This window comes from Neophocaena asiaeorientalis, unplaced genomic scaffold (assembly GCF_003031525.2).
Source record: "Neophocaena asiaeorientalis asiaeorientalis breed wild unplaced genomic scaffold, Neophocaena_asiaeorientalis_V1.1 scaffold258, whole genome shotgun sequence".
Lineage (NCBI taxonomy): Eukaryota > Metazoa > Chordata > Mammalia > Artiodactyla > Phocoenidae > Neophocaena > Neophocaena asiaeorientalis.
In genome coordinates this window covers 4,492,966-4,565,054 of record NW_020172591.1, presented here as the reverse complement: position 1 = coordinate 4,565,054, position 72,089 = coordinate 4,492,966, and the positions used below count along the sequence as shown (strand labels likewise).

The 72,089-nt window shown below is 40.2% G+C and overlaps 2 protein-coding genes and 1 pseudogene across 9 annotated transcripts in view; 2 read left to right on the top strand and 1 right to left on the bottom strand.

Moving 5' to 3' along the window:
* Nucleotides 1–20,745: 20,745 nt before the first annotated feature.
* On the top strand, nucleotides 20,746–21,571 carry LOC112395276 (ATP synthase F(0) complex subunit B1, mitochondrial pseudogene; annotated as a pseudogene).
* A 22,204-nt stretch (nucleotides 21,572–43,775) lies between these two features.
* METTL21A (methyltransferase 21A, HSPA lysine) lies at nucleotides 43,776–55,746 on the top strand. 3 transcript variants are annotated; one of them, XM_024738406.1, is made up of 5 exons: nucleotides 43,883–44,018; nucleotides 44,686–44,865; nucleotides 46,435–46,546; nucleotides 54,883–54,959; nucleotides 55,056–55,196. In XM_024738406.1, exons 2-5 carry the CDS (start codon nucleotides 44,719–44,721, stop codon nucleotides 55,065–55,067), a joined length of 348 nt encoding a protein of 115 aa, XP_024594174.1. In that variant the 5' UTR covers nucleotides 43,883–44,018; nucleotides 44,686–44,718; the 3' UTR covers nucleotides 55,068–55,196. The 3 variants fall into 3 exon arrangements, with proteins under 3 accessions (XP_024594173.1, XP_024594174.1, XP_024594172.1); XM_024738405.1 differs by lacking the exon at nucleotides 54,883–54,959 and having other exon boundaries at nucleotides 43,776–43,889; nucleotides 55,056–55,746; XM_024738404.1 differs by lacking the exon at nucleotides 54,883–54,959 and having other exon boundaries at nucleotides 55,056–55,746.
* Nucleotides 55,747–62,090: 6,344 nt separating this feature from the next.
* CREB1 (cAMP responsive element binding protein 1) overlaps nucleotides 62,091–72,089 on the bottom strand; it is a 55,922-nt gene continuing 45,923 nt past the window's right edge. For 5 of the 6 annotated variants that reach the window (XM_024738294.1, XM_024738292.1, XM_024738295.1 and 2 more), the window contains one exon: nucleotides 62,091–68,316. In XM_024738294.1, the coding sequence (XP_024594062.1) occupies nucleotides 68,172–68,316 (145 nt within the window). In that variant the 3' untranslated portion in view covers nucleotides 62,091–68,171. The remainder of the gene's footprint in view (nucleotides 68,317–72,089) is intronic. The other variant, XR_003002325.1, reaches the window with a different exon arrangement.

Here is a 72,089-nt window from a genome sequence, read left to right as displayed (position 1 = left end):
TTTCCTCCCATATTTCTTAACTCCCAGGTATTCCCAACCTGGCCTAAACCTCACTTCCTTGCTTGAGTTCTCTCAGGTCTCCTACTCATGCCTCCACACTTCCAGCTATAACTTTCTCCTTCTCTTCCAGTTCAAACCCTACCCATTCCACAAGTCCCAGTCAAATCATGAGTCCTTTGGTAAAGCCTTCCCAGGCCATCGGCTTATAAAGATAGCTTCCTAAATCCCATTGCATATAGTAGCTGCACCTCTCATTTGGCAAACACTCTGCCTTCTGGTCATATATTCATGGCACACAGGTGCTGCATATACATTGAATGAATAAATGAATCTCCACAAGACCATAAGAAATTGACAGCCATGTCATTTTTTTTAGCTTTATTGAGATATAATTAACATATAACATTGTGTTAGTTTGTGTACAATATGATGATATGATATACATATATATATACATTGCAAAATGATTACCATAATAAGGTTAATTAACACATCCATCGCCTAACATGATTACCATTTATTTGGTGTGCAAACATTTAAGATCTACTCTCTTAGCAATTTTCAAGTACACAATACAATATTGCTAACTGCGACATTAGCTCCCCAGAACTTATTCACCTATAACTGGAAGTTTGTATCCTTTGACCAACATCTCCCCATTTCCCCCACCCCCCAGCCCCTGGCAATCACCAATCTACTTTAAGAACTGTGTCTTAAGCTACTTTCTAATCCAGCACTGAACAATGGTTGAGGCGAGATATGTGGCAATGATGAAAAGATAAAGCATGTCCAGGAGCTCCAGGGAGGAAATGTTCCAGAGTCCCATCTGTTTCTTTAGTTTAGAGCAATACCAACTTACTTCCTACAAACACATCTAGGGCAAGGGGTCTTTACGTATTCTATTTGGGCTGGTGTCAATGATAACTTTAGCAACATTTTTCCTGGACTCTTTCTGCCCAGCTTCTCATGCTCTCTTGATTTGGTACCTGTGTGTATGGACAATAGAAGCTCTTCCAGAAACACAAACGGCACCTCTGAGGAGTGCTCCAGAGGCCACAGTGGTCTACAGAGGGTAGGGTAGAAGTGAGAAGTGGGAAAACCCTCTCATTCTACCTCAGGATATTCTTCAGAATCTGTGGTCTGCCTTAGTTTGCACACCACTAGTGCATTATTTACTACCTGACATTTTTCATTCTTTTAAGAGTTTTGGAGAGGGGGCTTCTGTTATTCTATCTTATGCCCAAAGATGGATATCACTATTTCATGTGTAATTCTGTCTTTTTAGTTTATGATGACCACTTTCTGTAAGTAAGTGTTTTTACTTTCTATTACTATTTTGACAAAAATATCTTTATCAGAACTTTCTTCATTGGCTAATAGCATTCACTGGGCAGTGCTTCCCAGTCAAGGAAAAGGGATAAGAAAACTTCTTGGTTACTTTTGTACTTATGATTCTAACTACCAGCCTAAAGTTCACATCAAAATACACATCCACACAATGCTATTTGTTGTCTCACATTTTTGACAGATGAGTTGAAATCTTTTTATATAATTCAGCAAACTATTAATATATGAACACTTTGCTGGTTTTTGTGAAATAAATAGGTGAACAATAAACAGTTCTGGCCATCCAAGGGAGATCAGACATGAACGTAAAAAGCTGCACATGGACTATTTCAGGCATTCCTTCTGACTCACCACTAGTGATAGAGAGGGCCTTAGACCAAGAAAAATTAAACCCCAGATTAAAAACAAAAAAAGTCCTTTCAATTTACTGGGCAAACAGCCAAAACTGCAGACCTCTCAGGTTTCAGATAACAGTACAAAGAATCTTTACTGATTAGAAATTTGCTCTCCCAGCAATATACTACTTTTTCTGACTTCATAGTTATTGTGCCATTTCTGTGATTGTGCTTTACACTTGGGCACAGAGGTGGAGTTTTGCTTGTGTTCAATCGTTGAGGATGAATTTGTAACTTTCCCCCTTCCCTTTGGGGAAAAAAATCAGGAAGGAACTTAAATACAAGGCTTTTCCTCCCATTTTACATTCAAACATGTCTTGCAGGAAATGAACAAATAGTGATTCTCAAATATAACATTGTACTTCTATGTGCTGTAGTACAAAAAGAGCTTTACAGGAATTTTGTGTTCCGGAAGTTGAGATTTTTTAAGGACAAAGGTGGGACTTGGATTTTTTTCACTTCCTGCAGAATATAAATGCCAAATTCCTTAGCCTAACATTCAAGATCTCCAAAATCTCATTCCAGCTCACCTCCAGTCTTATCTATGTCCATCCTTACTCCATGAACCCAGCAATGTCCTGTGAGCCATGCTGAAGATTTTTATCTCCAAACCATTTTTGCCCTCTAGACTGCCCTTCTAGCTTTCCTTTTCCCCCAGTCCCACTGTCAAATTATCTATTTTTCAAGGTACATCTTCAAAGAAAAGGCATCTATAAAGCAACCTGTACATAATCTCCAAGTTGAAATTTCCCCCTCTCTTGGGTTTTCATAATTTCCTGTAATTAAGGGTTACAGCTTTTGTAATGAGGAATAAAAACTTAAAAACGACTTAACTAAAAACTATTAACAGCTTATCAAATAAAACTTGAACATAGTTTTTTGAAAAGGGCAAGGAACTCTTTCAGAATCAGTTATATTCATGCCTGTAAATGCGTTCACTAGTAAGAAAAAAGAGATAGAAATGCCAGCCAACATAGGAAGCAGCAACAAGATAGAGTTGTCCTATGGACCACAAATTACTATTTTTAAAAATAATGGAAAAGGGAAAGAAAGCAATTAAAACACTAGAATTACCTTAAAAAATGAATATGACATGAAAAGAAAAAAACATTTTAATGGGAGATTTTAAAAATGATAAATTAATGCATGCATACTTCTGCAAAATTTCTTCAAATTAATATGTGGGTTTAATGCAAATACTAATAAAAATTCCAATGTGATTTTTCTTTTTTTTTGCGGTACGCAGGCCTCTCGCTGTTGTGGCCTCTCCCGTTGCGGAGCACAGGCTCCGGACGCGCAGGCTCAGCGGCCATGGCTCACGGGCCCAGCCGCTCCGCGGCATATGGGATCCTCCCGGACCGGGGCACAAACCCGTGTGCCCTGCATCGGCAGGCGGACTCTCAACCACTGCGCCACCAGGGAAGCCCCTCCAATGTGATTTTTTAATTAAAAAAGGAAGTAGGGCTTCCCTGGTGCCGCAGAGCAGCTGGGCCCATGGGCCGTGGCTGCTGGGCCTGCGCGTCCGGAGCCTGTGCTCCACGACTCGGGGGCCGCAGCGGTGAGAGGCTCACGTACTGCAAAAAAAAAAAAAAAAAAAAAAGGGAGTAAAGTTTATTGAGACATGAATTAAAACATATTTTGTAAAAAGAAAGAATAATGCAGTGGGATTAGGTCTGTCTGATATACTAAAACATATAAAAGCTGCAATAATTAAATCAGAATGCTATTGGAAGATGATTAGAGAGGTAAATTAATGGAACAGAAAAGATAGTTTAGAAATAAATCTTACATATAATACTTTAGGAAATGATCATGAGAAAAGAAGCGACTTTCCAATAAATGGTTTTGAGAAGATTTTAGCTCTTTAAGAAGTTTCTCATTCCATACTTTATAATAAAATGTGTTCTAAGTAGAATTTTAAAACAAATGATTAAAATAAAATAGTAAAATCTTCAAAGTAGAATATTTATTCAATGTCTGGAGGAGAGAGTTCTTTGACATTTGAAGTATGAAGAGGAATCAAAAGAGGAATGAAGTAATATTTGATCACATAAGTCCCAAAGAAGTAAACGACTGATGTCTGGTCAAGTGGTGAAGCAGCTTCAGGCTCTGATAAAACCCTCCCATCTTTAGCGCCCACACCTGTCCCAAACACAGTAATAATAAATAGGATATGAAAAGGGAAAATCAAAATGATATAATTGAGTTCAAAAAAGGAAACAAAAGCAAAAAATAAACAAATGGGACCTAATTAAACTCAAAATCTTTTTTGCACAGCAAAGAAAACTTTTGAAAAAATTAAAAAAGGCAATCTACTGAATGGGAGAAAATATTTGCAAATGATATGACTGATAAGGAGTTAACAGCCAAAATATATAAACAGCTCATACAACTCAATATAAAAAAAACCAAACAACCCAATTTTAAAAAGGGCAGAAGACCTGACTAGACATTTTTCCAAAGAAGACATACAGATGGTCAACAGGCACGTGAAAAGATGCTCAACATTGCTAATCATCAGAGAAATGTGAGTCAAAACCACAATGAGCTATCACCTCACACCTGTCAGAAAGTCTATCATCAAAAAGACCACAAATAAACTTTGGCGAGGATCTGAAGAAAAGGGAACTCCTGTACACTGTTGGTGGGAATGTAAATTAGTACAGCCACTGTGGAAAAGAGTATGGAGGTTCCTCCAAAAACTAAAAATAGAACTACCATTTGACCCAGCAATTCCACTCCTGGGTATACATCTGAAAAAAACAAAAACACTAATTTGAAAAGATACATGCACCCCAGTGTTCATAGCAGCATTATTTATAATAGCTAAGACATGGAAGCAACCTAAGGTCCACCAACAGATGAATGAATAATGAAGATGTGGTATATATAAACAATGGAATGCTACTCAGCCATAAAGAAGAATGAAATTTTGCCTTTTGCAATAACATGGATGGGCCTGGAGGGTATTATGCTTAGTGAAATAAGTCACACAAAGAAAGACAAATATTTTATGCTATCTCTGATATGTGGAATCTAAAAATAAAACAAACATATAGAGCAAAACAGAAAAAGACTCCTAGTTATAAAGAACAAACTAGTGGTTACTAGTGGGGAGAGGGGAAGGGTTTGTAGCAAGACAGACGTAGGGGATTAAGGAGTATAATTATTATGTATAAAATAAATAAGGTACAAAGATATAGTGTACAGCACAAGGAATATAGCCAGTATTATATAAAAACTTTAAATGGAGTATAATCTATAAAAGTTTTGAATCACTATGTTGTACACCTGAAACTAATATAATGTAACTATACCTCAATAAACAAATTAAAAAAACATAAATATAAATACCACCATGAAACTGAAACAAACAAAAAATGCCACAGTGAAGAGAGCAGAATTGTAGCTGTATACCTACCGGTCTTCCATTCCTATGTCCAAGGCTTCAGCTCCCTTAGGTACAGCTTCATACAGGGAACACTGAGGACAAGGATTAGGGCTGGCAGGGCTCTCTCTAGTCATATGAAACTGATAGAAAAAGTTGGCTCACCCATTGCTGAGAGGTATGGGTTCACAGAAAAGTGCAGATGTTGGGAAGCAGGAATTCAAAGACACAACCTGAGGCAGTGAAGAAATCTGTGATGTCTACAACGCCTCCCATCCAAGTGCTAACCAGACCCGACCCTGCTTAGCGTCCCAGATCAGACGAGATCAGGCGTGTTCAGGGTGGTATGGCCATAGACTGATACCCACAATATCAAAGTAAGTCAGGAATACCAAAATACTACTACGTACCCAGTTCTAAACTGGGGACTCCAGTGGGTGCTATGTGCCAAAAAAATACGTTGTTGGGAAGGGGTGAACATGGAGGGAAAGGCAAAGAGAAGAAATAATTAAAAGACTAAAAAACTTTCTACTAAAAATGAGCCTTCTGCAAAATAGAATTCCAAAACCACATTAAAATATCTAACAACAACAACAAAAAAGAGTTTGAACCCCACCTCTCCAGTTGGAACATGAATTCACTTCAGATAAAATCAATTTTCTGGAACTGTTTGATAAGGAACTGGAAAGTAAATGTTCTGATGATGCTCAAAGAAATCAATGAAGATAACCCTTCCATTAAAAAAGAACAAAAAAAATGAAGCCAAAAAAATCAACAGTGAAACAAAAAACAGGTGGATCTGAAAAAGAAACAAATATAAATTAAAAAATAGACATTAAAATGTAAAAATCAATAGCATGAACTTTAGGCTGGAAGTATTTGAAGAGAGGCGTACTGAACTGGAGGGAGAAATTCACCCAGTTCATGGTCAAAGGAAAGAAAAATATGGGTAAATAACTAAAGGCTACTGAGGTTAGATGGTGAGGATCCCAAAAGAAGAAAATGAAGAGAAAGAGTTGAATCCTTATATCAAACGTGTTCTACAAACCAAAAGGATACAAAGTTAAATCATTACAGGGTGAGCGCAAAACATCAAGAATCAAAAGAAAATCTTAAGAGCTATCATAGATAAAAGACAGATTATGTGCAGCTAAGCAACAGTCTTCCCATCAGAAATATTAGATGCTACAAAGAAGCCAGTGAAGTAATGTCTTCAAAATGCTGAGGGAAAAATAGATATCTACACTGCTAAACTTTTGCAATGTAGACGCAAAATGAATCCATTTTCAAATAGCAAGGCATAAGACCAAGAGTTTAGCCACGTACAGACTGTGGCTGATACTTACCCACTATGACACTGGTGTAAGCAAAGTGGAGATCCATTACACAACAATGTGAACATACTTAACACTACTTCACTGTGTACTTTAAAACGATTAGAATGGTAAATTTTATGTTATATGTTTCTTACCACAACGGAAAAAAAATATGCTCAGGCTCCAAGCAATGCCACATTAATTTCTCTGTAGGGGCAGGCAAAATGCATGGAGCATAGGCAGAAGGTATTTTCTTAAACTTCCCAGTTGATTTTTATTTTTATTTTCTTTTAATTTTTTTCCCAGATAATTTCTAATGTGCAGCCAAGGTGAAAACCACTGACTTATGCCTAAAAGAAAACCATATGAAATTTGAAAGAAAAAAAAAGAAAAGAGGATGGGAAAGAGTGTTTGGAAAGAGAGGTATGAGGCAAATACAGAAACAGAGGTAATACCCTCCCCAAAAGCCAGTGTAGTTGTTATTGTATTAGACAAAATATAATGTAAAGCAAAAAACTTAGATAACACGAGATGCTACATAATAATCAAGGGAAGAATCATATACAATCATGAATTCGTATGTACCCAACAACACAGTTACAAAGTATATGAGGCAAAAACTGACAGAATGACAAGGAGATACTTACAAATTCAAAATCATGGTGAGAAATTTTTAACACCTTTATTAGAAACTATTAGATCAAGAAGACAGAAAAACTTTAAGAAAGATATAGAATATTTAGAAAGTAAGATTAAGTAGTTTGGGGGCTTCCCTGGTGGTCCAGTGGTTAAGAATCTGCCTTCCAATGCAGGAGACGCGGGTTTGATCCCTGGTCGGGGAACTAAGATCCCACAAGCCGCGGACCAACTAAGTCTGAGCGCTCCAGAGCCTGCTCACCACAACTACAGAGCTTGTGTGCCGCAAGTAGAGAGAAGCCTGTGCACCACAAGGAAAGATCCCGCATGCTGCAACTAACACCGGATACAGCCAAATAAATATATAAATAAATATTAAAAAACAAACAAACAAAACCCCAAAAACTAACTAGTTTGATCTAATAGAGATACAGAGAATCCTGCAAGTTGTAACAATGTTTTTTCTTTTCACAAACACATAAAACAATGATAAAAACTGATACCATACGAGGTCACAAAGTAAGTCTCACCAAATTTCAAGCAATCAGTATCATTCAGATTATATATATTTCTTGTAATTTGTAACATTTTCTTCTTGAAAAAATTTTGAAATTATGGCAAAACATTATTTGATAAAGCTGGATGTAGGTTCATGAGTGTTTGCTATATTATTCTCTAAATGTTTCTTTATGTTTGCAATATACTAATAATATTTTTTAGAATTTGAACCACCTGAAAAAATATATTTCCAACAAAGATAACAGCCAATTAATGTCACTTTATATAAAAAGCCCAGAATGAAAGATAAGAAAAACACTAAAATGTTAATATGTAAGTACACAAAAGACATTGAATGACATCCAACATAAAGAAAAAACAAGTACTTTACAAATGGAAGAACATTCATTCTGAGTAGAGTCAAAATTGTGAAATACCGTGCTTACCAATTTAAGATTTAAAAACCTGATTGTACCCATGGTTGGTAAGGAGATAACAACACATTCCTTCCCCTACATTTGGGGTGGCAGTCTAAATTGTTTAAAACATTTTGGAAATCAATTTAATAATATCCATCAAAAATCATAAAATTTTCCATGTTTTTTGACTCAGTAATTCCATTTCTAAGGATCTAGCATATGGATATGATCCTAAGTATATGAAAAACTTTATGTACAATGATGTTCATAGCATGTTATTTATAAAAAATGATTGAAAACAAATTAAATGTACAGTTATTAAGAAAATAGTTCCCCAAATTATGATATATTCTCTTGAAAAATCTTGTAGTCATTACAAAGGATAGGTAACAGGGGAAAATGCTTGCCAGAGCATGTCAAGTGAAAAGACCAAAATTCAAAATTATTCACTATGATTGCTAGAATTTGTAAGAAAAAAGCTTTGCAGGAACTACATCAAAATGTTAAACCTGATTATTTTTTCGATGGTGAGACCATAGGTGATTTTTCTTTCTATTATTCTTATTCTCTAATTTTTCTTTGTGTTTCTATTACTTTAATAATAACCTTTACACAAACTGCTTTAATGTTCCTGCATCTTCCCTAGGTGATGACGGATTGGCAGATTGTTAAATATGTTTGTTATAAACTGGTCTCTTTCCCTTTTGGACCAGGGAGGCACCCAGTAGAACCCCAAAGAAAACACAGGTTCCTTCTTTTGTCCCACGGTGTTCTCATGTCAGTAGACTAGGTTGAGGTCTTGGCTTGGAGGGAAAGTCAGCTCCAAGGTGACAGCCAGGCTCACTTCTGAACTGGGAAGGGAGAGGGGAGAGGGGAGACAGAACACACTCACATGGAAGACAGAGCATCTTTGAACTCATATTGTGCCATTGTAGATGAGGGTAACTACAGCCCCCCTTGGGATGAAATGTGAAAGTTGAATAGCTCCAATAATTTAGGACAAAGCAGCAAGTCAAAGGACCCTAAAAGGATTTTAGTTATGGGAAGAGTACAGAATCCCTTCAAACAGACTCCCTGTCTAAAAAGACAGCAATCCTAGTTCTGCAGGGGTAAAAAACCCAACAACAAAAAAAAAACTGATGGAGACCACACAGAAAAGTAAGATTGCAAAGGAGAGCTAAGTAATTTAAATCAGAACTTGCTGTAGAAAGAATTTTTTTAAAAGACAATATTTAAAAACATTTTGGCCTATCCTCATTTTACAAACACATTCATAGGGTCAGGATGGCTGGAAATGCTGGGTGTTAGTTGGGTATGTGTTTCTCCACAGGACCTTTCCACGTGGCTAGCTTTGGCTTCCTTACAGCATGGTGGCCTCAGGGTAGTTGACTTAAATTGTGTCTCAGGGCTCCAAGAGACAAGAAGTGGAAGAGGCCAGTCTATGAAGAGCTGTGCACTGAAACTGGCACAGTCACCCTCCTTCACTCTGTTGATCAAGGCAGTTGCAGAACCTACCCAGACTGAAAGGAAGGGTCATAGACTCCACTTCTTTTTTAAATTAATTAATTTAAAATTGAAGTATAGTTGATTTACAACATTGTGTTCGTTTCAGATGTACAGCAAAGTGATTCGGTACATTCTTTTTCAAGTTCACACATATATTCTTTTTCAGGTTCTTTCCCCATTTAGGTTATTACAAAATATTGAGTATAGTTCCCTGTGCTGTACAGTAGGTTCTTGTTGTTTATCTATTTTGTCTATAGTAGTGTGTATGTGTTATTCCCAAATTCCTAATTGGAAGGGAGGCGTGACCAAGAATGGGTAGCCATCTTTAATCTGCCAAAGGATGGCCAACCAAATGGATAATCTCCATTACCCCAGTCGGGCTACCACTGGGATGAATCCACTGGGATGAATCACTGGCAATTTTGTCCTTGTTCTGCCTGAGTTCTGTCTCCATGAGAGTGTGACTGTCTAGGCCAAGGGGACATGCAAGAGGGGAGTTGTAGTTCCCCAAAAGAAAATCATGTAGTCCTTACTACAAAAAAAGATGACTGGGCGCTACACAGGTGAAAACTATGTCCGCTTCAGACATTTATTGTTTGTTTTAAACCTATTTTTGTCCAGCGTGAGAATCTTCACACAAACCCATGCCCCTCCCTCCCTTTCACACCCAAACTTATTGTCTGTGTCTCTCCTTTTATTCAGATAACAAATGTTTGCCTGCAGCAATGCTAGGCAGGCCTAGGCTAGGCTCTGTGCTGGGGATCAAAGAAGAATCAGCCCCGGAGCTTGCCCACCAGTTGTTCTCTCTGGAGTAGGGGGATAATTGAGGAACAACAGTAACATCAGAGATAAAAGAGGAGGTGCCATAAGAGGCACAGATAAAGTGCTCTGCAAGTTTAGAGGAGAGGGAGATAACTTCCAGCTGTGCCCTTAATCACATACTGCCTCACATCTCTTGTACTGTCGTCTTGTCTGGTTATTAACTCCTACATTGTTGAACAACAGCAAACCAGTCACACTGAATAATTCACGGGGCTGCTCCTTCCTCTGCATCCAGATCATGAGCTCCTCCGAGGCAGGGCTGGAGAACTCTGACAGGCATGTTGCGGGGGCTAATATGGTGACTCCAACAGAAGAGAACATCAATGAGATGCTATCTGAATAAAGTCTACAGACATGCTCAGAAACTTAGGCCTTTATTAGCTTACTAATATTTCTTCAATGCACTGAACAGGAGATTAAAAGATTGCTTTTCTCTATGGCCACCTGTTTTTTTTCCCCCTGGTGGGAGGAAATATCTTTCTACTGGGACCTCCTGCTTCCAATGACTGACATCTCAGTTGGGTGTGTTCTTCCACCTCAGCTATGGAAAGATGTCAAATAAAGGTGATTGAATGTTATAGTGATGGCTCTGCAAAGACCTTTTACACATAGTAATCTCAGATTTCTTCGTGGAAAGTTCTTTTGTGTGTATCCCACTAGTGTATCGCCTTTTGGCATCAATTCCAAGTCTTTCTGAAAAACATACTATGTCTTCTTTTTTGTTTCTTATTTTTAAATGGCAGATGGTTAGGAAATATCTTCTCACCCTTATAATTATTTTCCTCAGTTTTTCTCCATTCAACAGCAATTACCCTCATGTATAATCTTTCTAAGTAGTTATTTTCTAGCTCCTGAAGAGAATAATCCCAGTGAAGTCATTCATCTTATGTACTTCATGGTTTTTCTCAGCAGGAAACTTCTCTTGAATATAATTTGTACCACAGTAACTAACATAGACACTTAAACATGCATGGTAGTTAATTTGTTTTTAAGTGGACCAAGTTTTCAGATGAAACATTCAGCTGTTACACAAAGGGTGTTTTTCCTGGATTCTCTCCAAAAGTACCTTCAAAGAAAATTAGATATGTGACTACTGCACTTCAAATATTTTCCAGGGGAGAGGTGGAGTGAAAAAAATTGTTTCCTCTGGCTTAGATTACCTCACATTTACACTGTGCTAAGCACTTTACAAAACATGCAAATTGTCTGCTTTATGGAAAAGTAAAACCCCTTCTGGATTTATTTCTTGATGCTAGCAATATTGAAAAATAATTTAATTTACCTTATACAGAAAAGTTTTTAGATAGATTTAACAATTAAACATATAAATCAAGTCATACCAAAGTAGCAGAAAACAGAAACGAACAGTTATGATATCTTTAGAGGAATTATAACTTATCCAAGCTTGGAAATGGTAAATGAAATATCAAAGGACAAACACTAGGGATTTGATGATTTGTAACTTGTAATATTAAAGATGATTTTAACAAGCAGCATTATTTTACCAAAGGTCATTCATGATTAATTTAGAAGAAATTATTCTTGGCCTTTGGCATTCAGTGATGTCCATAAGTAATCCCAAAAGCCAGTGATATGGAGAACTATGTTATTTTGAGTCAAAATTTGAATTATGCCAAGAGCGTGGTATGCCTGACACAGTCCCTTACTTGAAAGTACCCTATCTGACCCCCAGCACCTGAATTGCAAGGTGACCTTGTCCTTCTCACCCGCTTGTTGTGTGTGACACACTTCTCTCCAGAAGTCACATGTATTTGCACAAAGGAACCATTGCATTCACTGAAACGGTTTTCCTCAAATGTGGAGATTCAAACAGGTTTCACCTAGGATACATTTCTGGAGAATGATATCATTGCTGGGAAATTCCATAGAATGGAGATAACAGAAAGATCAATGGAAAGTTGCTGAATTTCTAGAGATTACTGCCTGAATCAGGACTCTCTCTAATTGGCTTTAGGAAAATTGCAACTTTGAATATGAATGACAGTATTCAAGTGAATCAATTAATGTTACTGTTAAAAAAAAAGAAAGGAAAAAGAAGAAAAAAAAAAGACACACACACTAAGGACCCTTGTCCCAGTCATACAGAACGACAATCACAAGGAGTTAATGTGATTTCTGACGGGGAGCCCTCTTGAATCAGATGATCTCTCCAGGCAATATTAACAACACACCCAGCTGGACAATACCCAGAATTGCCCAGGTGAACAGTGTTGAAGGTTACACACCTCAGGAACGACAACAGCGGTTCCCAGCCACACCTGCATTCCTGTGTGCTGTCACATCTCCTTCCTGTTTCTCTCTGAGCTGGTCACACTATCATTAACCCATATCTGGAACATGGCAGGCCCTCAGCTGGTCTCTCCAGGCTCCAGCCCGTTCCATGACCAATCCATCAAACACATTCCCAAGAGGTTGCTATGACAAATGCAAGTGTGGCTTGTCCCTCCCAGCTTTAAAATGCTTCAGGGAATGGCCCATTGCCTTCAAGAGACTTCCCAATTCTTTCTTTCTTTCCTTTTTTTTTTTTTTTTTTATTGTGGCTTAAAAGTGGCAAATCATAGTTATTGTTTGCCTTGGATGTGTCAATAAGTTATTTGAAATTAGTCAGGAAGAGTTTTATGAATTTTCAAATGCAGCTTTTAATCACATGTCTGAACTCACAATTACCAGTCTTTTGGGAAAATTTCCAGGTTTTCTTTTTTTATTACACCCCACTTCGTGTGATATTCCTTTATAATAAAGTTTTATTAATTAAATAAAAATAACATAAAATTTACCACTGGAGTGTTAATTAACTATAAGCACATTGTTGTGCAATGGATCTCTTGAAGTTTTTCATCTTGCAGAACTGAAACCCTATACCCATTGAACAGCTCCCCATTTCCCCTGCCCCCAGTCCTTGATAATCACTATTCTACTTTGTGTCTATGAGTTAGCAACTTTAGATACCTCATGCAAGTGGAATCATGCAGCATCTGTCCTCTTGTGACGGGCTTATTTCACTTAGCATAATGTCCTCACGGTTCATCCATGCTGTAGCAGGTGACAGGACTTCCTTTTTAAGACTGAATAATATTCCACTGCATGTATATATCACCACATTTTGTTCATCCATTCATCCATTGATGGGCATTTGGGTTGCTGCCATCTCTTGGCTATTGTGAATAATGCTGCTTTGAGCAAAAGTGTACAAATACCTCTTCGAGATCCTGCTTTCTATTCTTTTGGATAAACACCAAGAAGTGGGATTACTGGATCACAGGATGATTCTATTCTTGAGAAACTTCCATACTGTCTTCCATAGTGGCTATACTATTTCACATTCCCAACAGTGCACAAGGGTTCTAATTTTTCCACATCTTCGCTGATACTTATTGCATTAGTCCCCCCACCCCTTATCTGTGGTTTCACTTTCTGTGGTTTCAGTTAGCTGTGGTCCAAAAATATTACATGGAAAAATTCTAGAAATAAATAAGTTTTAGATTGTGGGCCATTCTGAGTAGCGTGATGAAATCTCGAGCCATCACACTCCAACCCACACAGGATGTGTATCCTCCCTTTGTCCAGCGAATCCACCCCTTCGTCACTTAGCAGCCGTCTTGGTTATCAGCTCATCTGTCATGATATCTCAGTGTCTGTGCTCAAGTAACCTTTATTTTACTTAATAATGGCCCCAAAGTGCAAGAGTAGTGATGCTGGCAGAGACTATTGTATTATTATTATTATTTTACAGTGGCCATCCCCTGGTGATTAGTGAAATTGAGCATCTTTTCATGTTTGTTGGCCATTTGTACATCTTTTTTGGAGAAATGTCAAGTCCTTTGTTTTTAACCTGTTTTTTTTGTTTGTTTTGTTTTTCTGTTGTCAAGTTGCTGTTCCTAATTCTTAAGCATGGTCTACACCCTTCCTGATCTGGTCATAAGCCTCATTTCCGTCCTCTCCTTACCTCACACACTTCTCATTGGCAAGCTTGGTTCCCAGAAGTTCTTTACTGGAGGAGCCGGGCTATTGATATCTCCACGTGTAGTTCCTGATGGGGTGCCCCCCTCTCTACCCCAAACACATTTTGACCGCTGGAGCAAAATCTACTTCTGTCAGAAAGAAAAATTACCTAGGGGGAATTACCTTTGAGAAGTCTTCTCTCACCATGTCCTGTAGCCCACCCACTATCCCTTCCAAATTTTTATTGGTGGATCTAATAAAACATTTCCACTACTAAACAGATACTAAAAGCAGTGAATACTCTTCATAGCAAAGGCTTTTTGTTGATGTCTGTTGTATTTTCTCTTTGCACTTCCCATGGAGTGACTAAACCTATCATACTTGATAAGGTCAGCAGTAATTATACACAAGAATTTTATCTGAGGCATTCTGGAATATATCCAGAAATGGAAACCAATCTAGTTAACAGGTGAGTATACTTTTTTTTTTTTTTTTGCGGTACGCGGGCCTCTGACTGCTGTGGCCTCTCCCATTGCGGAGCACAGGCTCCGGACGCGCAGGCTCAGCGGCCATGGCTCACGGGCCCAGCCGCTCCGCGGCATGTGGGATCTTCCCAGACCGGGACACGAACCCGCGTCCCCTGCATCGGCAGGTGGACTCTCAACCACTGTGCCACCAGGGAAGCCCATGAGCATACTTTTTAAAATGTCATTGATACGGACCATTGTGACAGAATAATAGTCCACATAGCATTTCCAAAGAATGTCTCTGCAATGTAAATTCTGTCAAAGAATTTTTGAAATTCTTTCCTGCCACAAAGATAGATTTTGTTATCGTGGTCTATCATGGAATGTATAAGACCAATTAGAAGGCTGCTTGGATTTTGGTGCCATGTTGAAACCCTAGGTGCTGCTCAGGCTGAAGTGGAGCTCAGAGGCCTCAGGCAAAGCCTGCTAGAAACCAGCCCGCTTCTGTTGTCACCATCAGTCTACCCTGTGTTCAGGGCTGATCATGTGGGCTGGCGATTTTTTTATTATTTTCTGCTCCCAGATGAGATGATAAGCTCCTTAAGGTCAGCACCAATCTTACTTAATATTCAAGCTCTGGTGCCAAGCATGGAGACTGCCACGGAATCTATAATGTTACATTTTTTCTGAAGGAAGGGAGGGGAGGAGGAAGAAAGACTGGTGGGCAGGTGAGCAAGCAGGAGCAAAGGGAAACACAGGGCCAGGCTTTGCCTCTGTGCCCTGTGCTGCCCAGTTTTCCTCGCCCAGGACTAGAGAACCCCAAAGACCTGGTCACCCGGGCTGTGCACTCAGGTCCCACCTGTACCCCCGTCTCAACTTCCCCAAGCTGAAATGGCTTAGTCCTCACAAAGGTCACCCTCCACTTCCAGCTGCAGGGCTCAAAATGGGAGTTTAGATCCAGGGAGTCCCGTGCCATCTGGCAAATATACTGATCAGGTCTCGGATTATTGAGAAAACTATCATTTAGGAAGCACCTACTCCATGCTAGCCAACATGCGAAGGCCTTCAGATTTGTTACCACATTTCACACATTTCAACCCCTTTTCAATCCTTTGGGGACTTTGTTATTATCCCCACTTTTCAAGTGAGGAAAATGAGACCCAACCAGGATTGTAATCAAGTTTCTTTAATGCTAAGGCTGTGCTCTGATTATTATATCATGACACCCAAGGTCGGAGTCCTTTCAGATTTACAATAGACGCGGTCCATTGCTTTCATGTTAGGTATTGGGGCAGTATACTTCATAGACTGAGTCTTTTAGGCCCTGCAGATATCTTAGAAAACACCGAGTCTAATCTCCTTAATTTACAAATGAGGAAGCTGACAACTTGACGTGATTCATAAACCATACAGTGAATAGAGTGATATAATCATTCTCTGTAAAGGTTTTTTTCTGTTTGATTTTTGAGTATTTTTTTCTGAATATGAAAGCAATACAAGCTCAGAAAACTAATAAAATTAATTAAAAATAATCCATGATTCATATTCCAACAATCCTAACAGATTAATAAACATGGTTTTAGACTTAGTTCACTTGTATCTCATTTTAGGCCTTAGAAAACAGATGTATTTATTTGGCGAATGGTTATATATTTGTATATATATGCACACGTACATATAGGATTAGTTGATATTATATTCTTTATAAAATATGGTATTCTCACTGAATATTATGAATAGCTTCTGATTTTATTAAAATTCTTTATAAATATTCTTAAATGATGGAAAGGATTTTTACCATAATCATAAAAATAATATTTTTGGGGTTTCCCTGGTGGCGCAGTGGTTGAGAGTCTGCCTGCCGATGCAGGGGACACGGGTTCGGGCCCCTGTCCGGGAGGATCCCACATGCTGCGGAGCGGCTGGGCCCATGGGCCATGGCCGGCCGCTGGGCCTGCGCGTCCGGAGCCTGTGCTCTGCAACGGGAGAGGCCACGACAGTGAGAGGCCCGCGTACCGCAAAAAAAAATAAAAATAAAAAAAGCATAAAAAAAAAATATTTTTTTTCACTGGGGAGACATTTAAAATATATATATAATTCCAAAGTAAAACTACCTATTATCCTATCACCAAGAGATAACCACCATTAACACTTTGGGTTTTCTGGGTTTTGTTTTATTTGAGGGGAGAGTGTCTTTTTGCTGTTTATGAATGTGTATATAATAGAGACAAATGGAACAGACATTTTCAGCCCTTGATACATTTGTGCCAAATTACTTTCCAGAAAGTTTGTTCTTATTTAAATTAACAGCATCAGTGAATGACAATGTTCGTCTCACAGTATCCTCACCAACTTCTAATATTATCTTTTAAATTTTGTGGCTAATTTTATAGTGGGGGAAAATGGTTATGAATGTGAATTTTAAAAATATTGATGGCTGTGAAAACAATTGCTTATAACTGTCTCATTTTATGAAGCAAAAAAGATTAAGTACATAATATTAAGAGCTCTATACAACTAAACTCTAGTTCATATCTTACTTATTTAGACTATTTTAAACCAAGATAACGGTGGCTTAAAACCTGTTTGCAAAACTGCATTATATTAAATGGAATTGAAAGAACTAGAAAGTACCTGGGAAGGCAGGTCAAACAGCCTCAAATAAGACTTCCGTGGGAGAGACGAAGGCAGCATCTCTCTGTAACCTATTTGTTAATCCGTCTCTTTCCTTCCTACCCTATTTCAAAGAGGGAAGACAACAAATACACTGATATATGCAGCACAATGCAGACAGTCAGATCCTACCTGCAATCAGAATTTTTTAAATGTTCAACTTGGGTATATTTTGAAGCCACTGTTGATTTGGAGGGCTGTACATCAGAGTCACAATTCACGGAACGCTAGAGTCAGAAACCTAAACACTTTCAGAAAACGTTTAATTTCTAGTCCAGTTACTACTTTCCTAAGGCTCCCCTATGCTGTTGTATGTGCCCCTCCCGTCTCTTTGCACCTGAATTTTTAAAAACAGACATTTATGCCCATTAAATGTTCAGTATAAATTACACACCACTGTTGACCTTAATATTGTAACTGAGCCATTGGTGGGAGGGGAGGGGCAGTCACATCTTTGGAACGTGCAGTGTTTGGTGTTCGGAGTTCACAGCCCTGGGAAGGTCCTCTGCCATACCTGAGGGGAGGCACGGCCAGTGTGTGCTATCAGTGTGTAAGGCTACCCCTGGCAACTCTAGATAACTATGTAAGATAAGCCTGGGAGAAGGAGTAAGAGTGAAGTGGAAATGTTTGGATTGTATTTCGTAAACACCAAGACACGTGGAAACAAATGCAAAATGTTGGAATCTATTACAGCCTGTGAATGCAATACAATGCTGTCATTAGCGTTACCATCTGAAAAAACGAAATCCCTTCATACTGAATGTATTGTCTGGACTGTGACTGTTATTCATCAGGGATTAATGCTACCATTGTTCTGGGGCCCTTGTGTTAAAAATGCATGATAATCATGATAATGGAAGCACAGAATTCAAACTCTTTCTCCCAACATTCAAGGCCTGACATAACGTTGACCTAACCAACATTTTAAGCTTATCTCTCTCCTTTGCTAAGCTTTGTTCCAGGAAAACTAGTTACTCAACATTCTCTCCCCACCTCCATGCTTTGTTAGTGTCAGTCGCTCCATCTAGAATGCCCCTCCTGCCAACGCTATCTGGCAGTTCTGTCTGTCAATCAAGAATCATCTTCTCAAACGTCACCTCCACGATATTTCCCTTGTCGACCTTTTTCTCTACTCCGAGGAAGGTTCTTTGAAGGTAGAAGAAGCTACATCTTACACAATCTGAATGACGGAGACCTTTAACTTGTTCCCTTCCTTCTTGAGTGTAAACTTGTTGCAGGAAAGTGGCTACCCAACCAGGGACTACAGTGGTCAGTATTGTACAGCCAGGGGTGCCTGAATGACTTGTTCTTACTGGTTGAATGTAAGTGGAAGTGACAGGTGTCACTTCTGGGCTGGGAGTTTTAAGTGTGCCTGCGTGAAAAGATGCTTAACGTCACTAACTATCAGAGAAATGCAAATCAAAGCTACAGTGAGGTACCACCTCACACTGGTCAGAATGGCCATCATCAAAAAAGTCTACAGATGACAAATGCTGGAGAGGGCGTGGGGAAAAGTGAATCTCCCTACACTGTTGGTGGGAATGTAAGTTGGTGCAGCCACTATGGAAAACAGTATGGAGGTTCCTCAGAAAACTAAAAATAGAGGTATAATTCAAAAAGATGCATGCACCCTTATGTTCACAGCAGCACTATTCACAATAGTCAAGACAAAGAAACAACCTAAACATCCATGGACAGATGAATGGATAAAGAAGATGTGGTACATATATATATATATACACACAATGGAATAGCCATAAAAAAGAACAAAATAATGCCATTTGCAGCAACATGCATGCAACAAGAGATTATCATACTAAGTGAAGTAAGTCAGAAAGAGAAAGACAAATACTATATGATATCACTTATATGTGGAATCTAAAATATGACACAAATGAACCTATCTATGAAACAGAAACAGAATCACGGACACAGAGAACAGACTGCTGGTTGCCAAGGGGGAGGGGTTGGAGGAGGGATGGAGTGGGAGGTTGGGGTTAAGAGGTGTAAGCTTTTACATATATACAATGGATAACAACAAGGTCCTACTGTATAGCACAGAGAACTGTATTCAGTATCCTACGATAAACCATAATGGAAAAGAACTTTTAGAAAAGAATTAAAAAAAAAAGAAGTGTGCCTGCCTTCTTCACTCTTCCTCCTCTTAGGCAGCTTGAAGCCAAAGATTTTGGTACCCTAGAGCATAGCAGGAACTCAAGATAGGTGAAACCCAAATCCCTGGATCATCAGGTGGAAGAAAGTTGCCTGCTGACCTAAAGCAGCATCAATGAGTTATTAAGCGAGGGTAAAATTAACTTCCATGGGATTAAGCCACTGAAATCCAATGTTTTCTTTCTTACAGAGCTAGAGCCATTTCGCTGACTAATACAACTTGGTATATTCATTTAGTGCTTGGCTCATTCCATTTCATATAGCAGGTGCTCAAAAAGTGTTTGTTAAACCGAACTGAAAATTCAGAGACAAACACAGAGAAATATAAATTAGGTTATACTGCTAGAACATAGTTAGAGATATCTGTTGACACCAAAATGCTCTTCCAACCCTATTTTCTATTTTTTTTTTTTTTTGCAGTACGCGGACCTCTCACTGTTGTGGCCTCTCCCGTTGCGGAGCACAGGCTCCAGACGCGCAGGCTCAGCGGCCATGGCTCAAGGGCCCAGCCGCTCCACGGCATGTGGGATCTTCCCGGACCGGGGCACGAACCCATGTCCCCTGCATCGGCAGGCGGACTCTCAACCACTGCGCCACAAGGGAAGCCCCAACAACCCTATTTTCTTAAAAAAAAATCCCCTCACCCCAAGTCCCTTGTTTTACATAAGTACTTATACATTGAGATCAGTTGTCACTTATTCTCAGGCAGAGAAAATAAGATGTTTTGAGAACTGACAGTCATTCTCATTGGATATAGGTGCCAAGTTTTCTTCTGGTTATATGAGCCAGATGGCATAACTGTGAAAAATAATGGCAAGATGAAAGATATCCTCTTTGATTGTCAGATACTTGGGTCAGATTTTCAAATAAGACATAATTAGTGCATAGGGGCCCTTGGCCAGTGGCACTTTTATTCACATTCCAATTTGACTTTCATTGTAAAATGATGATGCTATTATTGCTGGTATAATTTTTCAAGGCTGAGCTAAGTTATACAAAAGAGAGATCTCTACTAGCTTCAAGTTCAAAATATCATCAAAACGAGATTGGGACCACCTTGTTTCTGCCCCTGACAGAATCTCCTGTCGCGGTCACTGGGGCGTGAAGACCCAGTGTGGACTGTTGTGTGGACGCTACCTGACAATGCTGTCCCGGGTGGTGCTTTCTGCTGCCACCGCAGCTGCCCCCTCTCTGAAGAATGCAGCCCTCCTTGGACCAGGGGTATTTGCAGGCAACAAGGATCTTTCACAAAGGGCAGCCAAGTCTTGCCCCTGTTCCACCTCTTCCTGAATATGGAGGAAAAGTTTGTTTGGGGCTGATCCCTGAGGAATTTTTCCAGTTCCTTTATCCTTAAACTGGTGTAACAGGACCCTACGTGCTCGGAACTGGGCTTATCTTATATTTACTTTCCAAAGAAATATATGTGATAACTGCAGAGACCTTCTCTGCCATATCAACAATAGGGGTTCTTGTCTATGTAATTAAAATATATGCTGCCTCTATTGGGGAATTTGCTGATAAACTCAATGAGCAAAAAACTGCCCAACTCGAAGAAGTGAAACAGGCTTCCATCAAACAAATCCAGGATGCAATTGATCTGGAGAAGTCACAGCAGGCACTGGTTCAAAAGTGCCATTACCTTTTTGATGTCCAGAGGAATAACATTGCCATGGCCTTGGAGGTTACTTACTGGGAACGGCTGCATAGTGCATACAAGGAGGTAAAGAATCGACTGGACTACCACATCTCTGTGCAGGATATGATGCGTCTAAAGGAACAAGGGCATACGATAAACTGGGTGGAGAAGAATGTGGTACAGAGCATCTCTGTGTAGCAGGAGAAGGAGACAATTGCCAAGTGCATTGCAGACCTAAAGCTGCTTGCAAAGAAGGCTCAAGCACAGCCAGTTCTGTAAATGCATCTGTCCCAATTGAGACAGCTAGAAACAGTTGACTGACTAAATGGAAATTAGTCTATGTGACAAAGTCTTTCTGTATTGCTCTCTACTGAAGTTAGTTTCCCTTTCCTAAAAATGAAAAGTTTGAGTTTCATATAATGAGAGAATTAAAACAATCTATGGGCCACTAAGATGTTTCTCTCATCCTTCTTGCTCTGCATTTTGAGTTGTTCCATGATCACTTTTGAATAAGCAGTTTGCTTTGAATAAAATTTGGTACCTGACTAAAAATTATCAAGTTATAGTTTAAATTTGAATTAATTCAACCATCTTGCAAATAAAGTGACAGTTGAAACAAAAACAAAACAAAAATAAAACAAAAAAACCAAGATTGGGTTGTCAGCCCTCCAAATCAAACTTCAGGCTAATCCAGTGTGACTGAATTATTGCATTAGAAAATCAGCGTGTAAAGCTTGACTGAGTAAGAGGAAGGTGATAAGGTAATCAGAAATTTGGCATACAGCTATATAGCTTTTCTTGGAGTTACTCTAATCTCTTCTCAGTGTGCTTCTTTTTCGTTTTTGGCTGTGGCTTGCAGGATCTTAGTTCCCCGACCAGGCATGGAAACTGCGACCCCTGCAGTGGAAGCGTGGAGCCTTAACCACTGAACTGCCAGGTAAGTCCCCACAGTGTGCTTCTTCTTCTTCTTCTTTTTTTTTTTTTTAAACTTCTTCACCCATTTTATTTCTCATCTATCTCAATAAACAAGCATCCACATGGAGCCCTATTCCTGCCTCTGTTCAGATACATTTTCTTATGATCTATCTGTATTCCTAGACCATTTAATTTGCCTGGCCAGCCTACTGTACCATCAGATTGTTTTCCATAAAAATATTAATGAACATATAGACACTCATTTTTGATAATTTTTTTTTGCCTAAAACAAAAAGCTGAATCCACACTTTCTGATAGCAAGTGGACTAATTATGATTCAGACCCACTTTTGGGGGCCCATTAGTGGTTCATAAAAATCGATTTACTGAGTCACAACCAGCATTTCCAAAAATGAAATAAAATAGAATAGGAAAAACTATTAGAGGGTTTTATACATGGTAGTGGGTAAATACTGATTCATGAAAATTCTATTTAAGTTACTTATATACTGGCATGTACCAGGAGGCGAGATAAAATATTTCTCAATGTGAGCTATAGTAAAAAATGTCTGAAACCTATTGCTTTAGCAGACATTTTTCTGGTTATTGTTGTCTTAATAATTTAGCTACCTATTATTGTGGTTTCTTAGGGAGGAGGGAAAACTGGAAAGATCAAGATTTTAATAATTAGTATTGTTCCTTAAGGTAAAATGAAGAAGTAGAGATAATTCCTCAATGAAGAAATAGAATAAAAACTTCAGTAATTCTTTTTACAATGAAAAACTTTGAAGCCTAGTTCCTACAACATCCATAAAATTCATAACGATCACATTGTCCTAAAATTACACTAATACATTAATTTGCTTAATTATTAACTTTAAAGGTGAACTCACTTTTTAAAAACAGCTTTCTTGAGATATAATTCACATACTATAAAATTTACCCATTAAAGTGTACAACTCAGTAGTTTTTAGTATGTTCAAAGAATTGTGCAGTCATTACTACAACCTAACTTTAGAATATTTTCATCATCACCCAAAGAAAGCCCAAACCCATTAGCAATAACTCCCAATTCCCCACCCTCCCCAGCTCTAAGAAGCCACTATTCTATTTTCTGTCTCTATACATTTGCCTGTTTTGGTCATTTCATATACAGTTGACTCTTGAACAACGTAGGGGTTGGGGACACCCACGTTCCTTGCAGTAGAAAATCCGTCTATAACTTTCCAGCCAACCCCCCCTATATCCAAGTTGCCACAACCTTGGATTCAATCAATTGCAAATTGTGTATTACTGTAGTATGAAGTTATTGAAAAAAATCCACGTATAAGTGGACCCACACAGTTTAAACCCCTGTTGTTCAAGGGTCAAGTGTAAATAGTATCATACAATACATGCAGTCACAGTAAGACACAGTAAGACATTCTTACTGTCTTTGGGGGCTGGCTTCTTTCACCAAGCATGTTTTCAAGGCTCATCCATGTTGTAACATGTATCAGTATTTCATTCTTTTTTATGGTTGAATAATATTCCATTGTACAGACATTTTCTTTATCTATTCATCAGTTGATGGACATCTGAGTTGTTTCCACCTTTTGGCTGTTGTCGATAATGCTATTATAAATATTTGTGTACAAGTTTTGTGTAGATATATGTTTTCATTTCTCTTGGGTATATACCTAGGAGTGGAATGAGTCATATAGAAACTCTGTATTTAATATTTTGAGGAACGACCAAACTGTCTTCCAAAGTGGCTGCACCATTTTACATTCCTCAGCAACTTACGAGGATCCCAGTTTCTCCACATCCTCTCCAACTCTTGTCATTGTCTGTATTTTTATTATAGCTATCCTAGTGGATATGAAATGGCATCATATTATGGTTTTGATTTGCAATTCCCTAATGATCAATTATACTGAGCATAGTTTCTTGTGCTTATTGGCCATTTGTATATCTTTGGACAAATATCTATTTAAATCCTTGGCACATTTTTTAATTGGGTTATCTTTTTCATTGTTATATTGTAAGTGCTCGTGATATATTTTGAATACAATTTTCTTATCACAAATGATTTGCAAATATTTTCTCCTATGGGTTGTCTTTTTACTTCTTGGTGGTGTCATTTGAAGCACAAACCTTTTTAATTTTGAAAAATTCCAATTTTCTATTTTTTCTTTTGTTACTTGTGCTTTTGATGCTGTATCTAAAAAGGCATTGCCTAACCCAAGTTTACAAAGATTTATTCCTATGTTTTCTTCTAAAATTTTTATAGTTTTAGCTCTTACATTTTGGTCTATGATCTATTTTGAGCTAATCTTTGCCTATGCTGTAAGATAAAGATCCAACTTCATTCTTTTGCCTGTGGATATCCAGTTGTTCTGGCACCATTTGTTGAAAAGACTATTAATTTGCCCATCCAATTAACTTGGCACCCTTGCCAACAGTCTGTTTACCATAAATATAAGTGTTCATTTCTGGAATTTCAATTCTATTCCATTGGTATATATCTCTCTCTTTGTGTCACTACCACCAAGTCTTGATTACTCTAGCTTTGTAGTAAGTTTTGATATCGAGGATTGTGAGTCCTCCAACTTTGTTCTTTTTCAAGATTGTTTCAGCTATTACAGGTGTCTTCCATTTCCTTTTGAATTTTAGAATCAACTTGGCAATTTCTCCAAAAAGCCCTGCTTGGATTTTTGATAGGTATTGCATTGAATCTGTAGATCAGTTTGAGAAGTATTGCCATTTTAATAATACTGTCTTGTGAGCCACAAACATTGGATGTCTTTCCATTTATTTAAGTTTTAAATTTCTCTTTTTTGGGCTGCTCTTTGAGGCTCATGGAATTTTAGTTCCCCAGGCCCTCGGCAGTGAGAGCACCGAGTGGAGTCCTAACCACTGAACCACCAGAGAATTCCCTAAGTTTTAAATTTCTTTCTAATACTATTTTGTAGCTTTGTACAAAATACTATTTTGTAGTTTTGTACAAAATACTATTTTGTAGTTTTCAGTGTACAAATTTTACACTTCTTTTGTTAAATTTATCCAGAAGTATTTTATTCTTTTTGATGCTATTGTAAATACAATAGTTTTCTTAATTTCATTTTGGATTGTTCATTGATAGTGTATAGAAATACATTTGTCTTTTGTATAATGTCTTTGTATCCTGCGATCTTGCTGAATTTATTAGTTCTAATAGTGCGTGATTCTTTAGAATTTTCTATATACAAGATCATGTCATCTGCAAATAGAGATAGTTTTGTTTTCCTTTTCAATCTGAATGCCTTTTCTATTTCTTGACTGGACCTCCAGTACAATATAGAACAGAAGTGGTGAGAGCAGACATCCTTGTTTTGCTCTAAGGGAGAAAGCATTGTCTCTGACCATTAAGTATGGTGTTACCTGTGGGTTTTTCTTAAATGCCCTGTATTAGGTGAAGAGTTGCCCTTCTATTCTAGTTTGTTGGTTCTTTTTTTTTTTTTTTGATATCACAGAAATGTGTTGAATTTTGTCAAATGCTTTTTTTGTATTGAGAGGATCATATTTTTTCCCTTTATTCTATTAATATGGTGTATTAAGTTGATTTACTTTTGGATGTTAAACCAACTTTGCATTCTTGGTATAAATCCCACTTGGTCATAGTGTGTAATTCTTCTTATGCATTTCTGGAATTGTTTATCTTTTATTTCACTGAGAATTTTTGCATCTATATTTATGAGGGGTATTAATCTGTGGTTTTCTCTTCTTAAGATGTCTGGTTTTGGTATCAAGGTAATTCTGGCCTCAAAGAATGAAGAGGAAGTATTCCCTCCTATTCTACATTTTTAAAGAGTTTGTGAATGGTTGGTATTAATTCTCCTTTAAATTACCAGTGAAGTAATCTGGGCCTGGGATTTTCTTTGTGGGAAGTTTTTAAATTACTAATTCAAAGCCTTTACTTGTTATAGGTTTATTCAGGTTTTCTATTTCTTAAGTCAGTTTAGGTAGTTTGTGTCTTCTCAGGAATTCATCTAAGTTATCTAGTTTGTTGGCTGTTCATAGTATTCCCTTATAATCCTTTTTATTTCTATAAGGTTGGTGGTGATATCCCCTTCTTTATTTGCATCTTCTCTTTTTTTTTTCTTGGTCAGTCTAACTAAAAGTTTGTCAATTGATCTTTTGATCAATTTGATCTTTCTGAAGAGCAATTTTTGGCTTCATTGATTTTCTGTTTTTCTATTCTCTGTTTCATTTATTCTATGTTTACTATTTGTTTTTCATATAGTTCATATCTTTCTCTATTCTTCAATTATTGCCTGCTTTTGTGTTATTTTCTAGTGTACCAGTTTTATTCCCCTGTCATTTCTTTTACTATATATTTTTCAGTTATTTTCTCAGTGATTGTCCTTGGGATTATAATTAACATCTTAACTGGAAACAATCTAGTTTGGATTAATACTAGCTTAATTTCAATAGTATACAGAAACTTTGTTCCAATATAGCTTTGTTCACTCCATCTTCTTTTGTATTATTATGGTCATATAAATGACATCTTTGTATTTTATAAGCTCATGAACATAGTTTTATAATTGTTGCTTTATGCAGCTGTCATTTAAATAATATAGGAAAAGTTACACACACACACACAACTCCCATTTATACTGTTATTTATATTCACCTATGCTGTATTTACTTGTGTTCTTCATCCCTTTTTTTTTTTTTTTTTTTTTTTTTGTGAGTAGATGCATTCCTGAGAAAATAGGGGAAGCCCAGAAATGAGAACCAATAAGAAAACCCAAATGTTCCTCCCTATACCGTGCTATTGATCTAGAAGGCAGAAGTAGAAAGTCCTTGGTAGAGCTTCCCTAAATATGTGGTATGTCTGGCCTTTTCCTCCATATTCTTGGTACTCAGTATGGTCAAGGGTGAGATCTTTATCTTTTTATGTGGATTCAGTTACTGTCTAGTGTCTTTTCATGTAGTCTGAAGGACTCGCTTTACTATTTCTTGTGGGGCAGATCTACTAGTGACAGATTCTCTCAGGTTTTGCTTATATTTATTTGAATGTCTTCTCCATTTTGAAAGGATATTTTGCTGGATGTGCAATTCTGTTTTTTTGTTTCAGCACTTGAAATATGTCATCCCACTGACTGCTGGACTCCATAATTTCAGATGAGAAGTCAGCCATTAATTCCACCAAGGATCTCTTGCACATGATGTGTCATTGTTCTCTTGCTACTTTCAAGATTCTCTCTTCATCTTTGGCTTTAGACAGCTTGACTATGTGTATTTCAGCGTGGATCTCTTTGAGTTGATTCCACTGGAATTTGCTGAGTTTCTAGGATGTGCAGATTGATCTTTTCCATCAAGTTTGGGAAATTTTTGGCCATTATTTCTCCAAATATTCTTTCTGCCTCTTTTCTCTCTTTTCTCTTTATGGGACTCCCATTATGCATGTTCTGGTTAATTTTCATTTCCTTATTCAGATTTTTAAATGCAGGCATAAGTACTCCTATAGGTATACTCCTGTAGGTGAAACTGCTATGTTATGGTAGTGACATTAAGAACTTTGATAGCTATCACTATTTGCCTTCTCAAAAGTTTATAACAAGGCACTGTACATCAGCAACGTATGAGCAAGCCCATTTCTCTTAGGGACATTTTATTGATTGGAGGTTTTTTAAAATTATTGGATGAGGTGCTTATTTTCAGTTGGGCTGTAGTTCCTTAGCTGTATCTTACTGCCTCTCAGAATCTTTTTATCAATGGTGCTATTATTTCTAGTTCCTTCTAGAATCATCCTCAGAAAACATTCATGAAGAAGAAATGATGGGCATATTTCCCAATGCTTTTTTGTTCTGTCTAGTTTTATTTCTCACTAAAGAGAAGTCTATTTGTTCTAAATTACATCTGTCTCAAATGCTAGGCAGAGCTGTGGCCTTTCTCTGAGCCCTCAAGGCCACGAGGAGGCTTATATTATAAACACAGTTTTGTTAACTGCTTTTTTTCCACTCAACCACCTCACATGAATATTTTCCAGTGAATTCTACAATTTATAATGGCTACAGTCATTCATAACTGCAAAAAGAAACACTAATATTGCTCGTTTTGTTAGTTTCTGATTCTTCCCTGTAATAAATAACACTGCAATGATTATCAGTAACCTCCAGGCGAGCTGGAGTCCTGTCTATTTTATTCTTTGCTGTATTGCAGCATCTAGCACAGAGTCTGCCTTATAAAAGACACCAATAAGTGTGTAGAATGAGTAAGTGGTTGAATAACAAGCTTTTATGTATGTATTATATGTAACAATACAAATGTGATTATTTCCTTCAAAAAAATAACCCAGAGGAGAAATTGATGGGTGGGTAGATCTATAGTTTTTAAGCCCTTGGCCAATGTTTTCAAATTGCCTACAGAAAGATTTTGCCAATTTACACACCCATTGGTATATAAGAGAACACCTGTTTCTCTACTCTGGCCAACTACTCGTTTGTTTAAATCTATGCAACTAATGGTTGAAGAATAAGCTATTCTTAACAGTTTTAATGTGCATTTCTTTTAGAACAAGTGATGTTGAACTTTTTAATGTCTTTCGCCATTTGCTCCTTTAACCAGCAGAGCTCATCACTCTGGGAGGAAGGCTGGTCTCTTTGAGTCATGGGGGCCACAACCTGGGGCTGCTCAGGGAATGAGAAGGCTGTTCTGTGACCGTCCCAACCCACTTGCTTCTCAGGCAATCTCACAGGGTGTCATCCTCATTGATAGGAAGAAAAGCAGGGAGAGGTGTAATTGTACCTTGCTTCTGGCACCACGACCTGGGCAATTCTGGTTTACCTTCTGGATCTTAGGAACTTAGGGGGAGAGCTCTCACTGCCACCACCTCCACTGACGTTCACCTTCCTCTAGGCAGACAGTCTCCAAGCTTTTTGGGTTTGGCACCTATGTTGGCAAACAATTTTTAAGCATGGCTTTCCAATATATGTCTGTCAACTAATAAAGTCTATATATGTCCAGTAATGTTAATGTATTAAATACATATAAAGCTATCACTTGAAACTTAGCATTTTAAAGGGTGAGATTAAAAAGATCTATAGAACCAGCAGTTCCAATGTTCCTTCTTGCTCAGTGATATTTCCCTTTGGGCTCCCCCACTTTGGAGTCCAGTGCTCTAGGGTATTTGTGGGAAAGTGGGTCGTCTCCTGTCTGAGTAGGTGAGTTGTTTACACAATTCTTAGGGAGCTTGACTTCCTTCACCACTGTCCAGTTGGCTATACAGACCAGCACTTTTTATGGGGTGCTGTAGAAGGGCACTTTAATTACTGTTCCGTCAACTGCCCAGTGCCCTCTGATGAAAACATTTTATGAGGGCCAAGTGACAGTACTGGCTGTCTTTCCCACTCTCCTCATTATCTGGCTGCCTTGCAATCAGCAGCTAATCTGCTTATTCAAAGAGGGCCATGACATTTGAGTAAAGGAAGGCAGCAGCGGGAGCCTAGTCAGGACCTACGCTTTGCTGTTAGATTTTGCATTACAATGATGGAACTGAGCAAAATATTTATATCACATCATACGGTGTAAACATGTAAGGTCTCTGTACAGAGAAATACACATGTAAAATAATGTAAAAATTCAACTGAACTAATAAAGGAAACTATGCAAATAAATATTATGAGACAATTTCTTTGTAGTAAAATTTACCACCAAATGTTTCATGGAAATAGCTTTCCCCAAAGAAAGAAGAAAAATCCTCTAATAGACTTTAGTTGAAAACTTTGGTGTGGGGCGTGGAGCAGTGCAGCGAGAAGGCTGATGTATTTGAAAGACCAAGGAGCTCTGGAGACAGACAACTGGATTTGAACTAGGTCTAGACCCCAAGCTTGCCATGGGTTACAGTGTGACCTTTGACATTGAGATTTTTCTTTTAATAAGAGAAGATAATAATCCCCTTAGCTCGCAATATTATGAAAATTAAATGAGAGAATGTCCACCAACCATTTTGCTTATGGTATTGCTCGATAAATTTTGGTGGTTTTTTTTTTTGCCAGACCATGCAGAATGTGGGATAGTTCCCTGACCAGGGGTCAAACCCACACCCCCCGCAGTGGAAGCACAGAAAGCACAGAGTCTTAACCGCTGGACCACCAGGCAAGTCCCTGCTTGTTTATTCTTTCCTCACCTGTTTTACTGTTTTTTGTTTTTTTGTTTTTTGCGGTACGCAGGCCTCTCACTGTTGTGGCCTCTCCCATTGCGGAGCACAGGCTCCGGACATGCAGGCTCAGCGGCCACGGCTCACGGGACCAGCCGCTCCGCGGACCAGGGCACGAACCCGTGTCCCCTGCATCGGCAGGCAGACTCTCAACCACTGCGCCACCAGGGAAGCCCCTCCTCACCGTTTTTAGACCATGGGAATTTCTTTCATGCCTGTTTATGCCCTAACTTCAAAGTTTGCCTCTTTTTTATTTCAGCATTAATGATGTAGAACATTTTTCCTAGAGCTGCTTTAACTACTTTAAAAATGTCTTAAATTTGAAACTTCTATTTTAAACGTCTCTGTTCTATTTGACCATTTCTAAGTCTGTAAAATGCAAACACATGGGTTTATTCTGATGAAAGTTAGCGCATCTGCACTCAGCTACTTCCATAACGCAATTGGCGTCAGAATTACTTGTAGCCTCATCAGCTGATTTTTTTTTTTTTAATTATAGGTAACTCTAGTGTTCTAGAAAGTCACATATCCAGCAAAACGCACACCCACACCCACTGAAAAACCCCTGTTTTAGGAGAGAGCTTCTCCACCCAGCTCTTTCTGTTCAGCTTTTCTGTGTTCCTTCTTCAGTTCTGCAAATACAGGTTTATATTTAGCCCCCTTTTGATACTCCATATGTTCCTTCTAAAAACATTTCCTATTAAGGACTTTCCAATGGCTGATCTCTTGGAGAACTACTGAATGAACATGACCCGGGGTAGGTGTGAGTGAGGTTTGTCCGCAGGTGGCATCCCGACCAAATCATGAGTCAAGGAAGCCCCTCAGGGAAAGTTCTGGCCCACAGCTCTCCCGTTTTTCCGGAAAACTTACTGCTGATGACCAGAGAGGGTCAAACACGGTGTGTGTGGGGTCAGTGTCACTTCCCTTTGCCCATGTTCTCCACTCTGAGGGGAGGGTGAGTGGACAGCCAGAGGATGGGAAAGGTGGAGTCCCAGCACCACAGACAAGAGGTAGCCAACCTATTGGCAGGGAGAGGCCAGCATGCCTACCTGCCCAGGTTCAGGGTGGGCAGGGGCTTCCCAGTCTGGGCCCTGACTCCAGACTGAGGTCCTCTAAGGGAGATGACCCTGGCTGCCTGTTCTCAGGGCAACTATTTACGCTTGGTCTAAAGGACAGGAGGAGCGAGGGGAAGGGTTTTGAAGCCGGTGAGACTAGCCTTGGAGTCCTTCCACTGGGCCTTTGGAATCACTCTGGGCCTTGGTTTCCTCATCTCTAAAGAGCACACAGTGCATGACTCATATGTGCTTTACTGCGGTGGTCTGGCACTGAACCCGTAATATCTCCAAGGTACGCGTGTACTGCGATAAAGCAACTCGCGTGAATTTTTCGGTTTCCCAGTGCATGTAAAAGTTATGTTTACATGACACTGGAGTCTATTGATGTGCAATAGCATTATGTCTGAAAAAACAACGTACATACCTTAATTTAAAAAAACTTTATTGCTGGACTTCCCCGGTGCTTCAGTGGTTAGGGCTTCGTGCTTCCACTGCAGGGGGTACGGTTGATCTCCCTGGTCCAGGAACTAAAATCCCGCATGCTGTGCACAGTGAGGCCAAAAAAACCCCACAAACCTTTATTGCTAAAAAAAGGATACCCATCATCTGAGCCTTCAGCAAGTTGTAATCTTTTTGCCTGTGGAGGGTCTTGCCTCGTGCTGATGGCTGCTGACTGATCAGGGTGATGGTTGCTGAAGGCTGGGCTGGCTGTGGACGTTTCTTAGAATAAGACAACAGGGATGTTTGACACATCGATTGACTCTTCCTCTCATGAACGATTTCTCTGTAGCACGTGGTGCTGTTTGATGGCATTTTACCCACAGTAGAACTTCAACATTTGAGTCAATCCTCACAAACCCTACCACTGCTTTATCGACTGAGTTCATGGAATATTCTAAATCTTTTGTTGTCATTTCAATGATCTTCACAGCATCTTCACCAGGAGTTGACTCCACTTCAAGAAACCACTTTCTCTGCTCATCCATCAGAAGCAACTCCTCAGCCGTTAAAGTTTTATCAGGAGATTGCAGCAATGCAGTATCCTCCTCAGGCTGCACTTCCGATTCTAGTTCTCTCGCTATTTCCACCACATCTGCGGCTACTCCCTCCACTGAAGTCTTGAACCCCTCAAAGTCATCCAGGAGGGCTGGAATCAACTTCTTCCAAACTCCTGCTAATGTTGATATCTTGGCCCCTTCCTATGAATCACTAATGTCCTTCATGGCCTCTAGAATGGTGAAGACTTTCCAAAAGGTTTTCAATTGACTTTGCCAAGATCCATCAGAGGAGTCACTATCTCTGGCAGCTATAGCCTTATGAAATTTCTTAAATAAGACCTGAAAGTTGAAATTGCTCCTTGATCCATGGGCTGCAGAATGGCTGCTATGTTAACAGGCATGAAAACATCATTAATCTCATTGTACATCCCCATCAGAGCTCTTGGGTGACCAGGTACTTTGTCAATGAGCAATAATAATTTGAAAGGAATCTTTTTTTTCTGAGCAGTAGGCCTCGACAGTGGGCTTAAAATATTTAGTAACCCACGTTGTAAACAGATGTGCTGTCATCCAGGCTTTTCTGTTCCATTTACAGAGACAGGCAGAGTAGATTTAGCATCATTCTTACGGACCCTAGGATTTTCGAAATGGTAAATGAGCATTGGCTTCAACTTCAAGTCATCAGCTGCAGTAGCCCCTAACAAGAGTGTCAGTCTGTCTTTTGAAGCTAGATATTGACTTCTCTCTAGATATGAAACTTCTAGACGGCATCTTCTTCCAATATAAGGCTGCTCCATACACACAGAAAATCTGTGGTTTAGTGTAGCCACCTTCGTTAATTATCTTAGCTAGATCTCCTGGATAACTTGCTGCTTCACCTTGCACTTTTACGTTATGGAGACAGCTTCTTTCCTTAAACCTCACGAACAACCTCTGCAGCTCCCTCACCTCTCTCAGCCTTCATAGAATTGAAGAGAGTTAGGGCCATGCTCTGGATTAGGCTTTGGTTTAAGGAATGTTGTGGCTGCTTTGATCCTCTATCCAGACCATTCAAACTTTCTCTACACCAGCAATAAGGCTGTTTCGTTTTCTTACCACCCAGGTGCTCACTGGAGTAGCACTTTTCACTTCCTTCAAGAACTTTTCCTTTGCCTGCATAACCGGGCTAACTGGTGCAAGAGGCCTAGCTTCTTGGCCTCTCTCAGCTTTTGACATGCCTTCCTCACTAAGTTTGTTTCTAGCTTTTGATTTAAAGTGAGAGACGGCGACTCTTCCTTTAACTTGAAAACTTAGAGGCCACTGTGGGGTTATTAATTGGCCTAATTTCGATATAGTTATTTCTCAGGGAATAGGGAGGCCCCAGGAGAGGGAGAGAGATGGGGGAATGGCTGGTCAGTGGAGCAGTCAGAACACACACAATACTTATGGATTAAGTTTGCTGTCTTATATGGTTGAGGTTCGTGGTGCCCCAAAACTATTATAATAATAACATCAAATATCACAGATCACTATAACAAGTATAATAATAATGAAAAAGTATGAAATATTGCAAGAATTAACAAAGCGTGAAACAGAGACACAGTGAGCAAATGCTGTTGGAAAAACGGTGCCTATAAACTTGCTCGACACCTATCTCATCAGCACATCTTGGATTCCCTTTCAGTCCTTTGTCTTTATTCTTTTGCCTTCATTTTGTTCTTTTCATTCCAGTTGCTTTTTAAAATTTATGATTAATTAATTTTTAAAATATTTATTTACTTATTTGGTTGCACCAGGTCTTGGTTGCGGCAGGCAGGGTCCTTAGTTGTCGCATTCGAACTCTTAGTTGCAGCATGCATTTGGGATCTAGTTCCCTGACCAGGGAGCGAACCCGGGCCCCCCGCATTGGGAGCATAGAGTCTTAACCACTGCGCCACCAGGGAAGTCCCTGTGATTAATTTATTAATTTATTTTATTTATTTGGCTACGTCTGGTCTTAGTTGTGGCACATGGGATCTTTCGTTGCAGCACGCAGGCTTCTCTCTAGTTGTGGCACGCGGGTTTCGTAGCACGTGATCTCAGTAGTTGCTGCGTGCAGGCTTAGTTGCTCCGCGGCATGTGGGATCTTAGTTCCCCGACCAAGGACCAGGGATCGGATTGAACCTGCATCGCCTGCACTGGAAGGTGGATTCTTTACCACTGGACCACCAGGGAAGTCCCTCATGCCAGTTGCTTTGATTCCAGTCTGACCCAGTTGATTCATTCCAATTGACACCAGTAGACAGTGGGTTCTGCTTCTTCCTTTCTAGATACTTTGTTTCCATCTTTGCTGAACGTTACCATATTTATTTACCTAGAGCTAAAAGCCCCTTGAAGAAATCACCACAACCACTGGAGGAGACAGGTGTTCCTGGCCTGGCATGTTCTGGAAACCTCCTTCCTCCAGCCTTCCTCAGCCTCAGTGCCCCCGAGGGCCAGGCCAGTGAGCAGTGTTCCTTCCCCTCTCTGGGAGGGGACAACAGTGAGGAAATAGGTAATAGCAAAGTTAGTAAATGCTTCCTGTGTGCAAAGTACTGGTCTAAGCCCTGAGTATGGGGTAACCACCTTCCTCCTCATATCAAGTGGGTAGGGTCATGGTAAGATGCCCATTTTGCAGATGAGGAAAATAAGGCACAAAAATGCTAGTTCAAGGTCATGCAGCTAGAAAGGACACAGTCAGGAGTTAAATCCAGACCTTTGACTCCAAGCCTGTTTTCTTAATTCTTCGCTCTAAGGATACTCAGTAATATCCATTTCAGTGTTCAGTGAGCTCTTCCATACATCTCCTCCTTTGGTGCCCACGGCAACCCTGTGCGGTGGGTATTGTCATCAACCCCATTTACAGATGAGGAAACCGAAGCTCAAGGCATGGCAGTGACTTGCCCAAGGCCCCGTGACTGGGGACTAGTGCAACTGGGACTCGAGTCCACATCCTGCAACCCCAACACCCCACTCTTCCCCTGCCCCGCCGTGCTGCAGAGCAGAACACTGGGCTTGTGCAGAAGTGGTACTTTCAAATAAACTGAACCCAAAGTTGCAGTAAAGCTAAGTAGGCAAGAGCATAGGAAGAAAGAAAGGCCAGCTTTCTGAGAAGCTGCAACAGCCTGGGGGAGCCTGGTGGCTGAGTGGAGGTGGTGGGAAAGGGGTGAGACCAGAGACTGGTGCCCTGGTGGCCCAGACAGAAAGGCCTATTTAAGCCCAATGCCCAGAGAAGTCTGGTGTCCAGGAGAAAGGCAAGAATCTGGTGCTGGCCAGAGTCGCTCAGAGAGAACAGAACATGTCGATTGGGCACAGAGAGCAGCCAAGGGCAAGGGCAAGCCTGCATCACTCTTATAATCTTGAATTTTTAGATAACAGGGGACTCTTGGACTTGTTTGAAGGCAAAAAGGATAGGCCGTTGGTGGAACAAGTTGGGGAGCAAGCCTCCCTAGAACTGGAGAGGTGACAGAATTCTTAGGGCCGGGTGGGGAGCAGACACCTTTTCATCGTAGGATGGACAAGAAAGGTGCAGCCAGAGATCACGCTTCTCTTTCACGAACATTTATCAAGGTGTGTGTGGACTCAAGTCACCTGCTGACTGTGAGTGTAGAGAGGACATTTTTGTCTTTCAAACACAAGTTCATTTAAAGATTAGGATCACAGTTGTTGTTTGGCAAATACAACAGCAAGTTATTATATATGAGGACCTTATAGAACGTTTATATTCTGTTTACATTACTTCCTAAAAACACAAAACAGAAAATATACCAGCTAAAGTGAAAAAGGGAAATTTATTTTCAGGTTACACCGGCATCTATAGGCCCTGGGAGCCCAAGTGCAGCCAGGAACCAGACACGATGGTTCTCCTGTCCTGGGCATGACATGACAGGAGAACCTTCTCCACACACAGCACACTGGGAAGGACCCTGCACGGGCACGACTTTACTCTCTTTTGTTCAAGGAACCAGCCCAGACTGAAAGTATCAGTACTGTTTTTCTTCTTCAGGGAACAAAAAAGAAAAAAGCAGTTCAAACTGGCTTCAGGTAATTAGGGAATTTAGCGGCTCAAATAACAAACAATTCCCAGCCCACTGCATCCAGGTGGTCACACGGCACCACAGGAGGCACCTCTCCCTCCACTGGTACCTGTGCTGGCTCCGGTCTCTGCTGGCTCAGCCCTTTTGGGACCAGATGACTAACAGGAACTCTGGTTCTCCGAGAGTCCCAGCAAGTCTCAGGATGGGCTGCGGGTAAGCCCAGCGTTGGTCACATGCCCACTGCTGACCCACTCATGTCCAGATGGAAGGAAATGTTCATTGGCCAGACCTGGGGCATGTGCCTGGTCCTAGAGCCACAGCTGAGGTCAGTCCCACCCCAGACACAGAACAGTAAGAGCAAACGCTACAGGAAATTCACTGTTTTGCTGGGCACGGTTTTAAGTGCTTTAGATAACTCATTTTAACCTCAGCTTACCGTCTTTGTTTACTAATTTAATCAGCACATTATCCCCTTTTTATAGCTGGGGAAACTGAGGTGCAGGTGAACGTCTTAGCCAAGGTCTCACAGCTAGTTGCAGCTAAGACGCAGAGCTGGGATTTGACCCAGACTCTTGGGCCCCAGAAGCTGGGCTCTTGACCATTAGCAAAAGGGGACTGCTACCAACAAAAATAGGGAATGGATATTGAGCTAACAGAGATAATAACAAGAGATGTCCAATAGCCACCCTGAACTCTCGCTCTGCAGAGGGAATTATTTGTCCAGCCCGAGTTGGGTATCCACCTTGGCCCAGGGCAGGATCACACTGTACCAAGGTGGCTGCATTTACTGTGACCTTGTACATGGACTAGTTCCAGAAAACAGGAGGGATAAAAGAATAAGCTCCCTTCTACCGCTACCATTCTCTAGTAAGGTGTCATATGATTGGGGAAAGGCAATTGTAGTCACAGGGATAAAAATAAAAAGCTATCAACTAAAAGACCCTGGGCATAGTTATTCTACCCCTAAATTCTGCTCCCCGCAATGGGTGAGTGGGTAAGAAGGGTCCAAGAGCCTGCAGGTACCTGGGGGAACTGTGGAGCTGCAGGGGATGCCCAAGCACGGTCCGTTTCAGTTGTCTGGGTGCAGGAGAGGACCAGGGAATGAAGCCCAGTCCCGACTGCTATAAAGAAAAAGCACATAGGGTTCCCTGGTGGTGCAGTGGTTGAGAGTCCACCTCCGATGCAGGGAACATGGGTTCGTGCCCCAGTCCGGGAAGATCCCACATGCCGCGGAGCGGCTGGGCCCGTGAGCCATGGCCGCTGAGCCTCTGTGTCCAGAGCCTGTGCTCTGCAACAGGAGAGGCCACAACAGTGAGAGGCCCGTGTACCGCCAAAAAAAAAAAAAAAGAAAAAGCACATAGATTTACAGATTGTTATATTATGATTGAGCCACGTTGTGGATTTACAGATAATCCAAAGTGAGTCTACCTTTTGCACATCTCCCACAAGACTGTCCTAAGTAGGAAAACATTCTTCAAGCCTTAGAATCACAGTTGGATAAAGGCGGTCAGTAGTTTCAGGTGATGCTGACAAGGGGGAGGGGGACAGGTGTGGGGCAATTAAGGTGTCATTATGAGCTAGGGGGAGCTGCAAAAAAGGATGACTTTACTGAAACTAAGCCACCCGCATTAAATGCTCCTACCTGTTTTGAAATTTCCGTCCCTTTCACACCTGTGTTCTGACAGCTTCTGCTGAGTTATACTACGTAACAAACCCCAGTCTCAATGGTTAGCTCAACAAAGGTTTATTTCTCATTCGTGGCTCACATATTTTATGGGTCCTTTGTGGGTCTTTTCCACCTGGGGATGGGGTTAGGGAGTGCCCCCATCTGGGGCCTGCAGGTCTTTAGCAAAGGGAAAAGGTACAATCCTGCTGTAGCTCATAGGTGGCAAATGTCATTTCCACCCACTTTCTATTGGCCAAAGCAAGTCATGTGGCCAAGCCTGACTTCAACAGGGTGGGGAGACATCCCTCCTTTGGGAAGGGTCAACCAGGAGAGGTCTGTAGAAGGCAGACTGGGTATTAAAAATAATGCAGTCTACCACATGCCCAATTTGTTTTCAAGGATTAAAAATTTATTTGCAAGTATTCACGGGGAACCACTGGCTGTTTTGGTTTATTCTGATAAAAACAGACCTGCATTAAAAAAAAAATAGAGGGCTTCCCTGGTGGCGCAGTGGTTAAGAACCCGCCTGCCAATGCAGGGGACACGGGTTCGAGCCCTGGTCCAGGAAGATACCACATGCCGCGGAGCAACGGGGCCCATGCACCACAACTACTGAGCCTGTGAGCCACAACTACTGAGCCCGTGAGCCACAACTACTGAACCACATGCCTAGAGCCCGTGCTCTGCAACAAGAGAAGCCACCACAATGAGAAGCCCGCACACCGCAACGAAGAGTAGCCCCCGCTCGCCACAACTAGAGAAAGCCCGCACCCAGCAACAAAGACCCAATGCAGCCAAAAATAAATAAATAAAACAAATAAATTAAAAAAAAAATAGAGCTGCACTTAATGTTTACGGAACAAGTAGGCACTAAGTGTCTACATGAGTTGCATATGTTCCCAAACATTCTTTCTGGTGCTCCCTGAGCCAAATGCTACCAATCAGAACACTGGCTGGGCTAAAGGACACTCTTGTCTAATACTAACAAGGAAAAGCAAATGACAACTTTCTACATAAACTGTAAGTAAATATAATGAGGCAGATGTCCTATGTCAGTTTAGTGGAGTGCTGGAGAGGTTAGGAGGTTTGGTTTTGTTTCGTAAAGTCCTATGTATGATTTCAGCAGAAACCATGGAGAGCGGGGAGAAGGAATGGGGGAGGGGCACAATCTGTGACAGGCTTTATGGATGAGGAACCTGGGATCTTGGGATGTTTACAGTACAGGTAACCCTTAAGCAACAAGAGGGTTAGGGGTGCTGACCCTCTGTGCAATCAAAAATCTGCATATAACTTATAGTCAGCCCTTCCTATCCACAGTTCCCCTGTATTCTCAGGTTCAACAAACTGCAGGTCCCGTAGTACTGAAGTATTTACTATTGAAAAAAATCTGACTGTAAGTGGACCGGCATGGTACAAACCCGTGCTGTTCAAGGGTCAATTGTAATTACTCAAGGTCATACCAATTAAACTGTCAGAGGCAGAATTTAAATTTTCATAGTTCTCTGGCTCCAAAGCACATCCTTTTTCTTGTGCCCAGTGATGGCTCCCCAAAGGAAAGGAACAAAGAGGAAAAGAGAAAATAAGGAGACGGGAGGTTTAAAAAAAGGAAAGTTGAGAGGGAGAAGCAACACAGAGAGGTAGAGGAGGTAAGAAAGAAAGGAGATACTAGGAGAGAAGAAAGGAGAGGGAGAGAAGACCAAAAAAGGAAAAAATCAATAATAATATTGAAGGAGAAGAATAAAGTTGGAGGACTTATACCATCTGACTTCAGACTTACTGTAAAAATGTAGTCATGAAGACAGTGTGGTATTGGGGTGAAAGAACAGCCAAATAGATGGAGGAGAATAGAGAACCCAGGAACTGACTCATATAAATACAGTCAAGAGATTTTTGACAAAGCGGCAAAGCCAATACAAGGGAGAAAAAGATAGTCTTTTCAACAAACGGTGCTGGAACAACTGGACATTCACATGCAAAAAATAAACCTAGACACAGACCTATACCCCTCACAAAAGTTAACTGGATATGGATCACAGACTTAAATTAAAATGTAAAACTATCAAACTCCTAGAAGATAACATAGGAGAAAACCTAGATGACCTTGAGTAAAGTGATGCTGTTTTAGGTATAATACCAAAGGCGTGATCCATGAAAGAAATAATTGATAAGCTGAACTTCCATTAAAATTAAACATTTCTGGGGACTTCCCTGGCAGTCCAGTGGTTAAGACTCTGTGCTTCCACTGCAGGGGGCGGGGTTTTGATCCCTGGTGGGGGAACTAAGATCCCACATGCCATGTGGTGTGGCCAAAAAAATAAATAAAATAAATCAGGGCTGGAAGCCTAATGAGACACAAAAATGAGAAGAAGTGAAACAAAATTAAACACCTCTGCCCTGTGAAAGAAACTGTCAAGAGAATAAGAAGACAAGCCACAGACTGGGAGAAAATATTTGCAAAAGACACATCTAATAAAGGACTATTATCTAAAATATACAAAGAACTCTTACAACTTAACAATAAGAAAACAATCATATTTTAAAATGTCCAAATAACAGGTACATGAAAATGTGCTCAGTATCACTAATCATCACAGGAATGCAAATCAATGCCACAATGAGATATCACCTCATACCTGCTGAATGGCTATTATCAAAAAGGTAAGAGACAGTAAGTGTTGGTGAGAACGTGGAGAAAAGGAAACCCTTGTGCACTGTTGGCAGGAATGTAAATTGGTACAACCACTATGAAAAACAGTATGGAGATTCCTCTAAAATTTAAAAAGTAGAACAGAATTACCATATAATCCAGCAATCTCACTTCTGGGTACACGTATCTCTGAAGGAAATGAAATCACTGTCTTCAAGAGATATCAGCATTCTCGTTTTCAATGCAGCATGATTCACAATAGCCAAGACGTGGGAGCAACCTAAGTTTCATCATCAGATGAATGAATGAAGAGAATGTGGTGTGTGTGTATACACTTACCTCCCCACAGGGAACATTATTCGGCCATAAAAAAGAAGGAAATCCTGCCATTTTCAACAACATGGATGACCTTGGGGGTATTATAGTAAGTGAAATAAGTCAGACAGACAAATACTATATGATACAAATACTCACTTAAATGTGGAATCTAAAAAAAAAAAAAAAAGGACTCATAGAGATAGAGAACAGATTGGTGGTGGCCAGAAGCAGAGGATGGGAGGTGGGGGAAATGGGTGTAGGTGATCAAAAGGCACAAACTTCCAGTTATAAGTTCTGGGGAGGTAATGTACAGAATGGTAACTGTAGTTAACAATACTGTTTTGTACATTTGAAATTTGCTAAGAGAGTAGATCTTAAAAGTTCTCATCACAAGGAAATAAATTGTAACTATGTGAGATGAGGGATATTAACTAAGCTTATTGTGGTAATCATTTTGCAATATTTACATATATCAAGTCATTATGTTGTATACCATAAACTAATACAATGTGATATATCAATTACATCTCAACAAAATTGGAAAAAAAAGATGCTCTACATCATATGTCATTAGGGAATTGCAGATTAAAACAACAGCAAGGTACCACTACAAGCCCACTAGAATAGCCAAAATCCAAAACACTGACGACACCAAATGCTGGTAAGGGTGTGAAGCAACAGGAACTCTCATTTCTGGTGGGACTGCAAAATCGTACAGTCACTTTGGAAGACAGTTTGGCAGTTTCTTATAAAACTAAACACACTCTTACCATATGACTCAGCAATGATGCTCCTTGGTATCTACCCAAAGGAGCTGAAAACTTATGTCCACAAAGAAGCCCGTACAGGAATGTTTATAGCAGCTTTATTGATAATTGCCAAAACCTGGAAGCAACCAAGATGTCCTTTACTGGGTAAATGGATAAACTGGACTACATCTATACAATGGAATGTTTGTCATTCAGCACTAAAAAGAAATGACTACCAAACAATGAAAAGACGTGGAAGAACCTTAAATGCACACTAAGCAAAGGAAGCCAATCTGAAAAGGCTACATACTGTATCACTCTAACTACGTCACATTCTGTAAAAGGCAAAACTATGGAGAGTTAAAAAAAAAAGTCAGTGGTTGCCAAAGGTTAAGGAGGAAGGACGGATGTGCAGAGGACCGAGGATTTTTAGGAAGTGCAACTACTCTGTATGATACTATAATGGTGGATACATATCTTCTGCATTTGTCCAAGCTCATAAGGTGTACAACACCAACAGTGAACCCCCATGTGTAAACTGTGGCCTTTGGGTTCTAATAATGTGTCAGTGTAGGTTCATCAATTGTAATAAATGTACCATTCTGGTGGGAGATGTTGAGAAGGGGGGAGGCTGTGTATGTGGCAGGGAGTGTTTGGGAAATCTCTGTACAAATCTCTGCCAATTTTGCTGTGAACTTAAAACTGCTCTCAAAAATACATTAAAAAAAAAGTTAAAAACGAATAATTGAGTAAAGCAAAGAAAGAAAAAAAAAGTAAAAGACCTTCACTGGTGACCTTCAAAGTTCACTTCAAACCATCTTTGCAGCCCCAGGTCCCAGCCTTCTAAGACCTGGACAGAGAGCGGAGCACGCCCCCAGCGGGATGCGAGAGGCGAGGAGAGGGGGTGGTCTAGGCCTGGCCTGAGCCTCTTACCGGTGGCTGGCGGCGGGAATCACCCGCGAAGCTCTGAAAAACAGGAATGCTCGGGCCCCACAGCGCACCAGCTGAGCCTTTCCGGTGGCAGCGTCCAGCTCTGCGGAGTTGAAAAGCGCTCCAGTTCATCCTAACGTGCAGGCGGAGCTGAGAATCGCCATGAGAGAGCGGCGGCCGGTGGGGTCGCGGGTCAAGGTCCGAGAGGGAAAAGAAACCTTCCTGGGAGAAGGATGCGCCCCCCGCCCCGTCCCCCAGCGCGGTCACATTCTTGGATGTTCACTCCAGCCGCGCGCTTTCCAGGGGCCTGCGGCCAGATGACACACTCTCAGCAGCTCTCACCTCAAGAACAGGTGTCCCCAGGGCAGGTGCGCTCACCTTCTGCCCCGGTAGGAGGGAGACCCAGTCCGTGACTGGGGCCGACAGCGCGCCCCGCCCCGTGTAACAATCCAGTCCCGGGAGCCACGTGCGGGCTCCGCGAAGGGCTTGGTCACGTTTCCCACTCTATTGGCGCGGAGCGCGCGATTACACCAATTCGTACTTCACTTTGGTGACACGAATACGGATGGGTGTGACCACGTATTCTTCGGCGGGAGTTTTCTCCTATACCTCCTAACTGACCACCGTTAAAACTAAAAACAAGTAAGCACACACAGTAAAAAACACACACAAAAAAGGCGCGCGCGCGATAACGAGCACACATACAAGTGGACCCAGCGCCTGTCCAACGCCAGGCAGGTGGCTTCCGGGTTCCCGGTCGCCATGGCACCCACGGCCTCCGCGCACCACCCACCCCCCGCGCCTCCGCACCTAGCTCTCCCGGCCAGCTCTGCCCTCGGCAGCCAGAGAAACTGACTTGGGGGCCCAAATACCTTGGGGACACACGCGGAGGGAGCACCGCCTCCGCCCCGCCGCGGCATCCCCGCTCCGGGCCCCTGCCCCACACCCACCACTCCGTGCCGCCGGCGCTCGGGGAGCGCTTGGCCTGGGAAGGCGGGGGACCGGAAACGCGTGACCCCGACGCGGGCCGCACGCACGCCCACACGCACGCCGGTCTACCGGCTCTCTGGCCCTTTAAGGCGGATTTTTCCGCCGTCGACCTGGGGGCGGGGAAAGCGTCGCGCGCACCAGGCGGGGGCCGCCTCCCGAGCCGTAAGTGGAGGCGACGCGTTGCCGCGGACCCTAGCTTGTGGCGGGCCAGCGCCGCTGGAGGGGGGCTCCTCTCCAAGCTCCCGCCCCTACCTCGCCTGTTCCCGCAGTTGCGGGGCCCGTGGGAAGGACGTGCGTACCTGTCGGCCCTTCAGTGGGGCAGGCGGGGGGTCAGGTTGGGCGACTCTGGGGAGGCCTCCGAGCCGCGGATGCCCGAGTCCACGCGGACCCGGGGTCTCGCTACCCGCGAGCGACTCGGAATCCACGAGTGTCTTTCACTTTCAGTCTACAGGAAATGGAACTGCGTCGACCGTGTATCTCCAGCCGGTGTCGTAAAGCAGGATAATCATACCGTTAACCCCCAGTTTAAGTTTAGGTTCGAGTCCGTGGTGGTCGCAATTGAACGCACCGATTTAGAGGGAGTGAGGGAAGAACAAAACACGAAAAAATGCCCTGCAGACCGCAGCGGGTTGCAGCCGCAGTCCACGCGGGCCCGGGCAGTTTAGGAAGCGATACTTTCTCTGCGGCCCCGGGCTGTCACCTCAGCCTCGCTCACTCTTACCACGCTGCAAATTCCCTGAGTGGTTACAGCTGAGAGCATAGCCATCCCGCACCTTTGGCATGAATTCCCAGCGAAATCTCACTTCCCAGGAGAGCCAGGCAAAAGGAATTAGACAAAGGCTTCCCGCAACCCCGTTTGTTTTGAACTTGTAAAACGGCCTTAAGAAGCATTTGGAGCTACTAGAGAGATAATGCATTTTCTGGCTAGAACCTCACTCAGGATTCTTTTGCCTCACAGTTTTGAGCGAGCAGAGAGCTGGGCGCGGGCGAGATGGCCCTGGTGCCCTATGAAGAGACCGCGGAAAAGGGGCTGCAGAGATTTCACAAGCCTCTTGCCACCTTCTCCTTGGCAAACCACACGATACAGATCCGGCAGGACTGGAAGCAACTGGGAGTCGCAGCGGTGGTTTGGGACGCGGTAAGTAAGCCCCGGGGGCCTCTTAGCATCAGCCATTGATTATAAGACTGGTCTCTATTTTTAAAAAGTAACAGCTTTATTGGGTTGTAATTCATATACCGTACATTTCACCTATTTAAAGTGTGTGTGTGTGTGTGTGTGTGTTTTAAGTAAGTTCAGAGTGGTGCAACTATCTATCACTACTCAATTTTAAAACATTGCATCACTCCACCCCTTCCAAAAAAAAAGTCCTACCCATTAGAATCACTTCCCTGCTCCCTCCCCACCAAATAGATTGCATTTTAAGGGTGCATGAAGAAAACTGAAAGAAATTAAATGACTTACCAGTAATTTACCTAGCACGGAAGAGGGAGGACTGGGGCCCCTAGCTGCTTTGGACAATTATTCGGTTAGTTTTTAACATTGCACAAAGAATGTTGTAAACTGACAAAGCCAAGAATGAAGATCATGTGTTTTCTTTAAGTTTTCCATAGTTGTAATGATCAAAAATTATACTATAATTGCTGCTTTACTTTTTTCTCTCCCAGCACTGTTTTTTCAGCTGCTTGTGCCAGAGACTTGCCCTAAGCATCTAGCCACACCTGGGATTCGGTGGGAGCTCAGTGAATGTTGGCTAAATGATTGGTGTAGATACAATTTTACAATCTTAATATTGTATCAGGGGTGTTAGAGAAACACTTAGGAATAGAAGTCTTGATATATCGTAACCCAGTAATACCACTTCTAGGAATCTAGTCCAGGGTAACTACAAGAAAAGTTTTCTCAGAAAGAGTAATAAAGATACAGAACAGTGAGGAATGGGCGAATCTCCTACATTCTCACCAAGAAGAGGTATGCTAAGTATGCTAATAGTATGTGGTCATGAAGAACAAATTATATTTTAAAATTACGTTATATGCTAATAGTATGTGGCCATGAAGAACAAATTATATTTTAAAATCATGTTAACAGTATACAGTGATTTATAGAGTTATATGCAAATGCTAACTCACACATCAAGTCCAAACCTTTGGCTAAAACTTCCCTTTTGATGCCCAGCTCCTCTGGGGTGACGAGCGTTAGGGACGCAGGAGAGTAGGAGAGAGGGAGGAAACTCCAGGAGCCTTGGTGCTGCTCTGCTTTTTCCCTTTGGTTGTGGCCTTGCTGACTTGAACTTGGTTTAGGAACTAGACATTCCTTTAAGCAGAATCACAGAGACTGTTCATGTCAGCTCTACCAAAGTGATTTTATAAACCTTGAGTGTAAAAATGCTGTGACACAGTAAGAAATTAGCCTTCCCAGATTCAGCAGGATCCTATCCTGGGTGGTCAGTGTCACTGACCACTGCTGTCCCCCGTAAGGGCCTCTGGTGGGGCCTGGGGCAGCTGTGCTGGGGAGCTCAGTGTCTGTGCTTGCTCCAGGTGACCTCCCAGCAGCAGCTGAGTTCCTGTGTGAGCTGTTACACTGGGAATTGAACCTTGCGGTGGGAGGGGGGTATGTGATGTCTTCTTGGAGTATGTAGCCTGCTTGAAAGCCTTCAGGCCCTAAAGTGCTTGTTGACCTAAATTGTCATGCTGTGTTTTGACTCAGGCTATCATTCTGGCCACGTATCTGGAGATGGGAGCTGTGGAGCTCAGGGGCTGCTCTGCCGTGGAGCTGGGTGCTGGCACGGGGCTGGTGGGCATGGTGGCTGCCCTGCTGGGTGAGTGTGACTCATGGCTTACTCCTGTGTGAGTGGAACTCATGGAGGGGCACCTTTTCCTGACTCAGAGCTCATTGTTAGTTTCCCTCTTACCGTATTACTTTTTTTCCCCCTGTACTTATTATGAGTCACAGGCCAACTGCAGTGCTCTCAACTCCAGGAAGGCTAATTCCTTCTCCCTCTCTCATCCTATTATTTATACTTCTCACGGGAGATTGCTTTGCCCACTTCACTTCTGTGATGCCCATAATATGATCTTAAGGCAACTGAGTTCAAAGAGAATTATCTTATTTGTGTACATAGCTTTTTACTGTTTAGGTGCTGTCTCTGTACTCTCGGATTTAACCCTAGGAGGTCGGGAGAGCAGATAGTCTCTTACTTCATTGCTGAGGAAGCTTTGCTGGTTTTTTTCTTTTAGGGAGGGCTGGCCCCCCCTGCAGTTTGTACTGACATCTATTAAACAGTGTGCAGTTCTGAAATGATACCAAGGTTTGTCGTGTTTTCTTGGCATACAGACATTAGTTTAGGCCTAGAATATTTTTAAGCTTCATTTCTATTTTATAATTCATTGATGACTCTTTTCTACAACTTCCTGCTCATACATTTCAAGCTGTGCCTTGATTGGATAGACCAGCCTCTGAGATACAATGTATAATATTCCCCACTTCAGTATTGTCACCTGGAGCTCTTGTTAAAATGCAGTTTCTGCTTCTGTAGGTCTGGGGTGGGGCCTGAGAGCCTGCATTTCTAACAAGCTCCCAGGTGATGATGATGATGCCGTAACTGCTGGTCCTCAGACCACACTTGGGTGGTCAGGATCTAGAGTTCCATCAAGTGTGTACAGCTACTTGAGCACCCACTAAAGGCCCGCTTTTGTCCTGTCCTTTTTCTGGTAACATATCTTTTTCAGTATTCCTTTCTCTGTTTAGATTGTGCCTCCCGGGATTTGATGGGGAGCATGGGCAGGAGCGATGGGTGGACGTGTGAACATAGAAACTGATGCAGGTCCATCTGTCTGACACCACAGCACTTTTAGCCACTGAGGAGGCCCTAGCCGATACACCACCTTTTGATCTCCTCAGGTTGACCTTATATTGTCCCCGTGTATGTTAGGTATATTTTTAATTTTCATTTTTCCAGTGAAGCTGGGATTCCGGGAGATTAAGCCACTTTCTGAAGTCCTGGTCAGTGGTGACCCGAGACTCAAACCAGACTTGTCAGACACAGAGGCCCAGGTTCTTTTCTTTCCATGGCACTAAGTCCCGTCTCTGTGACGTTTGAGAGGACTTAGCTGGAAGGGGAAATGAGGTTTCTTCTGTCTCCCCCTGAGAACAGGGCCTCCTCACTGCTGTCGAGACAGCAGAGCGTGGTGACCTGCAAAGGGTTAGAGGCCCACTTGGCTCTGACCTTTTTTTGTTTCAATTTAATTTTATCAAAGCATAGTTGATTCACAGTGCCGTGCCCACTTCTGCTGCATAGCAAGGCGGCCCCGCCGTGCATACACGCATTTTCCGTTCCGGTCCATCACAGGATGCTGAAGACAGTTAGTTCCCTGTGCTACACAGCAGGGCTCTGCTGTCCATCCATTCCACATACAATAGTCTGGCATCTGCCAATCCCAAACTCCCAGTACTTTCTTCCCCACCACCACGCCCTCAAATCCCCCAACCACAAGTCCACTCTCCACAGGCTCTGACCACCTTTAATTCTTACTAGCTGTGTCACCTTGGGCAAGTTGCCGAATCTCTCAACTTCAGTTTCCCAATAAACTGGGGATAATAACCATAGTGACTGACCAACAAGGATCAAATGAGAGCATGCATAGAAATCTGTTAGCTCGCCGACTGGCACCAAGTAAATGCTCAACAAGTGTTCTCTGCCTTTTCATTTCTGATCTATAAATCTGGATCTGTGGGCTTGGGAAAGCCAGCATAAGGTTCTTCAAAGACCATCACAGAGCGAAGGACTAGTTAATTGTTGCCACAAAAGATGGGGACTTTGGGAGGGGCGAGAACAGCAGAATGGCAGATGGTGTTCTTGTGGTTGCCCCAAAGCAGAATTAATTGCTCCCTTATTTCCCTTCCCCACAGTGCTTGGTGTTCTCCGCCCCAGCTCTGTCACATTTCACTTTAGGCAGTTGTTTCATGTGTCTGTCTCACCTGGCAGGCTGAGGCTCCTGAGGAATGGGGCCATGTCTCATTCTGTGTGTCCTTGGCCCTAGTACAGCAGCTGGCACACAGTAGATACCCAAATCGTTCTGGAATAAGAGATGAACTAGAAAATCATGAAAATTACTGTTTCTGTTATAAAAATGATAAAACTCTATTACAAAAATAGCCCTAGAAGCAGTCTAAAAAAAAGGAAAAACCCACCAAAGATTCTGCTTATTCATGACTTTGCAACATAATTACCATTAGCATTTTGGTATATTTCCTCCTATTCCTTTTCTCCATCCGTATTTTAATCATAGTTATAATCGTGATTCCATACGTGTGCCTATCTGTGTGTGTATATATTTTCACACATATATGATGTTTCATTTAACATGTCATGCACATTTCTCTGTGCTATGGCATGCTTTTCATGCTCATTATTTGTGGCTACAAAGTATTAGGCTGGAGAAATTTTGATGCTGAAACCTAAGAGTAAGAAAAAGTTAATCTCTTTAAAATGGAAACAGAACTAGAATAGGTAGTGCTTTGGAAATGTCAGAAAGAGGGTGATTGTTCCCCTTTTTAAGCTATTTTCATTTTTTGTAACCTTACTCATTGATTCCCGACTCTGGGGAACACCCACGGCGTGCCTGTCATGGTTTTAGGGCAGCAGGTCACTGCTCTCAGGAAGCATCCATTCTAACTCTAACTGGAGCGAGACGGGGGAAAAAGACAAATTACATTAAAAAGCCTCCCCCTCAAATGGTCAGTGATATGCAGACTGTTAATCTAGGGTGATGAGATTTTCTTGTTAAAAGAAAAAACAGCTGCTAATTCCTGGGCGGTTCTTGTGTTCTGGGTGTTGTGTCTTTATGGCCTTCATCCTCACCACAACCCGGCATAGTAGGTCTACTTGGAGCTCTTTTCAAAGTGGCGAAATGGAGGCTTAATAGATGTCAAGTAACTTGCCCAAGGTCACAAGCTAATGGATTGTGGAGTTAGAATCTGAATCCAACTCTGACTCTCAAATCCTGGTTCTTCGTTTAAAAACCTCTTCAGCCTTTATACTACTTGAAAACTATTCTTAGGGGAAAAAAAACCACATCTTTAAGACAGGGTTCTGTAAGTTGGGTTGGGGTCAGGAATCTGGATTTTAAAAGCTTCCCAGGCGATTTGATGCCCAGCCAAGTCTAAGGACCGCTGTCTTAAACATACTGCTCAGCAAGAAATTGTCTCTTAGGGGCTTCCCTGGTGGCGCAGTGGTTGAGAGTCCGCCTGGGGACACGGGTTCGTGCCCTGGTAATTCCAGTGCAAGTCTCCACTGAACTTTCAACTTGTACGTTTAAATGAAAGCTGTTGATGTCTCTACGTGGCTATTTGTCAGCACGTGTTTAAACTTGAACTCTAATTCCCTTTCCAAACTTGTCCTTTCTCTTTTGTTCTGAGTTAGCATCACTATCCAAGTAGTCACTCAGGCCAGCTCCTTGACCTGCCCTGCCCGCTGCCCACCCGGCTCTTGAGCCCTGCTGGGTCTTTTAACTATTTCTTGATTCCATTTCTCCCTTTCCATTCCCACTGTCTGGCTGGAGTGCTCATCAGCTGTCTCCTGCAAGATTCTATCCACATTCCCACCTGACCTTTCTACCTCTGTCTTATCAAACCCACTTTTCCCAATAGCTGTCAGTGTGGCCCATGTAGAACGCAGAAGTGATGGGGTGACCCTGTGCCTTCCCATTGCCTGCAGGCCAAATCCCAGGCTTCTTAGTGAGGCTCTGTAATCTCACTTTGCTGACTTTCTCAGCACAATTGCACTGAGTGAAGTTCCAGTGACACACACCCTGCCTCTGGCCTGTCCCTTCTGCCTTGAATTCCCCTCTTCACCTCTTTCCTCTGGTTAATGCCACATCTTTCAAGTGTAAGCTCAGATTTCCTTTCCTTCCGAAATCTTTCTTCGACCTCTGCTCCTCTCGAAGAATGCTTCCTTTGTGACCACATAATTTCCTAGCACACCCATGTTCCTATATTTTACTTCCTACACTGCTTCATAATTACACTTACGTGTATCTCTCTCATGAGACTCTCAGTTCCTAGAGGGCAAGGACTTTCTTACCCATCTCTGTATCTTTAGTGCACACTCTGTGCTCCAACATTTGAATAAATTAAGGCGTTGCTTACAAAACTAAAAACTAAAAGTAATGACAAATGTTTACATGTTCTTTTTCCATTACCAAGTGAGTGACAGCAGGCTATGTTGTCTTATTGGGTCAGTTTCCACTAGTTTTTCATGAACTAAATATTGTCTCATCTCCCTCCTTACCCAGCATAAATCTCACGGGCAGTCATTTTATTACCATCTTCACGTACCATCAATACCCTGCACTTCCTTGCTTCATCCTCTTCACTGGGCTCAAAACAAGGTTACGTGCAGCTCTCCACTTGTTCCAGGCCTGCACCCAGGTAGCTGAATGTGGCTGGAGGAAACAGACTACTTCTGGGTCTCATTTTAAACTCCTGGTCAGGACCCTCTGGGGGGCTCTTCGTGCTGCTGAGGAGTCCAGCTCTGCTCCCTCTCTGCTGACCTCCAGTCCTCCTTTCTCCACTTTCACTCTGAGCTGATGACATTTCTCCTTATTTTACTGAGAAGATTGAAGCAATCAAGAGAACTTCTGTAACGTCCCGGCACTGTCTCTGACCACCCCCTGCATCTGCATCCACGGTCTGCCTTTGTTCCTGATGCTGTATGCAGGTGGACTGTGTCTCCTCCCCGGGGCCAGCCCTCTCTTGCCTGTTCAAGGGTGTTGTTCTGGTGGTTCTCTTTCCTGCATTATCACTTTTCCCTCTTTCTACCTGATCATTCTAATCAGCATACAAACTTGCTGTTATTCCTCCCATCCAAAAAGTAAAAAATAAAACTTAATAAGTGGCTGATTATAGTTCTGTAGCAGGAAATGTATAAGTTGACCCTGGAATATCTTGTCATACCAGATAGCAAGGAAGCTATCAAGGATGACTGGGTTTGTGTCAAAAGTCCTTTGGCAAAAGATAGACAATTTGAACATCGATAATGAAGATGGCATGGGTTTAAATACATCAGATATGTTTAATGCATAGTTTATGATACAACAACACTAAAGTAAACCCAATCTGTCATCTTTGGAGGATACTTAGAAACCAACCCTTTGAAATCTGGGTTATAAAAGGGGAGAGAGCAAAATTTATCCCGCCTTTCCTATTCACACAATTCCTCTACAAAATGAATAACCAAGTAGTAATTGAAAGAAGCTTACTCAACAAATAAATGCAAAACGAATCTAATAAATTAAGGATCTGGGCATTGAGTATTTGTGGTTGCTCACATCACAAAAATAGAGCCTACCAGATATTACATCCTCTTGATGAAAAATACCACCACCACCTCTGAAATGCTCTTGTTCAAAAAATCAGACTCAAGTCAAACAAATTTACAGGAGATACAGAGCACAGAGGAACATGTCAAACTATACAAATGGCATAATCAGCCAAATCTAGATTGTGGGAAACTACAGGACAGATGATTTGTTTCTTCCCTAAATTGCAGGAGAAAAATAAACAAACAAATAAATAAATACAGGAAGCTGATTAAAAGAAACTTAACACATCCTGCATACCCTTCACCCAAATAAACAAACAAAAACTCCCAAAACAAAACCACAGGCAAGATGATAATATTCTGTGAGCTGAATATTTGGGTGATAAAAACCGAGTAACTAGGGCTTCCCTTGTGGCGCAGTGGTTGAGAGTCCGCCTGCCGATGCAGGGGACATGGGTTCGTGCTGCGGTCTGGGAAGATCCCACGTGCCGTGGAGCGGCTGGGCCCGTGAGCCATGGCCGCTGAGCCTGCACGTCCAGAGCCTGTGCTCCGCAATGGGAGAGGCCCGCATACCGCCAAAAAAAAAAATCGAGTAACTAGTTGAGGGAGTGATTGCCAGAGTCAGGAGAGTGGTTACTGCTGGGTGGCCTGTGTTTGGGACTTGGCCTGTGGTGGGAGTCTGGGAGCCGTGACAGCAAGGAGGGAGCCTGCAGCTCACCCACCTGCATCACTGTGGCCACCTCCTCACAGGTCTTCTTGCTCCTGGCCTTGCCCCACTGCTAGGAATTCTGTTAAAACCTAAGTCAGGGGCTTCCCTGGTGGCGCAGTGGTTGAGAGTCCACCTGCCGATGCAGGGGACACGGGTTCGTGCCCCGGTCTGGGAAGATCCCACATGCTGTGGAGCAGCTGGGCCCGTGAGCCATGGCTGCTGAGCCTGCGCGTCTGGACCCTGTGCTCCGCAATGGGAGAGGCCTCCACAGTGAGAGGCCTGTGTAAAAAAAAAAACAAAAAAAAACCTAAGTCAGATCACTAGTACTTCTGCTCAGCTCTCTCCAGTGGCTTCCCATCTCACTCAGAAAAAGCCAGAGCCTTTTTGGAACTTAACCTGTGAACCCCAGCTGCTCTGCCTCCCTCCGGTTACTTCTTTAACCTGTTACTTCTCTCATTTGTCTCCTCCTGCTTTATCCCTCCTTCCAGCCCCTCTGGCCTCCTCCTTGCCTGCCCCTATAGGCCTTTGCACTTGCTCTTCTACTTACTAGGAATGTTCTTCCCCGTGATATGTATTCGGTTATTCCCTCACCTAAGTCACCTTCTCAGTGAGGCCTTCCCTTTCTACCCAACTCTCTTACTTCCTGATGTTTTATGTCTCTCTTTCCTGCTTTATTCTTTTCCTTGGTGTGTATCTCCAACTAACATACTAGATATCCTACTTTTAAAAACACCTCTTGCTGCCTATCTCCTCACTTGAATGTAAGTTCTATGAGGGTAGGGGTTTTTCTCCCATGCTGTTGGTAGGCACTTGGATGTTTGTAGAATTGATGGACATTATGGGGAATGGTCAACCGACATTAAGATCCTACTGAAACTCCTGGAACACCTGGCAGGTTAGAAGTAGCCTCCCTGAGACAGGAGTTAGAGGAGGTCTCCATCTAAGAGCTATTAACAGGAACACTGAGGTGACATGCACAAGACCAGATCACTCCAGTATTCCCAGCAGAGTGCTCTGTAGACTGTCCGGAAATCCAGAGGTAAAGTTCTAAGTTAAACCAGGGAAAGGCTGTCTGTGATTTCTGTTATCAGGAGAGATGAAAAGTATCACTGAATTTTGCTCATTGGGCGGCACTGTGTCTAGCAACAAACGGTCAAAGTGGTCGGTGCGTGCATCTAACAACTTGCACATTTTCATAGGATCACGCTCAGGACCGAGTCAGATGTCAAACTGAATCACATACTGTCCTAATGTTACATGTCAAGATAAGAAACATTCAGTATAAGCTGCCACTGAAATGGTCTGGGATCCTCTTGGGGGATCACCCATGAAGATTACAGACTGAAGGATGCAGATGAGAAATAATTTTAGGAAAGAGTGAAACATAATTTTTAAGTTTCAGAATTTATGGGGTCAAAACCAAGCAGGATTACATGTACTATAGTGTTACTACAATGTAGATGAGGTATTTCAGGGCTGACCTTATGTGGTTGCTTCTCCTGAAGGATACCTACCAGTTCAGACTTCTCTCAGTCATATTGGTTCAAAGAGTTGGATCTCTTGGTTCATGGTAAACAACCCTCAAGAAACAGATTAATAAAATATTGCCTCATTCATTTTACACATTGCATGTAGAAACTTAGCACATAGAGAACATTACCTCACATTTTAACCTACAGTACTTTAATACAATCTAGTAATTTCTAACTACTATTTTTCAATAATTATATATGAATTGCATGAATACATATAGATGGTCTGCTTCATGACAGCATAAGGAGAGGAAGACTGAGATTTCTTAGTAGCCAGTTAATCTTTTCCTTGATTCTTTTTAAAGCTTTAGCCCCAGAAAGGAACCTTTCCCGGTTTATGGTATCTTGTCATCCTCATAATCGTTGGCTCCCAGATTTTTCATCTTTGGACTCCATTTTACCCTGAGGCCTTCTGACTTGAAGATGGTGACCTAATGAATGAAGTATAATGGTAGATACCTGTGAAGGGTGGGCCACTTCTGTCTGCACAATTCAGAAGCATCAGCTAGCTTATCACCTGTATTTAATAGGCATAACTTCAGCAAACAGCAAGTGTGTCATAGAGGCAAACCAAGTTTCACTTTTACCTACAGGCAGTAGAGAAGGAGCATCTGGCCATGGTTCTGACGTGTCACAGCTCTCCACGAAGGCATCATACTGTGTCTATGAGGTGGAATATTTAGAGACACTCACCCCGCTGTTTAACTTGATCCCTCTACCTATTAGTTGTACTGATGTGTGCATTACTTTCTGTCCCATGTTCTAGGTGCTCATGTGACTATCACGGATCGAAAAGTAGCATTAGAGTTTCTTAAATCAAACGTTCAAGCCAACTTACCTCCCCATATCCAGCCCAGAGCTGTTGTTAAGGAGCTGACTTGGGGACAGAATTTGGGGAGTTTTTCACCTGGAGAATTTGACCTGATACTTGGAGCTGATATCATATATTTAGAAGAAACATTCACAGATCTTCTTCAAACATTGGAACATCTCTGTAGCAACCACTCTGTGATTCTTTTAGCTTGCCGAATTCGCTATGAACGGGATCACAACTTCTTAGCGATGCTTGAGAGGCAATTTACTGTGAGGAAGGTTCACTATGATCCTGAAAAAGATGTACATATTTACAAAGCACAGAGGAGAAGCCTGAGGGAGGACTTATAGTTGGCTATAATTTATAAGAATGTTGTCACTGAGTGTGTCAATTAAGGTCTTAGACTGGGAATATAACCATATGTAATGAAATGGCTTACTGTACAAAGAGTCTAACCAAAGGTTCTCAAAAGGCAAAGCAAATGTGCAGTTTTAAAACAAAGCACTTTGTCCCATTGCTGTGACTTTTTAGTTACATTTTACTCACTCTGAAATTCAATTAACATTAAAGGAAAGTGTGCGATTTTGGTTTATGTTGTTTCTGTATCCCATACTGCTCCCTCTCAATAAACAATTTTCACTGATGCTGTGATGAAGGGTTGGTATAAAGGCATCTTCAAAGCAGTGAGCTTGTTTTGGTGAGGCTAGATCCTGCAAATCATTTAAAACACATTGTAAGACATACGTTTAGCCCAGTTTTCTAATTTTCTGAGTATAAAACAAGAGGTTTGGGCTTCCCTGGTGGCACAGTGGTTGAGAGTCCGCCTGCCGATGCAGGGGACACAGGTTCGTGCCCCGGTCCGGGAAGATCCCACACGCTGCGGAGCGGCTGGGCCCGTGAGCCATGGCTGCTGGGCCTGCGCGTCTGGAGCCTGTGCTCCGCAACAGGAGAGCCCACAACAGTGAGAGGCCCGCGTACCGCAAGAAAAAAAACACAAAAAAACAAGAGGTTTAATGGACATTCCCTGAGCTGTTAATACTCTTGAAATCTTTTGTCTACTGCATTTAGGTCTTAAATACTTTTGCTTGTTTGAGATTAGGATGTGAGTTTTCTAAAGTCTCACATGCTTTCTGGCGTAATTTCGGATTTAGGTATATAAACAAAGGTGTAAGTCAAAATAAAATTTTAGTTACTTTTTGATAGCACCTAAAATCTTGGACCTCTATGTGCTGGGAATAGGTTATCTTCAAATCAAAAGCTATAGTTTCTCCCTTCAGCTTTACCCTTTGTCAAATGTTGTTTTTGTATTTCTTTCCCAGCCTTTCCCTGCCTCCTTATACTGCATAGGATGACAATAAAAAAAAGTTTTAAACCTCATCCCGCCATGGGAGGTTAGCTCCCCAAGTATAAGCTCCATCTGTATTGTACTGGTAATTGCTTATTCAATGTCTGTGCTCCCCAGAAGACTGTGAGCTTCTTGAGGGCCAGAATGCTTCTGCCCCTTTCATTATAGCCTCCCTAGTATCTAGTATATCATAACCAAATATTTGTTGACTGAAAAAGATACATTACATTTAGAGGGTATTGATCTCTGGGTTAATTGATTGCTACATTGTTTTATGATTATCTTTGATTGACTTTGTGAAGTCACACACATACCCTGCCCTTTTTTCACAATGTAAAAGCTTAAACAACAGGTTAAACAGATTGAGATCCAAAGAGTATTATAACCTCAGTATGGTATTTGGTACTAGAGATAGATTTCCTTCGTAAACCCTTAGAAACAAGACCTCCTCCCTCTTAACCTTTTAGTGAATATTTTGGATGTGGAAACACTAAATACTTTGTTTTCTACACATATTTTAAATAGAGGTTTGGCTTTAATAAAGGTGAATTTAAAGTTCTGAGATTGTGATGTACCAGTTCAACCCAATTCTGATAAATGCACACGAAATTGAAATATCCACAGCTTACTGAATCCATAAAATGCCAGTACTGCACCATAGGCATGGAAGGTCTTTTAACAAAAGTAAAATGAAGGCCCTGCAATATCAACAACACCATAATGAAAGACTAATCCCATCTAGGTATGATATTAGAAATGAAGATACTAATTGGAATTCAGCTGCTTTCCTTTAACATCCCTGACTTTGGAGAGGGGTATTAGAATGTCTTGGGGTGTCCATGGAGTGGGCGGGGAGCCTGGATGCTTTACCAAGTGAAGGAAGCAGTGATCGGCTTCTTTTACATTTTCATAAAACAGTAAGACTCAGAAAAGGTTGAAGGTAATTCTTTCCCCTTGGCCTACAAACAGAAGAAGAGGTGAGAAAAATTCAGCAGGAATAGCTTGGTTGTCTAAGTGAAAATCAAATGATTTTTTCCTGGCTTTGAGTTCAAAATGTGGTCACAGGTCCAGTTCCCTAGGGAAATAGACTCAGAGGTGAAGGTTAAGGTGCAGAACGTTTAAATGAGAATGCTTTCGAGAGCGACACCTCTGACGGAGTAAAAGTAGCAGGACTGGGAAAGAGGAAGAAATTGGGTTGGGATGCGGTCAGGAAAGTCCTCAGCGGAATTCAGAGCTGAGGTGGCCGGAAGCTGGGTATTGAGGCAGGGGGTGGGACTTACATCCTTGTGTCATCAGTCATTGGATGCAAGGAGCTGAACCTTGGGGTGCAGACACCACCTGAGAGACTCAGCTGAGAGCCATCAGCCACGAACATTCCCAGAAGCTGGGAAATGAGTGCTTCAGGGGTGTGTGTATGGGGATGGGGACGTGAGACTATATCTGGATATTGTAGCGCATTGTCCACTACAGATGTCAACGAAGTTGTGACACTTTTTACTTAGGAGAAAAGGATTAATTTATCCCATAAATGTGCATTTTAAACGTGCTTGTTTTGCCTTCAAGTTAAGGATAGAAATCTAGTCTCTGTACCTACTGTACTAAGCCTTGATCCTCACATTGCTCAGTTTCTTCAAACTGTTATGCAGTTAACTTAGCCAGTGGGTATCAGTAACTTTCTTCCCAGTTAAAATCAAATACCATGGCCAAGATGCTAAGTTAAAATATACATCAGATTCTTAGAACTAAAACTACAAAGTACGCCGTTGTCTTCTAAGTAGTTACCTCTTAAGGGTATCTTGCTTTAGTTCATGATAGAACCATCTGAATCCATGGCACCATCTTCAGATAGTTTCTAGCGGTACATTTATTCTTTTATACTAAAGGATCAGAATTATAATCAATCAAAATACTTTATCTAAGTGAACTGAACACTGGATTGAAAACTGAGGGGGGAGTAACATTGTCTGAAATGTTTCATCTTACCAGTTTATGCTCCAATAAGACAAGGACCGTACCTCATATTTATATTTCAAGTGTTAACAGTGACCTCTTCATAAAGGGAGTTCAGTAAACATATACTCATGAAAAATACAGATTCCTTTACAGATCAGTTACCTTATTAAATTGCCTATTCTCAGGGATATCAAAATGTAAAGCATATTCTCCGTAACAAAATTGTTATGAACTTATATAAAAGATTCACTTCCAACACCATTTGTTTAATCTCTATGCTTTTATAGTGGTTGATAGAAGCATTTTCAGTCATTTTTGAAATCAAGAAACAAAAATAACAGTTTAAGATACCTTTAAAAAAATTCAAGCACTCTATTTTTTTGTTTTGGCTGCACCACCGGCTTGGGGGATCTTAGTTCCCTGACCAGGAATTGAACCCCCGCCCTAGGCAATGAAAGTGCAGTCTTAAACCACTGGACCGCCGGGGAATTCCAACAATTTAAGATACTTTAAAAAATCACTTTTTCATGTACCAGTATTGGTTAGAGGTCCTAGATATAGTTGGTGAAACAGACGTGTGATTTATTTTAGTGTCAGAGAAAGTCGTAATTTTTCTGCTCCCCAGAACCTCTACCGAGACAGAAGTAGCATTTTCAAGTTCTTTCACAAGAATGAGGTGAGACACTACAGCGAGTATTATTTCCCTGTTGTGGGAAACTGGAGACTTGGGCTCTCTTAGCACTGACGTGAACTGCAGAAAAAGCAGGGCAGTCCTCAGGGTCTTTTTTTTTGCACTTTAAAAATTGAGGATTTGTTAGCTCAGAAGTTTCTGCTCTAAAAATCATGTTATGCTTTTCTTTCTACAACCAGAGAAGGGTTAAAATTTAACACTAGAAAGTATGGCATACTGAAAAATTGTTTCCTAGCTGAGAACAACTGTTTCTCAGGGAGATTAGAAGGGAAAACAGTATAACAGAGTTGAGAAAAGGAAGGGCCAGCTTTCTTTTTTATAAGTTTGTGTAAGGCTGGTTCTGCTACTTCTATTTTTTTTTCATATAATATATGTATGAAGAGAGACTATGAAGTTTAACATAAAAAATACTAACCAACATGACATTTTAATTAATTTAGCAGATTAATACTGCTTAGGAAACCACCTCCAAATATGAAGAAAACCATACTTAGTAAGTTTCCACTTTTCAGCATCTATCCTGGAGATACACTAACTTGTATATATCTATACTAACTTGTATATATATTAACAGTCAGCAGTTTCAAGCAACCTGAATGTCCACAAAAGAGGGTATTGGTTAAATAAACTATGCTGTATCTATACAATGGAATACTTCACACCTGTTAAACTGAGGTAGCTATACATATAGTGAAATACAACTATTGCCAAGACACATTCAGTGGAAAAAAAGCACCATTTATATAAAAAAGGGAGAGGGAGGAGAGAAAAGACATTTACATTTGTGTGTATATGCACAGATTGTCACTAAAAGGATACACAAACTCACCCATTTGTACTGTTTAGTTTTTTTTCCAAATATACATATTACTTAAAAAAACTAAGTTAAAAAATATGAGGACATTATCAAGAAAGTGAAAAGAAAACTTACAGGATGGGAGAAAATATTTGCAAATCATATTATCTGTTAAGGGTCTAATAAGCAGAGTATATGCGGAACTCATAAGACTCAACAACAAAAAAACCATTAAAAACTGAGCAATGAACTTGGACACTTCTCCAAAGTATACAAATCGCCAACAAACACATGAAAAGATGCTCAATATCATTAGTCATTAAGGAATTACAAATCAAAACCCCAATGAGATACCACTTCACATCCATGAGGATGGCTTTACTATTTTTCTTTAAAAAAGCAAAATAACAAGTGTTGGCCGGGATGTAGAGAAATTGGAACACTCATACATCACTGGTGGGAATGTAAAATGGTACAGCCAATGAGGCAGTTTGGCAGTTCCTCAAAAAGTTAAACAGAATTATCATATGACCCGGCAATTCCACTCCTAGATGTATACCCCAAAGAATTGAAGAGAGACCCAGAACAAAAAACTTGCACATGAATATTCATGGAAATAACTGCAACGTATAACAGATGAACAGATAAATTGTGGCATATACCTACACTGGAATACTACTCAGACATAAAAAGGAATGAAGTACCGATAAATGCATGATTATGTGTAATATCCAGAATTGGTGAGTCTACAGAAAGACTGGTGGTTGCCAAGGGCTGGAGGAGAAAATTGAGAGTGACTCTTTACCGAGTACAGCGTTTCATTTCGGAGTGATGAAAATGTTTTGGAACTAGATATAGGTGGTAGTAATACAACATTACGAATGCACTAAACGCCACTAATTGTTCACTTTAAAATGATAAATTTTGTTACGTGAATTGCACCTCAATCATAAAAATTACATTCAAATGCCTGGAAATTACCTTTCCTCTTCACTTGTTAGGCCCTCATTAGAATCCTAAGCCCCAGTTTGGTCAATATACTTAAGAAAGTTGTCAAGAAATTAAAATGCAGTGAGGGGAAGGATAATACTGATTAAGGCAGGGCTTTTCTGGGTTTTTGCGTTTAGTGGATAATGGCAGCATCTGCAAGACGGAGAAGAACCAGCCAAAGGAAGAACAGATTTACAGGAGTAATTAAAAGTTCAGTTTGGACCTATTGTTTTGCAATCAGAGTAGAGATGACAAATATGAGTCTGGAATTCAAGGCGAAAATTGTATAAACGTGTTAGAATTGTTTCCTTGGCTGTGTGTCTTAGAGCGTCTTGAGGACAGGAACTTCTGTGCCCAGAAGTATGTTCTCAACAGGTACGTATTTGTGAAACGAGCAAGTGACAGCAAAGATATGGATGGAGAGAAGATAGGCACTCTTTGCTTTTACTGGCGGTCCAAGCACCTGAACACGGTTTGCAAGGAGGGTCAACACAGGTCCCAGTTTACTCAGCACAATCCTGGTTTACACCTCACCCTTTCACTCTCAAAAATATCTATTTGTACAATAAATTACGTGTTACTCTTTGTAGAAGAAGAAAAAAAAGGAATACAATTCATGTAATTCCTTCAATACAATGGCAGAGATAACAGGCTTAATAAACATCGCAATTAAAAAAATTCCTTTAGAACGCAACTGCTTATTTTCAGAAATTGAATCAATAGTACAGGAGAGAATCTTTTATTCTTGTGCTTTAAGCAAAGAGCAGATTAACCATATCTCCTCTCCTTTCCTTCCATTTTATGGTCACAGAACTTGAGAATTACAGGGGGAGCCAGGAAGTCATCTGTCCTTATCAGTTCTTCCAATGCAAAGATGCGTTTTATGACATTAGAGACAGCTGGCCATGTCTCCTCCCATTGGTCGTCTCAACAGGGGAGTAACATCTCCAGATCTTCAAATAGGCACTGTTTAATCTTACTGAAAAAAGAAATCTTGTGCTAAAAACTAGGAATACAGTGAAATTAAGTAACTAAAGATATGTTCTTGTTGCTTGAGTTAGTTTTCTGTTGCTGTGCACCACAAGCTTGTGATATATTCTAGCATAACTTTTGCCCTTTAACAAAAGTAATAAACCAAGTCCACAAAATACAGCTTGACACAACTAGCGAAAACCACAATGTAGAGATCCCATCCCAAAAAAGAGACTTCCGGAGTTTTTAAAAGCATGTTTATGTGACTGCACATAAATGTTTGTGTAAAAAGAGTATTATGACAGTTGATACCACAAAGATTACAGTAAGAAAAAGCACTTTATGACAATATTTCACAAATTCACAAGGACCACTTTAATATACAAAGCAATTGCTACCATTCTGAACACAAAGCAGCTAATATGTACATAGTGTTAATAAAATCCATTATAGCTCAGTACATTTTTCTTTTTACACAGATAAAGCACAAAAAGATTTAGGTAAAAAAAAATTAAAACAGGGATGTTTCTAGATTGTAGGGAATTTTATTAGAAATGTATTTCCCTCACTATAGTTACTTATTTAGTATTCAACTCCAATAGCAACATCAGAGTTAAAAATCAATACCCTGTTTTGTGCTGATAGTTTTGGGGGGAGGTATTCTTTACCCCAATCCTCAAGCAAAAACCAAAAAAATAAAAACAAAACCAAAACCAAAAACCCAAACAAACACCTTTCTCTCTAGAAACTTCCCTGATTATTTTGTTTCTAAAGTTTCAAGTGATACAGCTAGGTTAGAAATAATTCCTCTTCTTGGGGGGGATGACAACTGACGTGACAAATCAGTCGGGGATTTTACATGGAAAATGGCAAACTAGCACTCTTCTTTGCCATCCTAACCTATACTCACAGAAAAATGTTGACGAATTATTTCCCACTTTTAATATAAATAATTTTATTACATACACAAATTGGAGTGGCACCTGGATAAAAGTACAATGTCTATAAAGCATATACCAATTCAATTTTAAAAAAATAAGAAAATAAAACCTCCCAAACACAACGATAGATCATTTCACTCAGCCAACTAACGTTAAGATCATTATCTGCAGGGATTGTCTTCCTTCCCTACCAATTTTTAAACTACTTTAGATTTACTCTCACATCTCTGAGATGCTCCTCAGACACAAGCTTAGAAATGCCATACTTCTGTAGGCAAGTATTAAATAATGCCTCTATAAAGTAGGTAAAATTTGAATTTCCTACTGTATGACCCTTTCAAAAAGACATTTCCTGAAGACTGTTCATTTTCCTTTTACTTGCTGGTGAGAATAACTCAAAATGTATCATGTTTTACCCAGCTAGGACCTGTATGCACAGTACCAGAATGCAGACAGGTCAATATTTTCTCTCTGTGCTAAACAACTCAGCCTGTTTATAATATCAAATTGCTTCACAGGCTTTGTTCTATTTTTTTCCTATTTTAATTTTTTTAAAAAATAAATTTCAAGCTAAAACACCTGAAATATAATTCCTCCATTCAAACGTTATCTGGTCCCTCTTAAAGTTTGCCCCCTGAGGACACATACAAAGGCTTAAGCTACATTCACTAATCAATAAGAACTTATCATAAGCAGATGAGACAGATGGAACTTCAGCACCCTGTTTGATTTATTTGAAATTCTTCCATACTGACTCAGCTTCATGATATGTTCGACCCCTCAGGGATTAGTGCCTCTCTTAGCCGTTGATTTTAGAAAGTCAAGGAAACCAGTTCCTAGTACATACAGTGACTGTGCAGTCAACTTAAAAAAGTCAACGTATCAACATTAAAAGTATTCAAAATGTATGTAAGCCACCCAACAAAAAGTTCTAGTTGTGCTTTGTACAACTGAGTGAACAAATTTATACCACAATTCTTCACCTACAGGCTTACTTAAGCATACCTCACTTTTCCCCTCCTCATCTGAAATCAGTCAAATATGTTAACAAAGACAATTTAAAGTGAAAAAATTTAATCAAATTAATACATGTGTTCTCCATGATAATAATGATTAATTGCCTTGAGAAGTCTTTTACTGTTCTAGACAAATTCAAGGATATCTTGGGATTCTATAAACAGTATTAATGTTGGGGTGAGGACAGTCTTACTTAAAATTGGAAATAAATATTCACGAGTTGCTTTTCCTTCTATCTTTATCCATGATGAAAGACAATAAAATAGGGTTTGAACCCATCTTTTAATTAACTGGGCTAGTCTATTCTAATTTCCTGATACTCTTCTTTTACAGCATTTATAAGGCTAGCCTTTAGGTGTTAAAATATTTTAATCAATGAAAAAAGCTGCCATAAAAAAAGCCACATGATTTGAAGAGAGGAGAAAGACATAAAAAGTCAGATGACAATTAATTGATGAGGGAATTTCTCAAGTTTGCTAATACCCAAACAGGGTCATTTTTAAAAGTGCAAGTTACACCAAACATTTACAAAGAATATAATGTAAAAATAATCCAAATAAATATACAACTTTTGTATTAAGTCAATGGGAAACAATATACCAACAGCTTTCAGGGTTACAATGGCAACAAATAAAGCCTCTTGGAAAAACTGAAAAGGTGTGTTAACAGTTGTCTCTAAAACCCACTTTAATTCAAAATCTTAACTTTAAGATATTAACCTTATTTTAATCCTGCAAAATTAAGCAGCCTTCTGATCTTCAAAATAAAGAGAACAATATATGCTGATAGCTGACTACAGCTGATCACAGAACTAAAAACATTAAAAATGAAATCTAGATTGAAGTCACTTAAAGTAAGTAAAAGCATCCTGGTTTAAACAAACTTGTTTCTTCCTAAGCCTTTGTATGATTCCACATGTCACCCCAAATGGTCAAAAGGATCAGGGATTAGGCCTGAGAGACAGAGATAAACTTCAGCCAGATGACTTATGATCGGACAGCCTGTCTGACTGGCATTGTGCTTTCAGATACTAGCACTGCTGCTGACTTGCCATCAAGATACATTTTCTGACAAAAATCCCTGCTCAAATGAAAACACCAAAAATTCTCCCCCAGGATGATTTTTGAAAAATCAGTGGTACCTTTTAGAAGCTATCTTCAAAATGTTCTTACCACTGTTATAGCTGCCAGAGACAAAGCACAAAAACCAAATACTTTTTTGTAAGGGGGGTGGTGGTGGTGGTGGTTCAAGTGACTAGTAACTTAATATTTAAAAGTATCAAGCCAAAGAAAACTGACAATTAAAAAAACCAGGAGATTAAAAAACATCAATCATGAGTGCTGGGGTAATTCAGTCCAAGAAACTACCAAAAGTGATGCAATAAAATACACAAAAATGTAAAATTTCATCTGACCTCAGTATACTATAATACTCAGCATTCCTGACTTAAGAGCTCTCAGAGCTTCAGATTATATACTGTATGTATGTATATATATATATATATATATGTACACATATATTATACAAATGCCATTCCCCCCCCCGCCAGGAATATCTAAATCAACAGAGCACCTATGACAATATTATGGTTGCCAATATGGTACTTGAGTTTGAAAAATGAACTTAAAAATTACATCTGATATCAATTTTTAATAATGTGAACACATTGGATCTAGCCCTTTCTAAACCACTTTTCAGTTAAACACTATCAAAGCTTGAAAACTCATAAGAGCAATATATAAAAAATAAACCCCTCCCACTTCATTTTTATTAGAGTTAATCTATAGATAAAAGTGCCACATGGCCCTATATTCGCAAAGTGAGCAATACCAAACTTGCTATTTTCTAGGCAAATCAGTAGCATATGTACAGATTCCTATGATGACATTTTTATTCCCTTTTGGCCAATGAAGAGAAAAAACATAATGTGGCCACATGTTATTGGCTATAAGATTTTTAAAAATTATGCTGTTTTCTTAACAAAGATTCTCAAAGTTGCATGCTTAAAAACAAACACCTTTTCCCAATTCTCTTAAAAAAAACTTTGCTCAAAATATGCTTAATTTCTATCTGTATAAACTGAAATCTTCAAATCTCTCCAAGGGTCTAAACAGATTTAGCAACAGAATACATTTCTTACCTCACCATTAAGTAACTGACTTCAAACCAGTGCAATCAGTCTTTTATAACTTATAAATTCAGCCAGCTAATATGGATGTGACTTGCCTTGATTTATCAGGGACTAAGAGGACCACCAACTTTCTAATTAAATAGAAAGCCTCAACTTTTGAAAACATTTAACTTGCTAAATACTAGGCAATTTTCATTTATAAAGCTTATGACTTTTAAAATGTTCAGGTCTGACATTCTGCCTCAAAGAAAGACTTCTAGTTTGTGAACAGATTTGTGATTTTGCTTGGTTTCTATTAAACCAGTTTTGGAAAATGACACATCTATGCAGGTATACAAATAATTTTTACACTATAACTTTCCCCATTAGCTCAGCAGGATAAACAACAAAATTTACAGTCGTTTGAAAGCCTTCTTGAGAATCTGGCGAACTGTCCAGATATAAGACTACATCACTCAATTCTTAGAATGGTGCTCCTTCATAAACTCTGTTCATCCTTGAAAAAAGACAACGGTTTGTTACAAATAAAAATATACCATTTACAAATATTAATTAAAAATCTTACTTTTCAAAATGGACTCAATAATTAACACCCGTATCTGCATATTTTGTTAACACATTAACAAACTTAACTTTTAAAAACAACCCATGACTAAATATAAAACATTAAATTCTAGACTCTCTTTTAAAAAAGGAATACCTTCTCAAATGAGAAATTATAATCTAACATTATGTCAATCTCCAATTTTTCAAATCCACCTCAGTCTTATTTTTTTTTAAAGGGTAACTTTTAAATTTATCAAGCTTAGTGAATAAAATGAGTATTGGTAATTAAAAGTAGTACTGGAAACAATGTGTGATACATACAAATACAGACTGGTATAGGTAAGGAATTAAAACAGGTAGCTCCTTTACAGAATAACAAAGGGTATATAGCATATTGGAAAGCTAAAGCATAGCTATCCTTTCTATCAATAGAAGAAAACAACAAAGATATGTTTTGCAAGAATGACAATCCAAATATTGTAGTACAGCAGTCATTCAAATATGTCTGAAGAAAATTATTTTCCTTGTGCATATCTAATACTGTACTTTAAAAGAACTGTATCCTTATAACTTCTTTCATTAAAAAATTCACTACTCTGTTAAAGTATGTTAATACGGAAAAGATTTAAAATCAGTATTTTTCTACAACACATAACATTTTATAAACAAATACAGCACTTTGCTTTAACATCTTGAAGGCTTTCCTGTTGGTGGTATAATATAAGTGCAAAGGGGAACAGTTTAATTAGAAAAACCTTTTAAAGTAAATGAGTGACAATATAAATATTTTTGAAGGCGATGACGAAAACATTTATTTAAAAACCTTGTTATATAACTCAAGGGATTGGTTTACTAATGAGCATCTTTTTACTAAGAATTTAGTACTAAACTAAAACAAGCTTTGTACTTTTACTTACTTTGATTTAATTTTAAATCAAATACCATGCTTTTTCATTCAGTTGGTTACTTCTTTTAATGTATTCAAAATGTTGAACACATACAGAATTGAATTAAGAAGCAACAAACTGCCCTATGGAAGAGCTGTAGTTAATACAGAATATTTTTAAGAACCAAGGACAAGTTTTCAGTATTGAAGAGAATGTACATAGAAAGCACTCCGAATTCATTCTTAATTTCTTCAACACCATCCTAAAATCCTTTTTTTAGAGGGTATGTCTCTTAACAATCTTACATAATTCACAATGGAAATGTGAAAACACGTCAATTTGGCAATCAACACGTCTTCATTGCACCTACTTACTTTATGCATGCGGCCCACACATTACTTCAGCTCAAGAGGCTGGGGTAATTCTGTCCCTAAGGCAATCAAGGAGCTCAGCACAAACCTTGAAATCATTTAAAAAAAGATTTTCTTTTCCTCATTTCCCCCATCAATTTACAAGTAAACAAATTATTACTTCTTGAAGAGGGCGGGGGATAAAAAGCAGAAGTCTCTTCATGATTCGTGGTGCTGAAAATTTCTTGAGGGGAGAAGTGGAGGCAGGTGTTGGAGCATTCACAGTTTAATGCAAAAGCACAAACGAATGAAAATTCTGTAGTTGCTTTCAGGCAGTTTTGCGCATAGAAAAAAAGAAATGTTTAGAAAATAAATGTTTATTTCGTCTTTCTGGTTGTGGCCAAGCCAGTCCTTTTTCCACCATAATAGGTGAAAATTTAAATCCCAAATTAATCTGATTTGTGGCAGTAAAGGTCCTTAAGTGCTTTTAGCTCCTCAATCAGTGTCTTGTTTTGGTTTTCAAGCACTGCCACTCTGTTTTCTAGACATTTCACATATTCTTTCTTCTTTCTACGACACTCTCGTGCTGCTTCCCTACAAGCAAAAAAGGACAGGAAAAATTATGCAACATTTCTGTATCATTTATTTTGCGTTAGATAGACTACATTAAAAATAAAAGATTTAGCTCAAAGCAACAAATGTTTTAATATATTATACATTAGGCGTTTGAGAAAAATAAACAGAATGACTTGGAAATTGTCTAATGTAAAATTTTAACATACGATAGAAAGTTGATTAAAAAAAATTCAAAGCACCAGTTTTAATTGATGGGGCAGAAGGGTGGCAAGCATTTTCATACTAAATTAAGAATTACTATATTTTGGAGTAGAATACAAAATTGAAATGAGCTTTAAATAAAAAATAAAAAGAACTCTTTAGCTTGGAGAGTGCCTCTTAAAGTTTCTCAAAAATTTCGGTCTAAATATTTTTAGATAGAATGAAAAGATTCTCCTAGTGGATTGTATGGGCGAAAGGACAGATACACAGAACAATGAAGTATGCTAGACACCCCAGAAACAAACCTATACAAATACAGTCAATTAGATTTTGACAAAAGTACCAGGGCAATTTCACAGAGAAAGGATAGTCTTTTTAACAAATGGTGCTGGAACAAACAGGTGTTCATACAGAAAAGTGAACCTTTTACACATTTCACACCTTATAAAAAAGTTAATTCAAAAGGGATCACAGACCTAAATGTAAAACATAAAACTATAACATTTGATACAGAGCAACTGGAACTTTCATACATTGCTGGTAGAAATGCAAAATGGTGCAGCCACTCTGGAAAACAGTTTGGCAGTTCCTTATAAAGTTAAATATACACTTACCATTCCATCCATCCAGGCCACTCCTAGATATTTACTCAAGTGAATTGAAAGTTCATATAAAAACCTGTATGTAAGTATTTATAGTAAATTTATTCATAATCCTCCAAAACTGGAAACTAAGATGAACTTCAAGGTGAATGGATAAATAAACCACATCCATACAATACCAGGGATAAAACTAATTCCTGATTCATGCAACACTATCAATGAATCTTAAATGCACTGTGCTAAGTGAAAGAAGCCAGATCCAAAAGGTTACATACTGTTTTTATATGAGATTCTGGAAAATACAAAACAAGAAGATGGAAAACAGTTCAGTGGTTTCCAGGGGCTGGGGGAGGGGGTAGAGGCTGACTACCAAGAGGTATCACAAGGGATTCTTTTTAGAGTGGTGTAAATGTCTGTATGGCACTGTGGTGGTAGACACATAACATTTTATGTCTGTTAAACCCCACAGAAATATACAGCACAAAAAGTAAAGTAATGAAAATTTGAAGTAAAAAACAGGATATCGGGGAATCCCAGAATTGAATGTAGATGTTGAGAAATCTAACTTTACTATAAATGTTTACGTATATGACATAAGAGGGTGGAGAAAAAAGCAGCAGAGCTAAGTAACTTTGAAAACAGTGCTTTCACTGGTACTTTGAGGCTAAAAACAGAAAGAACTGTACATAAATGCTATATTATAAATTTGTTTCTCATAGGGGCACAAGTTGGCAATTATGAAACTATTTTATATACTAGAGTTTAACAAATACATAAATAAACCATCTTTAGTGGGAAGCCAAGTTTCTGTCAGAGAATGAAGTTCAAATAAGCAAAGGGGGGAAGGGAAGGCTAAAATAAGCCCTGTGGTTACAGAATAGAGTCAGAGGGATCAGTACAAACATATTTATTATAGTAATGTACACGTACAGAAATATAGTTATGTGCATACATGGGCCAGTGTACACGCACACACACACACACACGTGTATATTTCCTAGCTCTGTCCTTTGAGAGGGCCTGTGAAACCTCAGTAGCAAAGAGCACAACTACTGCCTGATTTCTAAATACCATTTTCCAATGAAAGAAACTAGGACTCACTGAATAAATGGCTGATTTCAAGGCTAAAGCAGGGAAAACACAAGATGAGAAGTTGAACCCAGATGATCTTGTAGGGCCAGAAAGTAAAGATGTGCTTGAAGAAAAATAAGATGCCATCTAAAGGACACAGGAACCAACTTGTAAGAGCTCCTGATGGCCAAAACTGGAATAATCTTATCATAATAATATTGAATTATAGCCCAAAGAATATAAGTATCTGTAAGACCGTACTGATATAAATAAATATGTGGGGAAGGGAAAAATTTTCCTTATAGAAGAATTCCAGTTAGTAAATGTAGAAGGGTTGGGGAAATAGAAAATCCTCATTAGAATATCACAGTAATAATTACTGCAGGAAAGATTCCCCTGTGAATACTAAAATTAGTGGGGAAAACTTGAAAGAGAGAAATAAAATATTTGCATAGTCTCCAAGCAACTCTGCGAAAGTAACACCAATTACCATGTTGGTTTTCACCTATGACAAGTTCTTTGATACTCTCCTTTCCAGGGTTTAATTCTCCTCTCTTTCTAAATCTGTGACTTGCTTCTAAGGAATAGTGTGTAAAAAGAGAAAAATGGTAACTGCAGCGGGAACACATGGACAGCACTTTAACCAAGTGATCAAAGTTAACATTGCCAGTAATGAGTCATGCTGGTATGTGCTCCCTGATATGAAGTGACAAGAAGGGCAGACTACATCTCTGTGGTATTCTTCCCCCAAATCCATTACCTTCATCTAATCATAATAAAAACATCACACAGGCCCAAAGTGAGGGATATTCTGAAAGAAACTTAACTACTACTCTTCAAAAGTGTCAAGCCCATGAAAGACAAGGAAAGAACTGTCACAGATTGGAGGAGATGAGGAGCCACGATGACTAAATGCAATGTGGTACCCTGGACTGGATTCTGGAAGAGAAAAGGAATAGAAGTGGAATAACTGAGGAAATTCAAATAAAATGGACAGTGCAGTTAATATTATTATACCACTATAAAAAATACTATGTTAATTACTATACATAGTATATGACAGAATGTTAATTTCGTAAGTTTTGACAAACACAGCCTGGTTATGTAATATGCTAAACTTATATAGAAAGGTGGATAGAGAGTATCTGGAACTCTGTTCTATTTTTATAACTGTTCCCATAAGCTAAAATTATTTCAAAATAAAAAATTAAAAACTGTATACTAAAAACATATTATTTATCTTTGCACATATATATTAGGGGAAAAAAATTATACTCCAGAATGTTAACATTTTGGGTGGCACAATTAGTGTTGAGTAAATATTTTAGCTTATGTTTTCTAATGTGCTTATAATGGAGCATGTTTTACTTCTGTAATAAAAATAAATAAAAATGGGATAATACATATTCTTTGGTAACCTGCTCTTTTCCACTATGAACATCTTCCCATCTCAATAAAAACACATCTGCATTATTAACAGTTGGTTTTATACAGTTGAAAGGATGTACCTTAATTTATATAGCATACACTTTAACTGGTTTGAATTTTCAGTTTTTTTTACCCCATTTCTAATACATTTTCTTTGAATCTACTTATTTATATCCTTATCAGTCTCCTGACTTTGTTAAAATGTTTCTAGTTTATTGTTTGCTTTGCTACTTTACCTTTTCCGTGGCTAATCAGAGGTTTCCTATTTTTAGATGGTCAAGCCTACTTATTAACCTTTTCCTTCATTACTTCTGCTCTTAGGAAACCTATTAAATTCTTCCTGCACTCTAAAATTGTAAGACAGAGGTGCTGGGTTGTATTGCTTCCATAATATTTTACTCCTCCCTCCCTGTGGGAAGAGCACACCATTCCCATTTCACTGATGTTGGGCTTGTCCTAGCCTGTGCTTTGGCCTATGGTACCCGAGTG

Excerpts from the sequence above, each read along its gene's own strand:
- METTL21A (XM_024738405.1), top strand. The coding sequence starts at position 44,719 with ATGGCCCTGGTGCCCTATGAAGAGACCGCGGAAAAGGGGCTGCAGAGA. Across the intron at positions 44,866-46,434 it reads CAGCGGTGGTTTGGGACGCG|GCTATCATTCTGGCCACGTA; the intron begins GTAAGTAAGCCC and ends GTTTTGACTCAG. Across the intron at positions 46,547-55,055 it reads CATGGTGGCTGCCCTGCTGG|GTGCTCATGTGACTATCACG; the intron begins GTGAGTGTGACT and ends CCCATGTTCTAG.